We start from the raw sequence: 71,048 nt of genomic DNA, 5'->3' as shown, positions 1-71,048 counted from the left end.
GCACTGGGCCTGGAATAAGGAAGACCCCAGGTCAAATCCAGCTTCAGACATTTACCAGCTGTTTGATGCTGGGCATGTTGCTTAACCTCTGTTTGCCTCAGTTTTCTCATCCATGAAATGGGGATAATAAAAGCATCTATCTCCCAGGGTTGTTGTGAAGTTCAAGTGATACAATAATAGTAGTGTTTAGCTCAGTGCCTGGTACATAGTAAGTGCTATATAAATGTTATTATTTTTATTGTATGGGAAGAAATCCCAAAAGGAAGTCATATGTGTAGGGGGAGAAGGGGACAGCAGGTAAATCAGGGAAGAGCTCTTGCAGAAAGTGAGGTTTGAGCTGAGACTTGAAGGAAATCAGGATGCAGGAGGAGGAGGTGAGGAGGGAGAGCACTGCAGGTCTAGGGACAGCCAATGAAAAGGCATGGAGTTGGCAGATGGAGCTGCAAGAACGACAAGGTCACTGGATCTTCACAGGACCCTGCAAGATCGGAGCCCTGATCCACTTATCTCTTTCTTATTGCAGAACTGAGAAACACCTTGCCCCTGTTTGCTCCTTCATCTCTCTCCTTAAGTCACTCTTTAGAGGTAAAAAGCATTTCCTTCTGCTACCTCCCTTTGTCCTCTCATCCTTTCAATCTCAGCCTTACCCCTCCAAAATACAATCTGACTCAATCCAATGAGCATTAAGGACCTACAATGTGCAAAGTACTAAGGGTATTGAGAAAAAATGGGCTGGAGGACATTATACTGGGGGAGGGGGATGGGTATGGTCATGCAAACAGATAAGTATGTAGGTAACCCACTTTTTGCCATTCCCTCAGGAGTAAGGTCACCAGAATGGGGCCTGGTAAATTCTGGGGAGTCTCCCTGATTGGTCATGGCCTCTCTGGGTAGAGCAAAAGTTGGGTTACATATATGTAATATTTGAGGAAGAGGGAGAGAAAATTAATAAGCAGGGACATCAACAAAAGATTCCCATGGGAAGTGACAGATAATCTGAGCCTTAAAGGAAGGTAGGGGTTTTAAGAGGTAGAGAGGAGAAAGCAAAAGTGTAAAGGATGGTGGTGCCCTCTATAGAAATAGCGAAGTTTGAAGGAGGGCTGGATTTAAGAGGAGAGATAATGAGTTAGGTTTTTTCCGAGGGGGATGGGAGGGAGGAAGGGAGAATGTGGAATTTGAGATGCCAATGGGACGCACAGAATTGAGGTGATGATGGGATACTACAGCTTAGTAAAGAAATCAGGGATGGATTATGAATCTAGAATTCATCTGCATATAGATGATCACTGAAACCAGGGGAGAGATCCCAAAGAGAAAAGGTAAAAAAAAACAAACAAACAAAAGTTTGGGTCAGGACAAAGTCTTAGGGAACAATTATAGCAGGAAGAGCATGGATGCTGACCAAGAAAAGGGGACTAAGAAGGAATGGTCAGACAGGCAGAACACAGCTGGGTATCATGGTCCTGGAGTTGGAGTCAAGAAGACCTGAGTTTGAAACCTGCCTCAAATGTTTACTAGATGTATGACCCTGGGGAAGTCATTTAACCTCTGTCTCTCTCAGTTTCCTCATCTATAAAAATAAGGGCAGCAAGAGCAACCACCTTCTAGGATTTGAGGCTCAAATGAAACAGCATGCGTAAAGTGTTTTGCAAGACTTTGCAAGTGTTATATACATGCTGTTCTTATTTTAGGAGAAACAAGAGACAGAAGCATCACAGAAATCCAGGATAGAAAGGGTATGAAGGTGGAAGTAATAGTCAATAGTGTCAAATGCTGCAGAGAAGTCAAGAAGGATGAATGCTAAGAGAAACATTTTGCTTCACTTTAAAAGATGGAGCCATCTGTGTTTCAGCTATTACTACTCCAGGGGGTATGGTTGGAGGTGGCTACTCAGAGTGCTATATCTCTATTAGCCAGCAGGTGGTGCTGTAAAGCTAGAGCTGTCCCAGTACACGCCTTGACAGGCAAAAAGAAAATAAGCATATTGATAAGTTGCTATATTTGATTAAACCACCAGATAGCTCTCAGGTCTTAAACTATACGACCTCATTCTTGGTATACATAGGAAATGTCTGTTTCTACCATCCCCAGGTCTTCCTACTGCTTTCCCAAGTTCTCTATCTAGGTATAAAAATAATTCAAACAATAATTCATAAAGCTCTCATTGTTCAGGCCACATCGCATTTAGATTCTAATCTCTGAATTTTGAATGACCCTAAAAGAATGACTGACTCATCTGAAGATTAGAGTTCGCTTATTTGTTGTTATTCAGTTGTGTCCAACTCTTAGTTACAATCCACGGATTGTAGAACGCTCTTCTATCTTCTACTAATCTCCCAAATTCTTTTTAAGAGTTCACTTATTGAGGCATCAAATTGAACAGCTAGGTGGCACAGTGGATAGAACATCAGCTCTGGAGTTAGGAGGACCTGAGTTCAAATTTAACCTCAGATACTTACTAGCTGTGTGATGGGCTGCTATATTTGACTAAGCCACCAGACAGCTCTCAGACCTTAAACTATACAACCTCATTCTTGGTACATATAGGAAATGTCTGTTTGTATCAGTCCCAGGTCTTCCTAGTGCCCCTTGGAGTATATGCCTTCATACTTTTTCTATCTTGGATTTCTGTGATGCTTCTGTCTCTTGTTTCTCCTAAAATAATCTGGGCAAATCACTTAACCCTGATTGCCGAGAGAGAGAGAGAGAGAGAGAGAGAGAGAGAGAGAGAGAGAGAAAATAACCAAAATTAACAAATACAGGGTTAGATTTCTGGGGCAACAAGGCAGCTCCTGGACAGTCTGAAATCTCAGCTGTCCCCACCTACTCTTTTGTGCCAGATTTTCCCTAGGCACACTCAAAGGCCACATGTTAAGGATTGCTCTACCACCTCCCCAAAGTCTTTTGGTCTTAAAAGTAAAGAGTGAAGTTCAGTCTTTTATCTCAGCCCAACTTATTAACTTTCCCAATTCAGTTGTTCCTGTACCGGCTGCCACTGAATGCTTCATGGGTTATTCAGTGTCCTTCTGGTCTGGTCACTGGAAGGTCCATGTTCAGGTGCCATCTTTTTTTCATAAAGCAAAGTGACTATCTTTTTAAACAAACTCATGTGATATCATATGAGAATGATCCCAGGTGCTCCATTTATCTTATACATCCTCATGTCACCTCCACACAGCATTTCCTGTACTTTCTGAGCATCTCTGGAATTTGAGGGGGGGAGGGAAGGGAACAACAACTATTTTCTGAACCAGAAATTGTTTCACACAGGTTGCCTAAGAAAAGGCCACCATATTTAGCAATTAAGAAATTGTTGATTACCTTGGCAAGAACAGTTTCGGTTGGGGGGTGGTAGGACTAGATTGAGTTGAGAAGTGAGTGGGAGCAGAGGAAGTAGAAATTTTAAGTATAGATAGTGTTTTCTAGGATTTAGGCTGTGAAGGGGAAGAGAAATATAGGCTGATGCCTTGAGAGGACTGTATGGTCAAGTGAAGATCATTTTAAGGTTAGACCTGGGTATGTCTACAGACAGCAAGAAAGGAGTCATGCATGGAAAAAAACAAAGCTGACTGAGAGGGAAGAAGGTAATTAAAGAAATGAGCTCTTTAAGTATTTCAGAGGGGATAGTGCTGTAGGTTGGGCCTGATTCAGGTTGGACTGGTGCTCCTGTTTTGAAACTGGAAGGAAATGTCTAACGGTTAACAAAAGGAGGCTTACTTGCAATTATTATCTCATTTGATCCTCCCAACAACCCCAGGAGGTAGGTGTTGCTATTATCTCCACTTTACATTTCAGGAAACTGAGGCAAACAAAGGTTAGAATGACTTGCCCAGGATTACACAGCTACTAAGTGTCTGAGGCCAAATTTGAACTCAGATGTTCTGAATCCATGTTCAGCAGGCCATCATCTGTACTGCCTAGCTGCTATATATAGAAAGTAGAGTTTCCCTTAGTAAGCCTTAGCCCTGCTAATCCACTGTCAGAAGCCTGAAGGAGAAGCCACTCAGTCCTTATTCAGACTCCTCATCCATTCATCTGTCCCTTCTTGTTCTCACAGTCTGTCACCCCTATTCTCAGTCCTTGATCGGGCTTTTGTGCATAGGACACTAGGAATTTACTTCACTGACTCCAGCTTCAGTTCCACGGGGCAATTAATTCTTAAGGACAATTTCTTTTTTCTTTCCTTTTTTTTTTGGTAAATTTTTTTTTTTATTTTAAACTTAAACATAAAATAAGAAAAGAAAAAAGAAACTTAAATACTAAAACTTAAATACAAAATAAGAAAAAAAAACCATTGCCATGTGCACCACAGAATATAAGAGAGGATTCAAAATATAAAGCAATAAATTTCCATTTCACGAAAGCCTATATAATAAACACTACACATTGTATTCAGAGCTGTCCATCTTTTCTTTGCCTCCTTGTAGATTTTATAGGACGATTTTAATACCTTTTAAGGAAAAGAAAAACTAGTCTTTCCTTTGTGGGGTATGGTCTTAGAATATTGTTCCTACCACAGATGGGATAAAGAGCATAGGTAGAGAGGGGTTGGTTTTGGTGAGGAGGGCCACCTCTTCATTAGAGAGTAGAACAAAGGAATGAGACTGGAAGAGACTGCAACAGGGTGTGATGTGGAAGAGTCTTGAGTTGTATAAGAAGGGAGAAAGGAGAGGGCTCATGACTGATGGCATCTGTTTTCTCTGCAAAGCATAAGGTGAGGTTCTCTTTTGAAAGACAGTAGAGAATGGTGATGTAGCAGGATCGAAGAGTAAAAAGGTTTTTAATATTGCTGCGAGGCTTTCTTGAGCACCATTCAACAACACACATGTACGTTTGGAGAAAGTGAACTGTGAGGTTAATCAAGATTTAGAGTAAAGACAAAAAATAAGTTTAGGAGAAGTGAAATACAAGGAGAGAAGATGAAAGGATAGAAAGTTTTGGTCAAAATGAGTTCTCAACCTCTGTCTTCACATCACACACCAAAGGGTTAAGTGCAGCTTAGATCTCACCATAACCAAAACTGTGCTGCTTCCACATCTCAAATTCTGACATTTTTAATGATAAACTCCTTCCGATCCTTCTTTCCATCTGCCTCACTCCTCCTAAACCTGTTCTTGGGCCTCCTTATACCCATTCTGTCCCTCCTTGTTCTCAGTCTATTACTCCTGTCCCCATCCCTGCTCTGGCCTCACTTTCCTCACAGCTTTGACCCTATGGTTGACTGGTTCAACTATACACTGTTACATCCTGGAAACCCTTCCCCCCCTTGTCCTACTGCCCTTCCTTTCCTGGCAATTACCCTCAACACCATGACTCTTCATCCTCCCTGTTCCCACTACTCAATGCTGAAATCTGATTTTCACTGCAAAGCCACTCTAAAAAAGCATTTCCTACACTTGCTGTCTCTACCACCAGTTTACTTCTCAGTCTCTCACATTCGGGCTTCCAATGGCATTGCTCTGTGGAAACTACTCCCTCCACAATAGCCAGTGATCTTTTAACTACTCAGGTCAGTGACACTTGCTAAGACCTTCTTGACCTCTCTATAGCTTTTGATTCTGTTGAACACCCCACTCTTCCTGGCTGTTCTCTCCTCTCTTGGCTTCTATGACATTTCTTTATCCTTGCTCTTGTCTATCATTTTCAGTCTTCTTTGTTGGTTCATCAACTGTTTTCTGTCCCCTACCCTTGAATATTCCCCAAGTTTCCATTCTAGGGCCTTTTGTTTTCTCTACATTTTCATCTTGTTCTGATTGGTTCTCATGGATTCAATTACCTCTAAATAGGTCATTGAATTCACTCACTGGTTGCCTTTCTCTGGATACTCCTTAGCTTAGCAAAATCCCTCCTAAAATATGGCACCCAAAACTGAACACAGTATTTCAAATGTGGTTTGACCAGAGCAGTACCCTATGTCTTTTTTAATGCAACCTAAGATTACAAAAGCCTTCTCGGCTGCCATAACCTACTATTGATTTATATTGGGCTTGAAGTCCACTAAAACCTCCAGATCTTGTTCACATTAAATACTAACTAGACATGACTATTTTTTATTTGTAACATTTTTAACCGAAGTATAAGATATTGTATTTACCCTTGCTTAATTTCACTGTATTGAATTCAGTTCAATTAGCCCATTAAGATTTTTTTTTCCAAATTCTGACTTTGTTATCTGATGGGTTGGCTATTACTTATTAGATTTGTGTTGTCTTCAAATTTCATAACCTTGTTACTTGTGCTTTTATCCAAATCATCAATTAAAATATTAACTAATACAGAACAAGCACAGATCCCTGGGGAATCCTACTGAAGACCTCCTTCCGAGTTGTCATCACACTAATCACGACTACTCTTTGGGTTCAGCCATTTAACCATATCTGAATCTACCTAACTGTACTAGCATCTAGTCCATATTTCCCCATCTTCCTTTAAGAGTATGAGAGACTTTCTTCTATTTCTCCTTCCATTGATCTTTTCCTAAATGTTCTCCACTAGTCTCCTATCAGCTTTGATCTCTATATTTCTTCACATGAATATATCTTCTGAATATAGCACACTATCCTGCACCATACTTTTTTTTACCTTTGTTATTTTTTTTTAATAAGCTATACCCTTTCAGAGCCATATTCCAGACAAGTTTTTCATCCAATCAAATCTCAGTGATACCTATGACAGATCAAATTTGCCTCCTTGTTAGGCTTTCTAGTTCATCCTGATTGTTGGCTATATTTTGCGTGTGTGCGTGCGTGCGTGCGTGCGTGCGTGCGTGCGTGCGTGCGTGTGTGTGTATGGGCATTTCAGGCCATAATTCCTTTCTTAGATTTTTGTCCCCTGTAAACCTCTGAATGTCTCAGTGGCTGGTCTCCCTATGTTGTAGCAAGTTTTGTGAATGTTCATAGGCAGTTTTTTCCCTACCTTATCTTTTTCATTTTAAAGTCTCTTTAATTAGATATGCAAGGCTATAGGCAAATACATTCTCAATCACCCCTGTTTAATGAATCCCTATCTCTCATCAACAGTCAGTTATTCCTCTATTATACAGAAATCCCTTTCTTATATACCATCTTCTTATTCAAGGTTTATTTAATCTGTTTTTCTCTTCAGAATAACTTGATTTTCCTTGGCAAGAGTGATGAAAATGCCACCTGTACCTTGAGGGTATTGTTTCTTGCCCAGATTTTGTAATCTTTAGCAATTCTTTCTTACTTCCTTCTGCAGTATCATCTATGAATGTGTAGATCACCAAAAGTGAATAGTGGTCATGATGTTTGTTACACCTTGCACATTTCAGACATGGCCAATGTGGAAATTTGTTTGGCTTGGCTAAACATATTTATCACAAGGGTTTTGTTCTCCCCCTCCCCTAATTTGGAAAAGTAAAGGTAAGAAGGAGGGCTACCATCAGATAAGGTCCCAAGGAAGGGTTGGGTTTTTTTTTCTTTTCTTTTTTTTTTTTTGTGAGGCAATTAGGGTTAAATGACTTGCCCAGGGTGACACAGCTAGTGAGTGTTGTGTGTCTGAGGCCAGATTTGAACTCAGGTCCTCCTGACTCCAGGGCAGGTGCTCTATCCACTCCACCACCTAGCTGCTCTGGTTTGTTTGTTTTTTTCCCATAACTGTTTTTCTCTGTTATGTAAAAAGGTAGATTACAGTAATTAGAATGATGAACCAATTCTAGGGTTTGTTTTGGTGAGGTGGAAATATTTCTAGAAATAACTAATATAAAAATGAAAGACATCAATAAAACTTTTCTTTAAGTTTGAGAATTCTTGGGAGATGTGATCTCTGTTAAGTCTTGTATACTTGTCCTGGGAAGAGAGCAGATGTCTTTGTTGTTGCTATGAGGTCAACCAGTAACTGCCTCCATATTCTTCCTTCAGCAAGAAGTCACCAGCTACCACAACTTCTCCATTTTTCCCATAGCCCTTCCCTAGATGATTTCTGACCTGATAACACTTGTGGATCTACATCACTATCCCCTGAAGGACAGAATCAAAGAATCCAGCTTCTCTCCCTATTGGGAAGAGTTTCAAACTTGTTTCTTAGCTTTGAATGATCAGTGGTTCTTTTTCCTGTACTTCTTCATGTGACATCATTCACAAGGCCACCATCTAGTGACTGGCTGCTGTAATATCCTCCTAATTGGTCTCCCTAAATCCAGTCTCTCCACTCTCCAATCCATCCTCCACACAGCTGACAACATAATCCTCCTAAGGACACAGATCTGACCATGTCACTTAAAAAAAAAACCCAAAACTTTCAGGGTCACCTAATGACTCTAGGATAAAATACAAATGCTTTAGCCCGCGATTTAAGGGCCTTTACAACTTGCCTCCAGCTTGGCTTTCAAGCCTTATCTCACATTACTCCTTTTTACCCACTTTACATTTCAGCTTAAGTAGACTATTAGCTGCTCCTAAACTCAACATTCCATCTTTTGCCTCTGTAGTTTTGCATAAGCCAGCATCCCCCAAGCCTGGAATGCACTGCTTTTCATCTCTGCCTCTTAGAATCCTTGTAATAATAATTAATAGTTGACCTCCCTCTCTCTCCCTCTCTTTCTCTCTGTATAAAAGGGGCATAGAACATGCTCAGATTTGCCCTTCCTGGTGGGTTGTATAGAGCACATGCAGATATGATCTGGCTGCTTTAAGCTTCCAAAGAATGGGAGCTTTGGGGTTACTTCTGACCATGTGGTAACCTGTTGTTGAAAAGACTTGGCACTTTAATATACCATGATAGACCCTGAGTGGTCCATTGGTTCCCTGACCCTGCTCCCACTCCCACTCCCACTCCCAAAGTTGGATATACACTAGATGGCCCTATCTGTGCCCCTTTGTGTCTGTTCTTTCCTGACCTTAAGCAAATAAGTATTCCTAGAGCAGACTTTGTCTTGGACCCCTTTGGCAGTATGGTGATGTATAAGGACTCCCTTCACAGAATGTTTTTAAATGTGTAAGATCAAATGTGTAGGATTACAAAGAAAGCCAATTATACTGAAATAATTATCAAAATATTTTTTTAAAAAACAGATTCATGGGACCAGGTGTGGTGCCTCAGGCTTCTAATCCCTGCTTCTGGAGGAGACTGGGGCTAGTAGATTGATCAAGTTTGGGAGTTCTGAGCTGTAGGAGGGCTAAAGTCTATTGTGTGTCCAAACTAAGTCTGGCACCAATATAGGGAGCTGCTGGGGGTGAAGGTCCACCAGACTTCTGACAGAAGGGTGAACCAGCCCAGGTTGGGCAAATACAGCAGGTTAAAGCTTCCACGCTGGGATTGGGCCTGTGAATAGCCACTGGACATCCAGCCTGGGTAAGATAGGGGACTCAGTCACCAAAAACCAAAAACCAAAACCTAAGTTCATAGACCCCAGGGTAAGAACTCTTGCCCTAGAGGGATATGTCCCAAACACCTTGTGAGTTTGGTAGTTCTGAAGGTACCATCAGAGGTTGGAGATGACTGTCAGCAGGGGAAGTGTCCTCTGAGTAGCAGTAACTGATGGCAGGGGAAGCCTCTGCATTAGAGAGGATAAGACGATTGGCTCAGCCTGGCCCAACTCAAAAGCATATGGAAGTGATTATTGATAAATCAAAATAAATTAATATAAAAAGGAAAAAAAAAGAAAAAGAAATTTAAAAAAAGAAAAAAAAGAAAAATCACCTGAGCATCCAAATAGAAGGTAGATTTGAGTAAGGGAAAAACTGAAGACAGGGATACCAACGAAAAGGCTATTGCAATTGTCCAGGTGAGAAGTGATAATGGCCTGAAATAGGGTTAGGATTGTATGAATGGAGAGAAGAGGACATTGAAGAGACATGTACTGAAGGGAGAAGAAACAACAGGTGGCAATGGATTGGATAATCCAATTAATTAATTAATGTGGCAATGAGAATTTAGGGATGACCCTGAAGTTTCAGGCCGTGGGTGAATGGGAAGATGGTGGTGCTCTTAACAGTAATAGGGAATTTTAGAATAGATGAGGGCTTGGGGAAAAAGATGATGATGCATAAGTTGGGTTTCAAAAAGCTATGGCCAGGGCAGCTAGGTGGTACATTGGATAGTGCTCTGGCCTTGGAGTCAGGAGGACCTGAGTTCAAATCCGACCTCACTTGACACTTACTAGCTGTGTGACCCTGGGCAAGTCACTTAACCTGGAATGCCTCATCAAAAAGCAAAAAATAAAACAAAACAAAACAAAAAAAACTATGGTCAATGATCTTTCTTAAGATGGTGGAGAAAAGGCAGGGACTCACCTGAGCTCCCCCAAATTCCTCTCCAAACAAATTTAAAATAATGCCTCAAAACGAATTCTAGAGTGACAGAACCAAAAATAAGATGAGGTGAAACAACTTTCCAGTCCAAGACAACCTAGAAGGTCCGCAGGAAAGGTTTGTCAAACTGGGATGAAAGTGCAGTGAAGTCCAACAAAACAGCAGCAGGCCTTGGGGGCAACCAAATTGTCTCTCAGCCCAGAGACAGTAAGGGGGTTGGAGAACTAGTCAGAAGGAGATTACAGGGAACCCCTTTGCTGGCACTGGGGGCAGGACTCTGTTGTATCGCCCATGTGTGGAACCAGGTCACAGTCCTGGGTCGTGGTCCCAGGGTGAGGAGTAGCACTAGCATAGCAGAACTTGTGGCTGCAGGGGAGTGGGGACCCATGGTCACAGTTCCAGGGGGAAAAAAGTGCTTGTGGCCAGTCACAGACCAGAGCACAGGCTGGAGAGGTAAACACAGCTCTCCTTAGATCACACCACCTTGAAAGAACTGAAAACTTACAGACCCCCCAGAAAACAGCTGCACAAAAAAACCTGAAGCTTGAACAGCACCCTCTCCATCCCAGGAGCAGAGTTCAACTTTAACATCAAGTTAAAAGTCAAAAGCCTACAGGCCATCCAAAAGTCAACTAGCGATGGGGAACCAGAACTCAAGACAGAAACTAAGGCTGGATATATATCTCTGGGAGTTACATGCATAAACATGATAACTGAATCCATGGGAGCTGATGGGGTCACCAAGTGAAATACTATAGACTACACACTATAGACAGAGAAGAGAGCTCAGGAAAGAGTCTTGGGGTTTACCCACCATTAGTGGGCAGGACATGACTGAAGAACCAAAAAAGAATATTGAGAAGGAACAGTCTGACAGAAAGAAAACCAAGAGTGAGGAGAGAGGTTCGAGAAGGAGGTGATAACAATGTCAAATGCTACAGAGAGGTCAAGAAGGATTAGGATTGAGAAAAGGCCATCAGATTTGGAAACTAAGAAAAAGAAGGCAATTTCAGTTGAATAATGGAGTCAGAAGCCAGATTGCAGAGGGTTTAGAAGAGACCTAAAGGAAAGTAAGTGGAAGAGCCTAGCCTAGATGGCTTTCTCAAGAAGTTTAGCCACAAAGAAGAGGAGAGATACAAGACAATAGCTATCAAAGACGGTCTGATAGAGTGAGGGTTTTTTAAGAATGAGAATGATATGGGCTTGTTTACAAATAGCAGTGAAGGAACCACTAGATAAAAAATGAAGATAAGAGAGTGGTGATGAGAGCGAGGACAATAATCTGGGGAAGAAGCGGGGGATGGGATCAAGGGTAAGAACAGCCACCTATTTATCGGTGATCACAGTGAGGAAAGAGGTAGTAGGGAAAGATGTCTGAACAATGTGAGAAGAGGAGGAAAGGGGGAAACACTCAGTAAATGACTTTAATTTTTTCTGTTAAGAGGTGGAGCCTTCAGTGTTCGGGTGTAGAAGGACGGAGTGCCATGGGAGGCTTGAGGGAAAATAAGAAGATTTGGAACAGCCACTGTGGTGAGTAGGAGAGAGAATTAATTAGGGCAGAATGGGAATGTTTACCTTTTGGCAATGAGGTCCCAGTTGAGATGACATCACATACATTTGTAGTGGATCCAATCAGTGACGTTATTTTCTTCATCTTTGTTTAGTAATAGGTCAATGGGAACAAATGAGGCAGATGGTTTGCGTGACCCAGGCTTGGTACTTGGTTAGGCTTAAACAGTGATAGGACTAGGTGGCAAGGTATTACAAAGTAGAGGATGGTATAGAGTTGTATTGATTTACCAAGAGGTTGATAGAGGAGAGGGAGAAGAGTTTTCCCAGTTCAGGGATGATAGTTTAGAAAAGAAATGAGGGATGGAGGGAATAGAAGTTATAGGGGCCATAAGAAAAACGAGACTCAAAAACCGGCGTCCCAACTTATTCTAAGCATAATTACAAGTTAAATTGTTGAATCCTGTTAATGGACAGTGTGATTGATCCATGTTCAACATTTCCATGTTCAACAGGAATAAAGTTCCTGTCCCATACTTGATTAATATTATATATTGATTACCTCTTTTACTCTCCCTCCTTTTGGAAGGGATTTCCTAGACTTGAGTCATAAGTAAATTGTTGGGGGGGGGGACCTTAATGAGCTGAAGAGGGTGTTATTTGGGAGCCTTATTTCCCAAACTAGAGAGGCCAGGTTTGAGAGAGAGAGAGAGAAAACTCTATCATGAAGGAAATTCAAGCTGTCCAAGTTGAAGAGGGAATCCCATTGTATTTCCCCCAGATGTTTCTGTTTGACGATGACATAATGCTGGTGGTAGCAAACTCCATAAAACTCAAGAGCCTCCTGGAAGAAATCTACAATCCTCCAAAAGAGTAAGATTTAAAGATTCACACGAGAAAAATCAAGTGGGTAAGAATGACTCTCTAACATGCAATTATATGGACAACCCATAGATTACTATTTATTATCTTAGAAATACACAGAGACAATGTCTTGGGCCTAGAATTAAGCAGGAAGAGGAACGAGGTTGAGGTTGGCTGCAGGAAATTGCAAAGCTTCTTCAACAGTAAAAAAAGAAAGAAAGAAAGAAACTTAGAAAGGTTAAACAAACTTTCGAGTGCTCAGAGAGCACTAGTAAGTGTTCAGGCAGAATATAAACCCAGGTCACTCCTGACTCTCAAGTCCAGTCTCTTTCCACTACACCACACTGCCTCTCCCTTCAAGGCCCAACCAAGGTGTCCCTTCCTAAACAAAGCCTTTCCTGATCCTCCAGTTATTCCCTCTTGCTTCAAATTAGTCTGTATTTATTTACATGTGCACATGCTTTATCTTGTCCTCCCTGTGGAATCTAAGCTCCCAGAGGGCAGGGATTTGTCTTTGTCTTTTCAGGGCCTAGTACAGTGCCTTATATGTTTGTTGTTCAGTCATTTCAATTATGTCGGATTCTTCGTGACCCCATTTGGGATTATCTTGGCAAAGATACTGGAGTGGTTTGCCATTTCCTTCTCCAGCTCATTTTACAGATGAGGAAACTGAGGCAAACAGGATTAAGTGACTTGCCCAGGGTCACACAGTTAGCAAGTGTCTGAGGCCACATTTCAACTCAGGAAGATACGTCTTCCTAACTCCAGGCCCAGGACTCTATCCATTTTGACACCTAGCTACCTGCCTTATATGTGGTAAATGCTAAATAAATATTTAGTTGAATTAAGAGAAAGCTTTCACCTCAGGGGTTTGGGAAGGCTTCACTGAGGAAATAGTATAAGTTGGGTCTCAAAGCAAGAGAAAGATTTTTACAGGCAGAGATGAGGCCTGCACCCCAGGAACAGCAATACATGGAGATGAAAGGCAGCATATCAAATTTGAGGAGTAGCTAGTAGTCTAGTGTGGCTGGAAAGTATCATATATAAAAAAAAGAAAAGAAATAAAAAGAAAAAGAAAAGAAAAGAAAGTATGGTATACACAAATAATCAGAGAAACATAAATTAAAACAACTCTGGGCTCCCACCTCACACCCATCAGATCAGCAAAGCTGATAAAAAAGGAGAATGAAAAATGTTGAAAGGATTGAGGGAACATAGCCACACTAATGCACAGTTGATGGATCTGTAATGGATTGTTCTAGTCATTCTGAAAAGACACACAGAGACAATGTCTCTCTGTGCCCTCAAAGTTACTAAATTGTGGATCCTCTTTCACCCAGTGGTACCACTCTTAGGACTATACCCCAAAGACAGCAATAAAAGAGGATGTACAAAAATATATGCGTAAAAACATGGCAGCTCTTTTTGTGGTGGCAAAGAACTGGAAACTAACGAGTGACCCTCCTCTTAGTAAATAGCTGAATGAATTATAGTGTGTAGATACATACGTGTGTGTGTGTGTGTGTGTGTGTGTGTATGTATGTAATGGAATACGACTGTGCTAAAAGAAATGATGAAAGGGATGGTTTCAGAGAAATCTGAGAAGACTTCTATGAACTGATACAGACAGAAATGAACAATTTATGTAGAACAATTTATGCAATAGCATTGTAACAACAAACAACTTTGAAAAACTTAAGAACTCTGATCAATACAGTGACCATGATTCCAGAGAATTGATGTTGAAGCATGCTACCCCTCCTCCTGAAGAGGGTGAAGGACTCAGGGTGCAGAATGAGAAATATATTTTTTGGACATGACCAATTCAGGAATTTGTTTTGCTTGATTGTTTTACATTTTCTTTTCTTTTCTTTTTTTTTAGTATTTTATTTTTCCCCAGTTACATGTAAAAAGAATTTTAACATTTGTCTTTAAAAAAACTTGGAGTTCCAAATTTTCTCCCTCCCTCTCCAATCCCACCACCATTGAGAAGGCAAGCAATTCCATATAGGTTATATATGTGTATTGCTTGACTATTTTAAACAAGGTCTTTGTGTTGTGTTTTGCATTGTTTTCTGTTTTCTCCAGTGGGAGAAGGGAAGAAAGAAAGGAGAGAAAATAGCTTTTTGCTAATTGAAAAAAAAACTTTAAAAATAATAATAGTTAACATTTATATCATGCTTATTACATGCCAGGCACTATGCTAAGCACTTTACAAATATTATTTTCTAACTTAATAAACACTCTGGGAAGTAGGTGCTATTATTATCCCCATTCTACAGGAAACTGAGGCAAACTGAGGGTTAAGTGACTTGCCCAGGGCACCACAGATAGTAAATGTCTTCAGGTCCTCTTGGCTCCAGACCTGGTACTTACTGTATCTACTTCACTACCTAGCTTGCCCCCACAAAAAAAGTATGATATAATGAAAACTAGTGCAAAATAAGGCTGGAGTTCAATTGTGGAGTGTGTTTAATGCCAAGCTCAAGTCGCCATGAAAGTTGTTCAACAAGTATTTATTAAACACCTACTACATTCAAAGCACTGACCAAACTAAGTATTGGGAATACAAACATGAAATGAAAATGGCCCCTGCCTTTTAAGACCTTATATTTGTGCCAGAGCTTTTGAAGGGAGACTAAGATAGGCAGTGGAAAGGGAGGAGTCAGAGAAGGAGGAGTTAAGAAAGGAGGGACAAAAATTAAAAGTCGATGGAGCCAAAGGGAGAGCAGAAGGACCTTGGCATTCAGGGTGTCAGAGTAAGCACAGTATTTTGTTATTAAGTACTTAATGCTGTTGAAATGAAATAAAATGAAATCAGAGTCTCGGTCAAGGCAGGGAGTCAGGAGGACAGGGAGAGCCAAAAGAGAATAAAAGAAAGGGAGTATAACACAAAGAAGGGATTGGGGCTGAAAAGCAGTTAATGCCAGTCCATGAGGTCTCATGAGCCTGATAAATGTAGTGGAATCCAGGAGGAGAAACTTCATTGAGTCTTAGATTTAGATCTGGAAGGGATCTTGGAGGTCATAGGGTTCAACTCCCCTCATTTTATAGATGAGGAAAATGAGATACAGAAAGGTTAGGTGACTTGTCCAGGGTCACACAACTTGTAAACGTCTGAGGCAGGGTTTTGAACTGTCACTCTTGACTTTAAGTACAGCACCTACTGCACTGTCTTGCTGCCTCCCAGGCTTGGTTCTACCCACAATTAATTTTTAGACTCAGGGCTAATAATACTAATTCATTTGTATAATCTTGGGCAAATAATTTCATTTCTGTGAACCTGAGTTCCCTCCACTATATAATGAGGATAATTATCCTTATGCCACCTACACCTACAAGTCTTAACCTAAGTCTGAGCATCCTTAATATTGCAACATTTGAAGAGCATGAAGTTTTTTTTTCATTATGAAGACCTGCTCTGAATTAATAACTGAACCCATATCAATAAATCCTCCACAAACAAGTCTGACTCATCTCCACTTCCCACACAACACCAAATAGAGAGCCTTAGCCAGGGTAAGCTTTCAGGAACTTGTGGCAGATTTGAAGTGATATTCCTGCTTCTGCCTAGGAAGTTTTCCCACCTCCTCTCCAGATATTAAAATACTGCTCATTTTTCAAGGCCCTGTTGAAGTCCCTATCTCCTTCAGCACCCCAGAGAACACTGATTTTTTCTGAGCCCTTGCTCAGAAGTATATTTGGGAATTCTTAGGCCAGGGGCAAGTTCTGTCAGAGGATTGAGGTGGAGGTGACAGCAAGGGAGTAGTGCAACTGAAGAGGTTTGGGATGCTGGGACCCCAAGAATGCAAAGGCAGAATTGCCAGGAATGAATTCACATGCTCAAACCTTCTCTTAGTCAAGAGACAAAAGTTTTTTAGTAAGGTAAATAGCAGCGGGGAAAGTTCCTTTGGGGAACTTGCAACTTAATGGGGGTGAATCTAAAGCTCATATAGAAAAGGGGCAGGGAAAGGAATGTTAAGGATGCTCAATAGGTAATTCAAGGGGTCCAGGTGTTTTGGGGAGCCAGCATCAGGGATCTATGGATGGGAAAACTTAGGGAGTCAGCAGAGACAACTGTGTTGATACCAAACACTGAGGGAGAAAAGACAGTTTTTGTTTAGCTGCCAGAGGCATGGACGTTGGGAATCTGGCCCGAGGGACAGTCCTTGGCCCAGCCAAGGACAAAAATTCTTGGGCTGGTTACCCCCGTGTCTGGCCTTTATCTAAGGAATTACAGGGTCAATTCTGTGCGTGTATCAAGGTGAGAATTTCCTGGGGGAGGATCTGGGTTACTTAGACATGGTCTTGGGGCTTTTTGGAGTCCTGTTTCCACCACCCCATTACAACTGCAGTAACAGTAACCTATCCTTCAGTTAATTCACTCTACACCACAGTAGGAGGTTAGGGTTGAGAAGAAAGGGGGTCCAGGAGAGGGCTACTACAATGACACAACCTGGGAGTGTGGGGGTGGCCCAAAAATGGTCTACAGGGTGGTAGGGAATGTTGGGCATGAGCCTCGAGGAACCAGGACAGCAAAGTGGGTGGAAGCCCACGTCTGCCCTGGGAATCAGGATAGTTTCGCCTCTGCTAAGATATGGGTGTGGTCCTATCTCCCCTATCAGGATGAGCTTTGAGGCCAAGGACCAAATCTCTTCTTGCTTTTTTTTCTCCCTACCCCAAAAGTCTCATCTTCCACTTTTTTCCCCTTTCTAACCCTCACCCCTATCCCAGAGTATGGTGCAATTAATGAGTGAGAACTTGTGCGAACAACCGGAGAGGGTGCCCCAGTCTGCAGTGCAGTACTGGGAGTGATAGGGGTGTATCTTTGCAGAAGGCGGGAACCAACTGGGACCAAAGTCTTGAGCACCTGCACTGTGCCTAGTGACGACAGCCACACCCTGGGCCCCTCCGAGAGCAGGTAGGAAAGAGAAGCTCTGATGAACCAAAGCCCTGCCTGGGTCTTTGGAAGGTTGGTAGAGAGTAGGGTAAAGAGGTGGGGCAGAACCTGGGGCCCTGCCCCCTTTCCAGGGAGAGTGTGAATTAGGTTAATAAGTCAAGGGGGTTAGGCTAAACACGTGTTTCTGAAAGTATACCCACCCTCGGGGAGGGACGTGCTTAGATTATGTTAATAAGGACACCCAGCGCCGCCGCTGAGACTGTGCCGGAGGCAGCAGTCCCGGGGCAGACTTTAGGGAGTCAGATGGGGCCCCCTCCCGGCTTCGAGAAACCGACAGGGGCAGGGACCGATTGGCCTTGAGGGCAGTGACGTCAGGATCCCAGCGCGCGAAACCGCGGAAGGATTGAGGGGGTGAGAAAAAGGCGGGCGGGGCCTCGCTTCCTGCCCCATCCGCTGCAGCGGTAGCGGTACAGAAGGCAGCGGGGACCGGCAAGCTGGCGGAGGGGTCAAAGGAGACCCAGGACAGACCCTCCACAGTCTGGCACCCCCAGCCGCGCTCCAGTTCTTTGCACCGCAGCTAGCGGAACCCTCTTCCCCAGCTTCGGGCTCACAGCCACTGCGGCGGGGACGCCCCCTGCTCTTTTCGCGAGATCGAAGACGCGCGTGCGCAGCAAGAGAAGGGAGTGGGCTAGAGTGCGAGACCCCAGGCCTGGGGGCGGGACGCGTGCGCAGACCGAGGGGCTGGGGGAGGCGGGGCGAGCCACTGGGGGCCCCGGTGCTGCTGAGAGCGCGCTCCCCTGCCCCGCCTCCGTACAAACACGAGCCCCCGCGCTCCGGCCGGGTCAGGCCGGGCCATGGCGTTCCTCTCGGGCCCGCGGCTGCTGGACTGGGCCAGCTCGCCCCCACACCTGCAATTCAACAAGTTCGTCCTGACCGGCTACCGGCCGGCCAGCAGCGGCTCTGGCTGCCTGCGCAGCCTCTTCTACCTGCACAACGAGTTAGGCAACATCTACACCCACGGTGAGCGCGTCCCCCGGGTGGGGCACCCCAGCTCCCCTGCTGTCCCACCCTGCGGGGCGCCCAGTTCCCACTCTGCGCCCTTACCCGGCCCGCTCTTCGTTACCAGCTTTCCGTTCTCCTGACACCCCTTCCTTCCCAGCGTCCTGAGCCCAGCTCGCGGATTACCGCATACCCCATCCCCGCACGGCGGTTGCTTCCTGTTTCCCACGCTGAATAAGCCCCCTTTCTTGGCACGCATCGCTCGCCTTCGCCTATTGTCCCCGCAGCGCATCGCGCGGTCACAGCCCGCTGCCGGCTCCGTCCTGTGCGGGCCCCTTCACTCTTTGGACCTGCTGCCATCCCCTCGTTTGCCTGTAGCCGTAGGGACCGAGGGGACAAGCGGAGCACAGGGAGAGTTTGGGAAAGCCAGGGGCCTGCCAGGGCTCAGCCTTCCTGCTGTCTGGTCCCCAGCTGCTAAAAGTCGGGGAAAGGAAAGACAGGGAGATGAAGGGTTAATCCCGTTAACCTGACTGCAGTTGCCCCCTTCCATTCGGCTGCTCCTGGGTTATAAATCGGGATTATCCTTGGGTAGGGGAATTCAGAAAGCAGGGAGAGGATTAGGATTTGGGGAAAAGATTTAGAGACGAAGATCAGGAGGTGTAGTTTCCGGGAAGGAACTAGGGTCTTATTTAGGGAGATGGAGTTGGGAAGAGATGCCTGGGTCTGGGGATGGAGATTGGTATGGAGGAGAGACGGAAGAGGGATGAGACACCAGATTTCTGGGAGACATTCACTTTGGCACAGTGGACTGGTGTGACAAAGCTCCCATTGTTTGTGACCCCAGGCTCGGCCAGTTTTTGCCCCACCCCCATCACCCTAAAGGACCTCAAGTGTTGGGGGGGGCCCATGACCTCCCTGCGACCACGGGGGGTGGGGGGGAGGTGGAGCTGTATCTGAGTGGGGTTGTGACCCTAGGCTAATCCTTCTTGAGCCGGGGGGGAATTAGCCTAGTTCCTTATCAATCCCATAATCCCTTGTGTGGGGGTCCCACAAGCGGCCTTGGCCTAACAGCCAATTTTCCTCAGTTCCTGTTCATTCATTCCAGGGTCGGTTGTTTTCCTGAGGAGGCATGTGGGAGCAGGGGGTAGGGAAGGAGTCGGTGGTAAATCTAGATCTGCGAGCTCTGTAGCCTGCCCTCCCTTCTCCGTTAAAGACTACCCGGGTCCCTTCCCGTCCCAGAGCCGGCTGCCTGCTGAGAGGTTTCTCTGTCCCGTAGCGCCTCCTGGTGGTCCAAGCTGCCTGTTGCCGCCCCTTTGCCCTCTTCGGGCCCCTCCACCTTGGTCAGGGCTGAGCTCTGCTGACACAGCTGCTGAGCTCACTAGGCTTGTCCTTGAGCTGTTCAGGGAGAATAGAAAGAGTTCCCCTGAGCTAGCCTGGACTGAGAGCTACCTATGGACTCTGGGACCAAGAATGCTGCCCCAAGTGTCTTGCTTCCCAGATGCCTGGCAGCCAAGTGCCACAGTCAAGGATTAGGTGGAAAAATAATATTAATATTTCATGTTACATAGAACTTTACATTTCATATGCTACTTTCCTCATGTATATCATTGAAAATTTCTCATATTTTACAAACAGAGAAACAGGCTTAGGTAGTGTGCTGTACACTCCTCCCATTTCAGCCAGTTTCCTCATCTCTAAAATGAGGATAGTATACAAAGTTGTGAGGAAACCATTTTGTAAATCTAGAAATGCTGCAGAAATTTGAGTACTGTTGCCTAAGGTCACACAACAAGGAACTGGCTCAGTGAAAATTCAAATTCAGGTTCCTAATTTTAGGGCCAGTGTTTTTTCCACTCTATCTGCCACAGTGGATTCCATTTGTTCTCTCTCTCTGAATCAGGCCCTGAGTGGGAGGTGGGTCACAGAGAGGATTGGAGAGAAAGAGTAAGGAAGTTGGGAGGGACAGAGAAATCAAAGCTTAGTTGAATCATACCCAGGTTGTATGGCTATCAGAAGCTGGAAGTTTTTGAAGCCGAGAAGAGGCTAGGTGACTAGAAACAAGAGAATTAGGTATCTTTTTGTCTCTCCTTCCATCCTTAGCTTGGTTTCCCTAGTCTTTTGTAAAAATCATTGGAAAGGCCCAAATTTTTTATTTCCCCAGACTGTGCTTTGGAAGAAGTTATGGGAAGAGCTGGATAACACAACAATCTGGCTGATACTGTCCCTACGTCTCTCTACCTCCTCCTTCCCCCCATCCCAACAGGCTTGGCCCTCCTGGGTTTCCTGGTGCTGCTGCCCCTGACCATGCCCTGGGGACAGCTGGGAGGGGGCGGCTGGCTGGGGGGAACACACTGTGTGGCCTGCCTGGCGCCCCCTGCAGGCTCTGTGCTGTACCACCTCTTCATGTGCCACCGTGGGGGTAGCCCTGTCTACGCCCGGCTCCTTGCCCTCGACATGTGTGGGGTCTGCCTCGTCAACACCCTCGGTGAGCTGGGAAAGGGGAAGGGGAAATTGGGTGCTGGGGTGGGGTCGACGTTGTCCCACCTTTTGATGAATTAGGACAATAGATAATTGGGTAGAGAAAGGGGAATGGAAGGGGAGAGATGCCTTCTGGATTATTTTTGTGGGGCTTGGGAAGGGCTTGAGACTGCAAACTTTTCACTCATCACTTTTTGTATTATTTCTCCTTCTAGGGGCCCTACCCATCATCCATTGTACCTTGGCCTGTCGACCTTGGCTGCGTCCAGCAGCCCTGGTGGGCTATACTCTCTTATCTGGGTTGGCAGGCTGGCGAGCCCTCACTGCCCCCTCAACTAGCGCCCGGCTTCGGGCCTTTGGCTGGCAGGCAGGAGCACGACTGCTAGTGTTTGGGGCTCGAGGGATGGGGCTGGGAGCAGGAGCCCCAGGATCCCTGCCCTGCTATCTTCGAATGGACGCATTAGCATTGCTTGGGGGGCTAGTGAACGTGGCCCGGCTGCCTGAACGCTGGGGGCCTGGTCGTTTTGACTACTGGGGTAATTCCCATCAAATCATGCATCTGCTCAGTGTTGGCTCCATCCTACAACTGCATGCTGGTGTTGTACCTGATCTGCTCTGGGCTGCCCGCCATGCGTGTCCCACGGACTGAGCTGTTTTTTTTAATCTGCAAAAAAATGCTCCCATTCCTTGAAGCTGTAGAAGGTTCCTTTTTTCCTTCAAGGCCCCCCAAAATCTATGGCCTTGTTTTTCCCTAGGTCTCCCTTTTCAGGTCTATGGAGCTTTCACATGTTGCCTAATCATGAGCTCTTCTTTAGAGTACCAAAGGTTCTCATTTGAGTTCCCTAAATTTATACACTTTTTCTTCTTCAGGACTGTAGAGGGCTGTCCCACTCCATAGAATTCATTACTTTTTTTATCTACTCCAGAATATGTTCTCACAGCCTGTCATGTTTTCTAGAGCTATTTCTGTGATGACAGCTCACTCCAAGAGGTAGTATGATGTGACTAAATGACTGACAGCATCAGGAGACAATGGATTATAGTCCTCCACTATTCTACTATCCTGTACTGTGACCTGAGACAAGTCATAGGGCCTTGGGTCCCTTATCTGTAAAATGAGGGGCAAGCTATGTTTTATAATTCTGCAACTGAGCTTTCATCTAGGTTTCCAACTCTAGATGTCTGCATATATGCCACCCCTTCTCAGAGCCAGTAATCAATAACCTTACCTGTTATCTCAACCCCTTTTGTTCTCCACTAAATTGGATGGGGAGCAGTGAAGGACTCCCCAACTCCTCCAGTATCTGGTGGCCTTAAGCACCACCTCTCAGAAAGCATTTGCACAACTAAAGTCTCCTTCCCTGGCATGTTCGCCCCTTATATTTAACTTTGTACAAGCTCCACCTCTAAGATTTTTCCCTTCCCTCTCTCCCCCTAAAACCTCCCCTACACACAAACAACCATGGAATTAAGGATACCAAACACCAAGATGTCTGCTTCTTGCACAAGGCCTCTTTGCACAAGGATTGGGCCAGGGTGGTCCCTGCAGAAGAAAATTCAGCTTCTTACAAAGACTATCACAACCACTCCTAAACTAGGGCAAAAGACTAGTTCTCTGGTCCAAGAATTCAGGCTTTTTCTACTCGGCATAAGATGGATCCAGAGGGTTTTTAAATGCACAAGCAAACTTTAAGCCTCACCTGTGGACTGAAACTGCCCAGGTCTAAACTCCTGCACTTTTTGCCTGAGGATGGTGCTCTTTGACTGTTGGACTTGTAAGATTGGAAACCTCTCCATTCCTGACAAAGATGCAACTCCAATCTCCAGTCTTCTTGTATGAGGATGCTGGCCTTTTGGAACAGAAATGTCTCCCACCCTAGACCTTATCTTTGGGGTTGGTAGAACCAAGGATAAAATCAATAAATGGAGCAGGATGAGCTGATCAGGAAACTGTTTTGAGGGTCACTCCTTAAAGATTCTATAAAGGCGATTTCTAGTAGTTTCAGTTACACAAGAATATCCAAGAATCCCCAAGATTCAAATAGTTTTTATTAGACTATGCCATCTCCAAAATTTACAGAAGGGATCCTAGGAAAAAAAACTGTCCCTTGCCCACTGCCAACCACCTCCCCAACCTGTGGAAAGCATAGGCCTATATACAGAAGCGCTCCCAAAGTAAAGAGAGCCCTGGAGTGAGGAACAAGGATAAAAAGATTAAAAACAGACTAGAGTTTGGTTGGGCCTCAGTTGGGGTCAAGTGAATCCTCAAAGAGGCTGAGGAGGTTTCGGGGCTCAAAGGAGGGACCCTGGGGCAGCTCCGGGCTGATGCCACTTAGGTCCAGGGGGTCCCTGCAGGCAAGGAGGTGAAAGGAGGGAAGCAAAGAGTGAAGGCCAGAACTCATTCCACCAACCAGCCCCTTTGTCTCACCTTGCACACAAGGCTGCCCCACCCAGAATCTAAGAATTCAGTTCTCACTTGTCTTTTGACTACTCCTGTCTCCCAGTTTTCAGCTATCTCCCAGATTGGGTTTTCCTCTCCCCCTTTTCAGACTAAGGTGCTCCTCACCTTATCCTCCGTCCACCTCTGACATCAGGGGAACCATCTCGAGGGGTGGAAGTACCCCCAGGGGAGCGGGCTAGGATCATCGCTGGCGACAGTGGGGGGCTGTAGGGGACAGAAGAACTTGAACAAAATAGGGTAGGGGATCTGGGGAGCACAACAGAGAATATCCCCCTGAAAGTCCTAAGATTCTAGAAGAGAAGCACAAGGCTAGCTTTGGAGCAAGGGTTCTTTGTACCCCCTTTAGCAGTCTGCAGTCTATGGACCCTTTATCAAAATAATGTTTTCAAATCTATAAGATACACAGGATAACAATGGATTTCAATTATATTGAAGTACATTCATCAAAGTAGTTTTGAAAACAAGCACAGAGACCCCAGGTTAAGTAAATTTAATCTTTTTAACCATTGACTAATAAAAATCAGGAATATACTCCTAAAGCAAAAAAATGCCATTATTAACTGAAAAAAGGGGTTACTATAGTAACTATCCCAGGTAAACACTGTTATATACTTGCAGATTATGCATGCTGGGAATTATCTCCCTCTAGCAGTTTACTTTGCTTATGTGGCACTTTCCCAACTAAAAGACCTCATGTACAGTCTGCTCCTAGTCAAATGATTTCTCTTATACTTTGGGGTCTTCCAACTCTAGAAAGAGCTTGAACAAATATTTGCTCCACTTTTCCTTTTGTCTAGGTATTTGGAATGTCTTAACTTAGCTCCACTGTATTAGACACTATTAGATATATAGATAACACCCTAATAGTATTCGTCAGATAAATATGATACAACCTAAGTGTGAAAACATCTTAAACTTGAGCCTACAAGGTTAGGTGAAACAAATCAGTTTCCTACTTGATCACATCTGTTTATATACTGAACAAGAGATGTGTGTTTGAAACAAACTAGAATATCACATAATGAGATTTAGCATAACATTGTGAAACCCAGCTCCTGGAATAATGCCATCACCACTTATGCCCAGCAAGGCATGTGATAGAAGCTTCACAGTAAGGATAGAATGTCAGAAATATTAATTCTAATTTGACCTAGTCTAGTCAACTAGCATTTAATTAAGTGCCTACTACTTGTCAGGCACTATGGATATAAAGAAAAGCAGAAAGATCAGATTATCAGATTGAGGCAGTTTTTCTATGAAGTTATAAGCCCACCCTTTTCCCCCTGAGTCTAAGTTGACTTACCCCAAGCTGTCATCCTCCCAGTCACTGGAGATGCTACTGTCTAGAAGGAGGCTAGAAAGTGGGGAGCTGGGAGGTGTGGCTGGAGGGCCCAGGGGGCGGAGCCAGCTGGCTGGGTGAGCCAGGCTGTGCCATAACCAGCATAGCAGAGAAAGGAAACCCTACGGAAAAAAGGTGAAATGGAGGTGACAACTCTAAAACAGAACTTTCAAAGGAATGGAAGTACTCAGAAATGTTAGTAGAAAGAGCAGTCTATGGAACTTACTTGCCATAAGGCTCGACCTCGACTCAGGACCTCATGGGCTATGCCTCCCAGGGCCCCCCAGTGCCTTAGCTTCCTTATGACCTCCAGGGCCAATAGGGCTTCAGCTGTGGCACGCTTCTTGGGGTCTGGTTCTAGCATCATGGTGAGGACAGACCGCAGCTCAGAGGATAAGCCTATGAATAAAAATAGGGATAAATTAGCCTACTTCTCAAGAACCTGTTCTCCCAGAACTCAAATGTGGTTCTTCCAAGTACCCAAGAAAGACTTTTTTTCAATACCTACCACAACTAATTCCCAGAACTAGAACTCAATTACTCCATGGTCCAATTTTGCAGCCGTGATAAGTTAGTGGTATTTTCTTTGGCTTTCCCCCAGCCCTCCTGATACATAAGAACCAAGGTGTACCCTTTCTGTCTACCCTGGAATCCAGGTCAAACCCCTTTTTCAGAACTATGAAAGGATATCTTGCCATACGGTGCTTCTTGCCACTCTTCCTTCTGCCTCTACTCACCAGCAGTGAACTCAGGGGGCAGATAGCCCCTCCGGAGTTGCTGCCAGCCCTCCCCACCACGGGGCAGCTCCATGTTGCAGGCGACTTCCAGAATGGTAAGGCCCAAGCTGGAAAAAAGAGCAGTATTAACCCACAGAAACTAACTTACTTGTGTCTATACCCCAGGATAAAGTATCCTTATTCATCCCAAAAGCACAAGAGGGAAATGGCAGCTACATACACTACATATAGCAACAGAAGGCCTCAACATTTTTTATAGAGAAACTTTTTGTAGAAGTCTTAAAGAGCACTTAGTAGGGCAGGGAATGGAGTAGGATTGCTGAAGTTCCTGGGAATGGTCACTACCCCTGGAGCCTTTCTCCAAACAACTTGACACACAGAAACCTAGGCATGCCGCTTCTTGACATAGCCTGGAATCAAAGGCAACTGACTCCCCCAGAATTCTAATTCCCTCAGTCTTTCAGGGCCCCTTACTGCTTTTTAACAATAAAGTCCCTGAGTAGAATGGAGAAGGGAATTCTACCTTCAGCTGTACACCCTTCCTAATGATCATCTGGAGAGGGACAAGCTATTCACTGGTCAGGAGTCTATTTTTGGAGACTCTCATAAAGTGACCTAATGCCTTCAGGCCATTCTTGAGACACAGTGTAACACTTCCTTATCCATGAGAATTTTTCATTTTCATTAAGTTTCATTAAGTAAAATTTATTTCAGTCTCTAGAAACATGGGCCTCAGCATCATTTGGGTAACCCCATCCAAGTTTCTCAGGGATAACATTCACCTGGAGCTCAATCATCTTCAGGGTCAGAAATTCCTTCCACAAATTCTCCTAGTAATAGAATAACATCCCTTCTCTTAGAAAACCCTAGCCTGTTCCCTAAGAATGTGATAACTGGCCTGATGGGATAAAATGTCTTTGACCTACTCAGCCTCTCTCTACACAATCCCCTCACCACCTCCCTATCCTAACTCCCAAAGACTGGTTCTTCATCTTCCTCCTCCTACCCACCTGAACACATCTGCAGCTGTCCCATAGCAACCCTGAAGCAGCTCTGGAGCCATATAACGGGGGTCACCCTCTTGGGCCTCACCAGGCCCAGCTGTCCCCAGCTCCACCAGCAGTCCAAAGTCTCCCAACTTGCAGCGGCCTCGGGGCCCCAGGAAAATGTTAGCTGGCTTGACATCCAAGTGGGCCAGTCCATGGCTGTGCAGGTGTGCCAAGGCCAGTAATGTGTCACGAAGATAACCCCAAACCTGGGCCTCAGGTAGGCCAGATCCCCGAGCCTCACAGTGCTGTTGTAGATTGGGCCCACATAGCTCTGTCTGCAAATACAGGAGCCCACCCTCTTCCCAAGCTCTCTCCAGACGAACACAACGGGGATGCCGTCCCACTTTTTCATGGCCCCCGACTTCTGCCAACTTGAGGGCCCGGTCCTGAGGACCCCTGAATGGGGAGACTGAACGTTTCACAGCATAAAGACGGCCATCTTCCTTGGAGCGAACCTAGAAATGGGGTGGCAGGTAGGACACTTAATATATTGCCAACTCTGAAGAGGGAAGAGTTTACAACTGAGTATAACACCCATATGAGGGGACGTGACTATAGGGAGGACGGAAATAACATCAGTACAATACTAATATATCACAGACTCAGGGATAAAGAGATTAGAATTGAGGTAGCTAGGTCAGAATCTAAGGAAAACATTGAGGGTAGGAAAGAAACCAGCCAGATCCTAGGATATTAATGTTTTCTGGTGGGGAAAGATTTGAGGACAATAGTAAAATAAGGACAGTATATAAGGAAAGGGATTTTCTGATATTAGATGAAATAATACTGATTTTTTTATGTTATGGGAATATTGTAATTTTTTTTTCTCATTTGTATTTGTCCCTTAGACTAGGAAAGTAGAAGTTAACTAAAATGATCATCTAGTAATATGAACAGAACAAAACAAGCCACCCTTGCCATTGGAAGACTTACTAATTGGCTAAGAATAAACCTGGCATTGAGGAATGGTCCAATAAGTTCAATTCTTTAAGCCTAGATGAGTGACTCTGAAAGTCAATTTTGTGGATTTTCTGAGATTGAAGATGTTATCCCCATCTGGGGACTATAAAGAAGCAAACACTCCAGGAGAGAGTATTATGACCAAATTAGGAATATATAAATGGAACAATTTAGAAAGGAAGCTAGATGTCACAAATCTAGGACAAGATAGCTTTCTTTCAGCTCAGGGCTACCTCCTCCAAGAAGCCTTTCTTAATCCTCCCAGTTATTAGTCCTCTCCTAGAGTATTTCCTAGAGTATTTGTCTCATTTCTTCTTTGTCCCCTTCACTCCCTAGCTTATATTTTACTTATCTGTGTACATGTCATATCACCCTAGTAAAATGTCAGATCTTTGATGGCAGGAACTGTTTGTTTTTTAATCTTTAAATACTCAATGTCTAGCACATTACTTTGCATATAGTATGTGTTTAACAAATGAAGTTATTTCCATACACATCTAGGTATATTACTTTTGAATTTGTATGTTTACTTTTCCTTCTGAAATAAACCTTAAAAAAAATGTGATTCTGTGTTTTGGTATATGTGGAGACAGGGAAAAAAGGAAGTGTGTGCCATAAATGGGCACCAAAATGTGGTAATGGCATCAGTAGAAGGGGAATAGTCATTTGGGGACTATATGTATAAAGTAGGATCTCTAAATTCTGGGAGCCAAACAGGAGAAGGGATTAGGAAGCTCCAGAAATTCAGGACTAAGTTTCAGTTGGGGTTGGGTCATTAGAAAATTTTTGAACATAGTAAAAGGAAAAAGCTCTGGATATAAAGTCAAGAACAGCAAAAAGACCCCCTGTATCAATTTCATTTGAAAAAGCTAGTCCCAAGCAGATGACTTTGAGACCTGCAACTTAGGGCTAGAACCTTTACTAGGAGATGGGGCTCAAAGTAGGGACATAATTGTCTCCCTTGAAAGGTCTTGAAAGAATTTAGTGAAAAAAAAAAGAGGTGGAGTTTAATCATGGGACCAAGGGATTCCTACCCCTCCACTCACCTTGAAGACCTCCCCAAAGGAACCCCGTCCCAATCGCCCAAGCCTCTGGAAACTCTGCTGGAAGAAAGACTCTGGCCGGTCTGGGTCATAGCCACGGCTCTGCAATGCTCCTGGGGGCCCACCCCGGAATGACACTCCTCTGGGTCTGGGTTGGCTCCAGCCAGGTGTTCGAGGGGGAAAGAATCGACTGACAGAACCACTCCCCTTGGCAGGCGGCCGAGGTGGGAGGCTTCTATTCAGGCCTCCAGGCCTCTTAAGAGAGAAGCCAGGCTCAGCATGACGAAAGTAGGCAGGAACAGGCACAGGAGTGCCATTCAGGGGTGGGGGTGCCCCTTCTGTTGGGACTGGCATGACCGGCACAGGAGACCCTACAAAACAAAGGAAGTCAGTAACTACTAAAAGCAGGTTAAATCATCATAAGAAATAGCTTACAAATGACAAAACTTCAGTCTTCCCATTGTTTACAGAATTAAGATTAAATTATTTTAGCACTCAAGACTTTCTATAATCTGGCAACAACTTACATTTCCAGTCATTTCTCATTATATAACCCTTCTGGCATTCCATATTCCTGGACTATTTATCATTCTTCAATATTATTATATTCTTCAATATATTCTCTCCAACTCTTGAGCATTTGCTGACATTACTCCCAATGCATCAGAATGCAACCTCTCCACATCTCTGCATGTTGAAATTCTTCTATTCTTTCAAGACCCAACTCAAGGGGCCTTTTCTTCATATTTTCCCCTATCTCCCAGCTAGAAGTGATTGCAATCTACCCTAAATCTCTCCTGTCATTCTATCTGACCCCTCCTATCCACTCCTATCACATTCCAACATAGAGATATCTGTGTATGTGTCTTATCCCCTGCCTAGATTGTAAGCTCCTGGAGGGGCTAAAAATATATCAGTGATGCTTTTTTGTATCCCCAATAACAAGCACAGGTTCTTGAATATAGTTAACTACTTAGAGTAAATGTTTTGCTCAACTGAAAGGAGAAGGCCTGGATCACAGTACACAGCTTGCATTGAAGAAAGGGATCCTACCAAAACATACACAGACACAGACACACAGACACAGCAAAAGAAGTCCAAACAGCACAGGATAACCTGCAACCAGGCCTGCTCAGACCAAGCAAAGCCTGATAAACGGCTTCAGAACCAGTCCTTCCCTCCTCTCCTCTAGTAATTACAAGTCAAACCTCCCTAGCTACCATATGTAATCATTCCATGTCAGAGGAGCCGGACTCCACCATACTCCTACCTGTGTGTCCTCTAGACCTTTAAAATCCTGGCAAACAAATGCTATAAACGTACAGTCAAAAGTAGATGGTTAAAAGGTGATACATTCCTTAGAAAGGAAAGTTCCACAGTTAAAATAACAGTTCACAAAATGAAGTGGGTTTTTGCGCAAGCGGCTACCATTCCGGGAGGAGGGATGAAACCAGAGACCCAGGGGTTATTACTGGGAAGAAGTGCGGGTGCCCAGGAAGCTGTGACTGGAAATGAGGCGATTTAGTTTAGGGGGTCCATGTAGGGGGAAGGCCCACCACCTAGGGGACAGGAAAGAGTAGAGAAGAGACAGGCTGCCTGTTATCCAAGGATGGGAAAAAGGAGCTGTCTCGGAGGTCAGGGAAATATCCGGGAAGGGGAAGGGGAAGGGCTGCCAGAGGAGGAGGAAGCAGGAAGAGAGAGGGAGTGAGGAATATTGGGGAGGGGGAAGTAGAGGGACGGGGGGGGGACGGGGGGGACGGGGGGTCGGGAGCAGGGCTATCTAGGAAGTCTGAGAAGGGCTGAGGGAGGGGAGGGCTAAGCACCAAGGGATGGTCCGTCAGGGAGTTAAGGGCACGGCCCAGGGAAGAAGGGCTGAGTAGGTGGGGAAGGGTTGGGGGTCCTGGCTGTCGGGCCAGGGAAGGGTCGGGGGTCCCGAAGGAAGGCTGGTAAAGAGAGGGAAGGGAAGAGGAGGGGCCGAGGGAGGAAGACCTGCCAGGGAGGGGCGGGGCCGGGCCGGGAGACTGGGGGATAAAGAGCTGTCAAGGAGGGGAAGGGGCTTGGGGGGGCGGGGCAGAGGGAAGATTGGACGGCAAAGGCTGTCAGGGAGGGGAAGGGGCCCTGGAGGAGTGGCTGAGGGCGGGCCCTGACGAGGGCGGGCCCTGACAGGAGCGAGCCCGCAGTACCTGGAGCTCGGAAGGCCAGGGCTGGGGCTGTTACCGAAGGTCAGGGGTCTCCTCAGGGTCAAGGGTCAGACGCTCACCGTCAGGTGGGGCTCGGGCTCCTGCTCCGGGTGCCCCGGATGAGCCGGTTCGGCACGGGGCCAGCCTTGAGGGTCGCGCTCAGTGGGGGAGGGAGGAGGGACAGGGAAGGGGAGGGGAGGGGAGGGTCCGGACGTCGGCAAGTCCAAAGGACTCCAGCGCGCGGAGGGATCGGTGGAACTTGGAGGGGCCCATGCGCGCGCGCGGCGCCTTCTCGCGCCAAAAATTCCAAATGAGTCTCCCAGACTCCGCCCGGGAATGCCTTCAGCCCCGCCTCCGCATGATGGATTCACCAATGAGCGGCTCCGCTTCTAGCCCATCCCCATTACGTATATGTTTCGTAGTCTGGCGAGGCTCTAGGCCCCTTCTGCCCACTCCCTGGGCGACGTCAGTGAAACCGCGGGGCGGGCCTTCCAGCTGCGAAGTCCCGCCCCTCCCCACCCACCGTGGAATGAGCCCTGCAGGTCCCAAGTTGGCCACAGCACGTGGCGGTAGCTGAGCCGAGCTGTGCTTGCCTGGGGAGAACGCTGGAAAGTCTGAGCTGGAAGGAATCACGGGATGTAAAAGCTTGCTGTCTAGGCCTGCCCACACCAGAAAAAGAATCTCCACACAGCCTGACTAGTGGTCATCTGGAGTCTATTTGAAGACCTAAGATGAAGAGGAACCAGCTATGTCCCGAGGCATCTAGTTCCACTTTGGGACATCTCTAATCATTAAGAAGTTTGTCCTGACATTAAGCTTAAATCTGCCTCTTTGCACCTTCCACCCCATTGTTCCTAGTCCTGCCATACACACACAGAGAGACACGTGATTTGTATACTTTAAAGATGCTATAATTGTTCAGTTGTTTTTCAGTCATGTTCGACTCTTCATGACCCCATTTGGGGCTTTCTTGGCAAAGATAGTGGAGTTCCTTCTCCAGCTCATTTTTTTTTTTTTTTGGTAAGGCAATTGGGGTTAAGTGACTTGCCCAGAGTCACACATCCAGTGAGTATTATGTGTCTGAGGCTGGATTTGAACTTGGGTCCTCCAGACTCCAGGGCTGGTATTCTATCCACTATGCCACCTAGCTACCCCCCTCCACCTCATTTTACAGATGAGGAAACTGAGGCAAACAGGGTTAAGTGACTTGTCCAGGGTCATATAGCTAGTAAGTGTCTGAGGCCAGATTTCAACTCAGGAAGTTTTCCCGACTCCAGGCCTTGGTACTCTTACTTACTTCACCACCTAGCTGCCCCAAAGATATTATAAAGGGTGTCCCTAGAAGTCTTAATGCAGTTTTAAGTAATTAAAGCTTTAATAGCTTATTATTTTTTATTGTTATTCAGACTCTCTTTGAAGACTTCCAGAGAGGGGGACCACTTAGTTGCCCACCTGTTAGAAGGCAGCCCACTCCACATTTTGGATAGCTCTAATTGGTTTTGTTTGTTTGTTTGTTTTTAAGGAAGAATTAGAACCAATAAGAGGAACCACAAGAAAGAGGAAACAAAATAAAACGGGAGGAAAAAAAGAGTAAATAGTATGCTTCAATCTGCATTGAAACTCCATACTTCTTTTTCTGGATGTGGATAGCATTTTCTATCACAAGACTTTTGGAGATGTTTTAGATTCTTGCATTGCTATCAAAGTTAATCATTACAAAATGTGGTTGTTACTTTGTACAACATTCTCCTGGTTCTGCTCACTTCACTCAGCATCAGTCCATACAGGTCTTTCCAGGTTTTTCTGAAGTCCTCTTGCTCATCATTTCTTCATCTTTTTTTTCTTTTCTTTTTTTTGGGGGGGAGGGGGCTAGGCAATGGGGTTAAGTGACTTGCCCAGGGTCACACAGCTAGTAAGTGTCAAGTGTCTGAGGCCAGATTTGAACTCAGGTCCTCCTGACTCCAGGGCCATTGCTCTATCTACTGCACCACCTGATTGCCCCTTGCTCATCATTTCTTATAGCACAATAGTATTCCATCACATTCATTTACTACAACTTGTTCAGCCATTCCCCAATTGATGGGCATCCACTCAATTTCCAATTGTTTGCCACCACAGAAAGAGCTGCTATAAATATTTTTGTACATGTGGGTCCTTTTCCAGTTTGTATGATCTCTTTAGAATACAGCCCTAGAAGTGCTATTGCTGGGTCAAAGGCTATGCACATTTTTATGCTCTTTGGGCATGGTTCCAAATTGCTCTCCAGAATGGTTGGATCATTACACAACTCTGCCAACAATGCGTTAGTGTTCCAATTTTCCCACATCTCTCCAACATTTATCATTTTCCTGTTTTGTCATGTTGGCCAATCTGATACATGTGATGTGGTACCTCAGAGTTGTTTTGATTCGCATTTCTCTAATCAATAGTGATTTAGAGCATTTTTTCATATGACTATAGATAGTAACTTTAATTATTAAGAAGTTTTTCTAATATCAAACTTAAATCTTCCTCTCTTCAACTTCTACCCCATTGCTCCTATTTCTGCGCTCTCTGTTCATATAGCTCCTGGGTTTGTCTTGGCATATAGACTCCGAAATATTTTATTTTGTCTACAGTTATTTTAAAGGGAATTTCCCTTTCTATCTCATGCTGCTGGGCTTTGTTAGTAATATATAGAAATGCCAATGATTTATGTGGGTTTATTTTATATCTTGCAACTTTGATGAAGTAATTAATTATTTCAAATAGTTTTTTAGTTTTAGTTGTTTTAGTTGATTAGTAGTTTTAGTTGATTTTCTAACCATCATATCATGGTGATCATGATGATCATACCATCATATCATCTGTAAAGAGTGATAGTTTTATTTCCTCATTGCCGATTTTAATTCTGTCAATTTCTTTTTCTTCTCTTATTGCTAAAGGTAACACTTCTAGTACAATATTGGTAACAGTGGTGATAATGGACATCCTCTTTTCACCCATGATGTAATTGGGAATGCTTCTAGCTTATCCCCATTATGTATAATGCTTGCTGATGGTTTTAGATAGATGGTACTTATCATTTTAAGGAAAATTCCATTTATTCCCATGCTCTCTAGTATTTGTAGTAGGAATGGGTGCTATATTTTGTCAAAAGGTTTATCTGCATCTATTGAGATAATCATATGATTTCTGTTAATTTTTTATTGTTATGATATGATAGGCTCCCTTTGTACTTTTTCCTACGTGACCCATCTTTAAATCTCAACATATTGATATTGATATTTTGTTATTGATATGGTCAATTATGCTAATAGTTTTCCTAGTACTGAACCAGCCCTGCATTCCTGGTATGAATCCCATCTGGTCATAGTGTATTTATTTCTGCCCTCTGGAGCCAAGCAGAAGTCTAATCTTTGATCCCCATGATTTCCTTTTAAGTACTGGTATCTTTCATTCACACCAAAGTGAAAGAGACCTGGGGCGGGGGGGTTATCTACTCCAACTCGTATCCCAACATATTTCCTCTACAAAATAAGCCAACTAATCCTATTTTCTTCAGCTCATCTTCATGTGCCGTGGTTTCTATTCTTCTCATCATTCCGGTCACCTTTTTCCAGCTTGTCGATTGCACTTTGGGATGCTTTCAATGTGTACAAGGTTGGATCTTTCCTTATACTCCCTCAGTTCCTCTCCTCCTTAACCCCACCACTCTTACCTTCAGAACTGTGTACTGCAGGGAAGCTGAATGAGAATATAGTGGCTTGTCATCTGAAATGGGCTACTTTAGAATGACAAATTGCTTGGTAAGAGAGCCATGAAGGGCTACAAGGACAGTCACAGCAGAGTGCCAGTGAAACAGCTTAAGAGGGGCTTATCTTGCAAGGTAGCAGACTCTTTCCAGAGTCCAAGAACTTTGGAGAGACCTGCTAGAGCCCAGTCAAATAAATAGAGCGGCCTCCTAGGCCCAAGTAATGAGAATGGCATGGGAAAGCTCTGCTGATGGCATGGCCGGTGCAACTCGCCTGCATCTTGAGTTCGTGCATCACGGGGCATAGGAGTTGAAACAGATTTTGCTGAGGTGATTCTGTTCGGCTTCTCCTTGAGATTCTGACTGTGAACGAGGTAAATTCAAACCATTGATGGGTTGCAGCACAGGAATTACTGAAGAAGTGATGTACTCTTTGTTGGGGAAGTAAAGCAGCTGGCTCACTACTGTATTTTATCATATTTTTATTTTAGTAAATACACCTAAACCATAATTTAAGTACTTTTTATCTTTAGGTCACACAAAGTGGAATGGAGATAAATTTAGTAATGGGAAACAAGACATGAGCTATCTTTGGAGATTTTCCCAAAGTTTAAACATCAGAGTAGGGATGAAATATAAGCTGAAGTTCTAAAATAGATTTTTTGAAACATTATATGTACATAGTTTTTGCGTTTTTAAACCCTCAACCAAACTGAAAGGAACCTAGGCCAAGGGAGAAGGGCATGTGCCTCTGTATCATATAAGCAGGAGGAAGCCTGCTATACCTGGCAGCTCTTATCGCATGTGGGGATTAGACGTGTCACAGCACCCACTTTATACTTTATAGGTAGGGTACTCTCTACCCTCCCTACCTTTACACATCAGAATCAAATTTCACTAAAGAAAATTTGACTAAATTTCACTAACATGGGATGCCTGGAACCCAACACAATACTTTACCTTTCGATCAAAATACAGAGAGACTATCGTCTCCCTAGTTCTGAACACAACAACTCTAAATAAGTCTAGGACTGCATTAGACCTTTGACACGATGCATAGAGTGCTGGATTTGGACTCAGAAAGACTTGAGTTTGAGTCTTGCCTCAGAAACTTACTAGCTGTGTGACATGTCACTCAACCTATCTGTCTCAGTTTTCTCTTCTGTAAAATGGGTATCATAAAAGCACCTACCTTTAAGGGTTGTTAGGATCAAATAAGACAACATATGTAAAGGACTTTGAGAACTTTTAAAGCAATATGTAAATGCTAGTTGTTATTGTTGGGGTAGCTAGGTAGCTAAGTGAATAGGGTGCCTATCCTAGGCCTGGAGTCAGGAAGACTCATCTTCCTGAATTCAAATCTGACCCCAGACACTTACTAGCTGTGTGACCCTGGGCAAGTCACTTGATGCTGTTTGACTTAGTTTGTTCATCTGTAAAATGAGCTGGATAAGGAAATGGAAAATGGAAAGCAATGGAAAACCGTTCCAGTATCTTTGCCAAGAAAACCTCAAATAGGGTCACAAAGAGTCATATGTAACTGAACAACAACAAAAAGATATTATCATCATTATATTGAGCTTTCAGTCCACAAAAACTTTCAGATCACAAACTTGTTTCTGTCCATATCTCCTCCATCCAGTCCTTGTGAACCTGACTTTTTGAGCTAAAGTGTAAAATTTACATTATCCAAACTAAATGTCAGCAGTCCAGCATTTTAGCCTGTTGAAATCTTTTTGAATCCTGACACTGTTATCTAGTCTGTTAGCAGTTTTTGTCAGCTCCATGTCATTTGCAAATTTATTCCTTCATCTGAGTCATTTGATGAAACTGTTAAGACTGCACGGGACCAAGGGCTGATTTTAGGGACACTCCACTAGAGGGCTCCCCTCCAAATTTTCATAGACTCACCAAGAACTATTTTTGAGATCTAACTAGTTCTGTATACACCTTACTGTCTTATCCTCTAAGACCACACCTCATAATATTTAGTTTTCCACAAAGATAGCATAAGATGGAGGCTTTGCCAAATGTTTTGCTGAAATCTAAATATATTCCATCTGATCAGTCAATAAACATTTATTAAGCGCCTACTATATGCCAGGCATGGTGCTAAGAACTGGGGATATAAAAAGAGGCAAAAGACAATCCCTGTCCTCTAGCAGCTCACAATCTAATGGGAGAGACAACAAACAAACAAATAAATTACAAATATGTTACATACAGGATTATCTGTAATTATTAACAGAGGGAAGGCACTAGAATTAAGAGGGATTGGAGAAAGTTTCCTGTAGAAGATGGAATTTCAGTTGGGACATAAAGGAAATCAGAGAAGCCAGGAGAAATAGCATTCTAGACAGCCAGAGAAAATGCCCAGAGCCAAGAGATGGAGTGTCTCATTCGTGGAACAGCAAGGAGGTCAGTGTCACTGGATTGAAGAGTACCTAGCAGGGAATAAGGTTTCATGAGTTCACATGGCCAAAGAATTCATTACCTACTGGCCACCCTATTGATGATGAACCTCTCTATAATTATCTAGGTTGGTCTTTTGGATGACAATCTGTTTCTAAGCCCATTCCTGAAGCTTTTTCAGCAGGGAAGATCTTTCTCTAGCTTAATCTTCACTGGCATTGCCTTTGAAAATTCAGCATCATCTCCATCCTACCATGAGGAATTAGAGCAGGTAGCTCTAGGGATTTTGGGGGAAGACAAGGGTGAGAGTCCTCAAATATAAGAAACCATGAATGGAACTTGATCTGGCCAGAATACCCACATCTGAGATCCCAGATCTCTTGATGTATTGGAACTCTCTTAGGAATTCCATTTAAAAAAAGGAAATACAAACAAGTTTGGCATGGCCTAATCTTGATGAAGACACTTTGGTTCTTAGTGATTACTACCTGCCTGTCTAAATGTTCACAAATCATGTTCTAGAATTCTTCTAGGAATCAGTCAAGCTCACTGGCCTATAGTGTGAAGGTTCTCCTTGCTTGGTGTATGCCCCACTCCTGAACATCTTGGTCCAGTAAATGAGGTCCAACAGCACATCCAGGGCACACTTGACGAGTGAAGTCATTGCAAAGGTAACCTGGATGGAGAGGATAGGGAAAACGTGAAAGGAAAGGGGGACTGCCTTTGTGGTCACCTTTTTGTGGGGGGATGCTGATTACATGTATGTGAGTGACAGCTTTGTGGTTTGTTGGTTTTATCAGCTGGCTAGTCACTCTATTCCTTGCACAAAACTTATAGCATGGTCTGGACTAGAGCCTGCTCCCCTTTCACAGTATGTCCAAGTCCCAGGGATAACTCTGCCTGCCTCTCACTAGCACCTCTCCCTTGTGGGGGAAACTGGCCAAAAAGGAATGTATCCTGGTCAGGATCAGCAACAACAATAACAGGAATCATGAATTTAGAGAGTGTGCTGGGGAAGTGGAGGGAGATGCCAGGGTTTGAAAAGTTGGGGAATAAGCATTTATTAAGTGCCTGCTACAGGCTAGGCACTGTGCAAAATACTTTATAAATATCTCAATTGATCCTCACAACAACCCTACGAGGTAGGTACTATTTTCATTCCCATTTTACAGTTGAGGAAACTGAGGCAGACAGAAGTTAAATGGTTTGCCCTAGGTTACACAGCTAGTAAGTGTCTGAGAGATTTGAACTCAGGTCTTCCGACTCCAGGCCCAGTGCTCTGGCCACTGTATCGCCTAGTTGTCAGCAAAGAGCCCTAGAGAAGAGACTTGGATCCTGATTCCTGTTCTGCCACTAATTAGCCGTATAACCTTAAGTAAGGCCTGTTTCCTCATCTGCAATATAGGAGGGATGGACTGATTATGTAATCCATTGTAGCTCTAATATCCTATGTTCTATGTACTAAGATATCTTTTGTCTTTGGCATTCTTTGTTCTATGTTCTAGATCAGAGGCTCTTATTCTCCTTTTTCATGTGTGTGTGTGTTATAGGCCCCTTTGCCATTCTGGTGAAACCTATGGCACCTTTCTTAGAGTGTTTGTTGCCTACATTCATAACTGAAAGAACTGTTAGATTTCAGTTAGAGATAAGTGAAGATAAGGATACAGTTTTTTCCCATCTAATTTCACAGGCCTCTTGGGGGTCCATGGACTCCACGTTAGGAATTCCTATTCTGAATGATGAAGGAAATGGGAAAATAACAGAAAAAAATGGGAGAGGGTGTGCTTAGACATATCAGGGTAGAGAGAAACGGAGATTTAGAAGTCGTCCCTGTTTTGCAGGGGTTAATAGAAAGCCCATCTTGTTCCCTCCATGAAGCCCTCCTTAACAGAGTGGAGAAATTCTCTTGGTATCCACCCTGCCAAACAGCACACTCCCTTCCCTTCATCCCTCTGGCTGGACAGGGGCCCTTTATTTCATTTATACAGTGAGGGATTGTTGAGTTTTCTTTTGGTTCAGCTCCAGTGTGTGTGGGAGCCTTCAGTCTCTTTGTATCAATGTTCTTCTTTTAATTGCAAAGTCCACAGTACAGAAACCATGCTTATTTAATTACTGTTTTCTGCGGGGCATAGATAGGTAGCTGCTTAAGTTTGCAATAAAAATACCCAGATGATGATGATTGAGAAGAAACCATTCAGTCCTACAAACCTTTTCTGTTCCTATTTTTATGTATCTATTATGTTCACTGTTCTGCAGTAGACTCTTTCGAGATACAGAGATAAGACAGGTAGCTCACAGAGCTCACAATCTATCAGAGAACAGAAGATTAGACAAGTCAGGGCCACGGGAGAGGTTTAAGCAGAAGTTCTGGCAGGATGGGGGAAGGAAAATTTGGAGGAGAAAATCGGATCACGGAAGGCTCCAAGGAGGAGGTAACCTTTGAAAATGAGTATGACCAATAGGTAAAGGTGAGATTAGGGAGGGTACTTCAAGCCTAGTGGGAGCAAACTGGAGTCTGGGATAAGACTCCTGAGAGAGCAAGTATAGAGAGGGTGGATGTCAAAGAGCCCTCAGACAAGCCAGGGAACATTGGAGAGGCCAGAGGAGAGCCTCTGTTCATCTCACAGCTTTAATCAGAGAGGGCTAACAGAGCTTTGTCAAACATCCAGGAAGTGTGGAAGAACGTGAACATGGACTGAGGGCCTTAGATGGCTTTCCACAAGCCTCCTCCAACCTTTGTAGCCCTATATCTCATACCACTGAGCCTCATGTATGTTGTGTTCTAGCCAGACTAGATGATTTGCCCTTTCTTTAACACATACCATGCTTTCCCATCTCTAAGAAATATGTAAATACATGATATAAATTTTAATCTTAAAATCTAAATAAGCCAGAACAAGTTGTTGGTTTTCACACACACACACACACACACACACACACACACACACACACACACACAATTGCTTTTAAGGGTCATACTGAAATTCTAGGGCTAGTTGTATGCAAGTCTAAGACTAAGTTTGTCATCCTTAGTTTAAAAGATCTCAGAAAAGGATGGAGTAGGAAGTTGGATAGGTAGGGGTCAAGGAGAGAGGCTGGATCCCCAAAGGGATGAATAGAATGTTTGATGGGCTTTGATAAGTTCAGGAGAGAGATGGGCTGGGTACCTGGGGTCCAACTTACTTGGATGCAGTGAGAGATGTCACCGGAGGAAGAACCAGAATCAAAAAGAATCCCATTAGCTCGCATTTTTTAGAATTCTTTGTGATTCACAAAACAGTTTTCTCACAATTGTCCTGAGAGGTAAGTAGTTTGCAAACAGTGCTATCCCCGTTTTACAGCTGAGGAACTGATGATAAGGTCTGGAGCTGAAAGGGACCATGAGAATTGTCTAGTCCTACAATTCTCGAATTTTTTGGTCTTACGACTCCTTTGTGCTCTTAAAATAATTAAAGACCTTCCAAAGAGCTTTTGTGTATGTGGGCTATACCCATAGATATTTATTGTATTCTAAATTAAAACATCTTAATATTCTTATGAAAACAGTTTTGACCTTTACAGAGACCCCCTGAGTGTCAGGACTCACCTGGGATCCTTAGAGCACATTTTGAGAACCAATGACCTAGTCCAACCCCCTTAATGTATAGCTGAGGACTCTGTGGCCCAAAGATGGTGTGAGTGACTCATTGAAGGTCATACAGAGAATATGAAACAGAGCCGGAATTCGAATCCAGGTCCTCTGACTCTCTCCCTCTCTCACTCTAGTGTCCTTGTCTCTCTCTATTGCCATCCCACCAGAGGAGCAGAGAGCTGAGGTGACACCTATAAAATCAAGCAGTAGGACTAGCAGGGGTGAGGAGCCTGGGTCTATTAGGTCCCTTTTCAGCCCTGAGAGCCTATGATTCAATGTTTTGAGGACCCTTCTAACTCTGACATCATAAATTCGATAATCTGAGGTTTCCTCCAGCTCGACAGTTGTATGATTCTATACCTTCTGAACTGGATTGGAAGTCAGCAAGAATCAGCAGGCCTGATTCATACTCTACCTTTGTGACCCTGAGCTAAGTCTCTTAGCCTCTTTAGGCTTCAGTTCCTTCATATAATGAAAAGCTTGAACGACACAGCTTCTAGCTCTCAATCTATGATCGCATTCGTGATCTAGTATATTTATCTTTCTTAAAATGGTGATAGAATTTCCACAGCATTAGAGTACAACAGTCTCGCTTAGACATTCCTCCACCCCAGGACCCTTGGGTTGTTTCTATTTTTAGGTATTATATATAGCAACGCTATTTGTACTGACATCCTTCCCCGATGCCTCATCATGGTATAGAAATGACACTGGATTTTCAAAGACTTTACAAGTGGAGAGCAAGTTGGGGCAGGTACTCCCAAGCTGGAGAGGATTCTGGTCTGGGCTCAGCAACTATCATCCAAAGAAGAACAGTCTAGCTAAGTAGGGAGGGGCTCATCACCAAAGGCCTGTGATTGATTTCTTTTGACATAAGGACAACTCCTAAAGATCAGCTACTCAAAGTTGAAGGCTGTTTTGATCTCATTCAGTGGAAAGAAGGCACATACTCATTTAATAAATACCCGTACAAGTAGTGTTTTTTTAAAAATTATTTTCTTTAGATAGAATCAGAGAAGGTACTTTAAAGGACATCTTGTTAAACCCTCCCATCTTACACATGGGGAAATTAAGGTTTGACAAGATGAAACGACTTGCCAAAATTTACTCTCAGTGACAGATCTAGTTTATGAATAGTTTTCCTAATCTGTAGGTCAATTTTCTTTTTACTACACCCTACTCAAGTCAAGGACATGGAGCTCTCATCTGCAATTTTTTTTTTTTCTGGCAATTGGGGTTAAGTGACTTGCCCAGGGTCACACAGCTAGTAAGTGTTAAGTGTTTGGTCTGAGGCTGAATTTGAACTCAGGTCCTTCTGACTTCAGGGCCCGTGCTCTCATCTGCAATTTTACCAACAGCAATGAATACACTTGTTTCTCCACAGTGCCAACCATAATCTGATTTTGCTTTTTTCTTTAAATCCATTATTGCCTAATGGAAGTAAGAGTGAGGACTGCAGTTGTTTTAATTAACATTTCTTTACTTATTAGTCAAGAAGAATATTTTTCAGGTGTTTCTTCTTTTGAGAATTGTTGGTCAAGATCCTTTGGTCCTTCCAATGAGGACTGGGTATTGCCATTATATATTTGGCAGGGATGCTTGCACAAATATCACCCATAAGCAATAATAACTCACAACATGTACATATCATCATCCTCATTTATAGATAGAAAGGTTAAATAACATGTTCTCAGGCACATAGCTATTGAACATGGCTAGGATTGGACACAACTTTCCTGATCCCATGTCTCTCTAGTTTACTTTCCACTATGCTTCACTACCTCTCATAAACATGTCAATGGAGCTAATCCTCTGTGGGTGTGCATTAGCATGTGCATGCTGCGTGTGTGCATACACACACACACACATACACACACACACACACAGTTTGTCAGCTCCCTTTCACAGGCTACCACAAAGGGGTTGCTTCTCCAAAAAGATTCCATTCTCTAAGAATAGAAGCCAATCAAGTCATCTTGGGGCAGACTCAGTAACTGAAACTTAAACATAGGTTTTTTTCCTCACACAGTGTGTATGTCCATACAGTCCAAAAAAGAAGTGACTTCCAGAATCCCAAAGACCTGGTGCTCTATATCAATCATCAGATTGAACTCATCAAGGAAAGTCCCTTGAACTCCCTTTACTTGTAATGTGTTGCTTTGCTTACGTGGTGTATCCACATATGTAGGAATGTGATTAACAAATTTTTCTGTTGAATCATGTCCTTGACTTTTCTAGGTATGGCATCACATAGCCTGCAGATAGTAATATTTTAATATTTTCTAATGCAATTACTAGTAAGAAACAACAAATATTTCAGAGAAATATGGGAATATTTGTATGAACTAACGCAGAGAGAGGTAAACCAAAAGAAAGATATATATATATACACAAACACATACATACCCACATATATACATACCACACATATGTGTATATATGTATTTTGACTTCGGTAATGTGTAATTGTAGTTACAAATGAAATGAAAAGAACACTAAAATAAAGCTAAACTCTTGTTAGGGTGAATGTCTCACGGTCTCATGAGACCTCTGTTGAGGGAACTTTCCCATGGGAGTTCTAGCTTCTATCAGTAGAAGCTGAGGGTCACAACATAGTAGCGTGGCAAAAATAAGGAAGTCTCCTCCTTTGCTGACATGCAGCTCCCACGGTTGGTTTGGCTCTCCTCTCACTGGGAGATGAGTCCTGACACGAGCTCCAGCAGACCTGATGATTGGCTATCACAGGGGGATCACGCTTTGAACATGCATCACTAGGGCCATAAAAGACAGCTAACTGCACTCAATAAACGGAGCTTCTGCCACCTTGCTGTCTCCCGCCTCCTCCATGCGTCTCGGGGTTACAGAGCACTGAGCTGGTCTCATGCTCATCACTGCAGCGGCCGCGTCAAACTCTGATTAGTAACCAATCAATCCCATAAAACAGATAATAAAGCATACTGATCTTCTCTCCACAGAGGCAAGGGATAATAGCAATAATAGAATATTGCGTACATTATTAGATAAAATCACAATTTCTGTTTTGCTTTAATTCTTTTCTTTGTTACAAAGGAGGGTTCAATTGCTGGGTAGTGAGAAGGAAGGGGATTTTAACAAGAAATGAGTCGTAGAAGAACAAAATACAGTTATCCTTTCCACATCCTGGGGGTTAGGGGCACTGCACTCACCCCCCCCATATGGAAAATCCATGTAAAATTTTTTGGCCCTCCCTTTGTAACAGAGAAAAAAAATCTGGATTATTATGGTATTAAAAGATAAAATATGTCAATATTATATAATACTATACATATATTTTATGCATTTCTGAGTTTCTAAACTTTTTCTGTGTCATCTGCTGGCCATTGCATGCTGTCTACAGCTTCTGCAAAACTCCCCCAAAATTCCCATTTAGTTTCTTATGCCTACCAGTGATCTATTGAAACCATGATGGGGAAAGTCATGATGTGGAAGGGATAGCTGTAATTCTTACTTTTAAAATAATTGCAATTAATGGCATTTCTAATACTTGGGGGAATAGAAAGGAATGAATCAATCAATTGATCAATCCATCATTAGTCAACAAATGAATGAAAAAGCATACATTAAGCTTGCTGTGTGCCAAGCACTGTACTAAGGCAGAAGACAAAAGCAAAGAAAATATGCTTTCAAGGAGTTTACATTCTAATCCAACACAACTAGGGGAGTGTGGCAAGCAAGGTGTGTACACTGGTTTAGAAGGTTACTCAAGCTGAACTGCCATTGTGGAATACAGTAACACACCTCATCCAGGAACAATGGACTACTTAGGAATACCTCTACTGTTATTCCTGTGGAGATGATGTTGACTCTTCATTTTGAGTGAACGAATGCATCTCACCATGTTAAGGAAGAATTCCTCAATTTCCTGTTAAATAAGAGAGTTGAACTAGATGATCTCTAAGACCCTTTCCAATTCTAAATCCTATAATCTTGTTCTTTTCAGGGTTTTAAAAAAATTATAAATAAATGTTTAATTTTACTAAATGATACCTACTTACCTATCGATATGGATATAATTGACTCCAGAGATCAGGGCTAGGAATAATGAAAAGAAGTTGAAGAAGAGTTACATTTGGGCTCGGTATTTGGAAAATCTTAATGATGAGAGCAATCCCAAAGGGGACTGGGTTACCTTGTGAGATAGTGACCTCCTTGTTACTGGAAGTCTTCAAGCCGAGTTTGGATGACCACTTGTCTCTGATGTTGTAGAGGGAAGTAATATTCAGGTAGGGGTTAGGCTCTGGGGTCCTGCCAACTCTGATAGTCTTGATTGACGATTCATAGGATCAAATATTAAAAAAAATTTTTCTTATTGAAAATGCTATCATTCTTATCTAATGATGTTAACTTTTCCTTATGTTGAACCATTCTTGTATCCCTGGGACAAAACTTTACTTGATCATGATGAATAAGTCTTTTGAGGCATCCCTGTACTCTATTTGCTATAATTTTATTTACCATTTTTGCATCTATATTCATAAGAGAGACTGGCCTCTAATTTTCTTTTTCAGTGGTGTCTTTGTCAGGTTTTGGAATCAAGACCACATTTTCCTCTTAAAAGAAATCAGGCAGCATTCCATCTTTTCCTATGTTTAGAAACAATTTGTGTAACATAGGGGTTGTTTGTTTTTCAGGAAAAAAAAATTATCCCATGCAAGCAGAACTAGGTGGGTAGAAGCTATAGAGAGGCAGATTTTGGCTCTAGTTTGAGGAAAAATAATGTTCAGTTATGGAGTGCGCTGCCTTGTTGAGATAATAAGTTCTCTATCACTAAAGGATATCAAACAGAGGCTGAATGATCATTTGTTGGATATATTGTGAAAGAGCATAAAATTATAATATTTCAGGTGATGATTAGTCTAGTTACCTCTGAGGGTCCTTCCAATTCAAGAGTTTTTGGAAATGTCTTCCCAGGGACCTTATTTGCACGGGTGGAAATGGAGAAATGAAAAAGGGGAAAGGGAAACAAGGAAGGAGTTTTAGTGAATTTTTCTATTTCTTCTTCCAAAATTGATCTTTTCAAATCCTCTATTTCCTCTTAGGTTAGCCTTTTACATATGCAGTTGTACAAATAACCATCCGTTTCATTTAGGCTGTCTAATTTATTAGTATCTATTACCCAATGATTAAAATACTTTCTTTTTAATCCTTTTAATCTCTTCTTTATCTTTCCTAATTTTTTGGTAATTTGAGTTTTCTATCTTTTAAAAAAAAAACTAGTTGTGGTGTCATTTTTATTAATCTGTTTTTTAAAAAAAAAAACACTCGGCCTCATTTATCATGGACGTAATTGTGATGTCCTAGCTTCAAGGACAGGGTTCAAATTCTGACTTTTCTTGTTGCTAGCTATGTGACCTTAAATGAGTCATTTATCCTCTTTTGGTCTCAGTTTCCTTATCTGTAAAATAAGGAGGTTGAATTAAATGGCCTCTGAAGTCCTTCCAGCTCTAAGATGTATGAACGCCTCTAAACTTCACATCTTCAATGCCTCAGTTTCCTTCTCTGTCAAGTAGGGAAAATAACACAGCCAGGTCCTGATCAGTGGGAATGAATAACAAATAACCTGAAGTGGTTGCATGTATTTGAATTCTCACTATTTGAAGTTATAATTTTATAAAATATGGTAACTGATTCTAGCCCAAAGGAAATATGCAGTTTGAATCATGTCACTGCTTCAAATCTATGGGTTCATTATTCACACTAATGGGACTAACCTCTCCTAGGTGTCATAAGAACTTATGTATGTGAAAACACATTGCAAACTATAAGTGCTTTGGAAACCTATAAACCAGTACACAAATGTAAAATAATAATAGTATCAAGAGCTTTCTTTGTTATACATACACCCACACATGAAATTAATTATCTCTAATAGTCATTAATTAATGGCTAATGGTCTATGGAAAATAAATTAAGGGGGGAAAAAGTGACTCTCCACCCATGCTTTAGGAAGTATCTGTGAGATAATCAGATTTGAAAGATTTGGCTTCATTGAGACCTGGCATTTTGTGATGATGGTGGTTCAGAAAATTCAGTAGCTCTAGAAATAACACATTGGTCTAACTATAGATCATCCACCTGAAAGACATCTCTTTGAAAGGAAAAAAATCCTGTGTAAACACTAAAAAAAAAAATAGATTTAATTTGGTTTTATTGTCTTTACAATGTTGTTATTTCATTAATGATTCTCCTGGTTCTTCTTGCTTCACACTGTATCAATTTATAGAAATCTTTCCAGATCTCCTTGAAACCATCCCTATCATTTCTTACAGCACAATGGTATTCCATTACATTTATAAATCATAATTCTGTCAGCCATTCACCAGTAGGAGGACCCTGTCTTAGTTACTGCTTCTTTTCCACCACAAAAAGTGCTGTGTATGGGTCAATTGGGTATGCACAGTTCAGTAACTTTTGGATGAAATCCCAAATTGCTTTCCAGAATGGTTGGATCAATTCGAAGCTCCATTAACAGTGCATCAATGTACCTGTTTTCCTCCTGCCCTCTAACACTTGTAATGTAATTTTCTGTCAGCTTTGCCAATTTGAAATGTATGAGGTGGAGATCAACGTGCATTTATAAAGTGTTTATTATGTGCCAGGCACCAGGCTAAGTGCCGAGGACCAAAAAGAAAAGCTCTAACACCAGTGTCCTTTGCTCAAGAAGCTCACACTCTAATGTCAAGAGAAAAAGCTTACTGTAGGAGTGAGATAAGGGAAGTGGAGATAAATTCAGAAATAAATGTGATAGAATTCAAAAGGGCTTAATAAAACTTTAAGATAAAAATAAATAAATGTAAAAAGTTTGATTAGATAACTCTTTTATCAGAATTACTTTAAACTACTGGAAAAGAACTAGGAAACAGAAGCCCAGAATCTCAGGTGAAATCTTTTATGGGCCAACACGGAGAGCATGGAAAAGAGTCTGAGGGTCCATACCTCCAAGAGACTTAACCAACCAATTCATGTTGGGGGCAGCCTTGAGTCACTGAAAGCACCATCCGCTAGGAGGCACCAAGAGGCATTTCTAAACCAATCAATTGATCTTGGGGCAGTCCCAGTGACTGAAACTGAATCCAGAGCTGTCTTTTGTCTTTTATAAGGTGCCATTGGGCACGTCTCCTATTGGGAGAGGTAAGTTTCAAATAAACTTCATTTCTTAGTGAGCTCTTCAAATTAATTATCAAGGGGGCAGCTAGGTGGCGCAGTGGATAGAGCTTGGGCCTTGGAGTCAGGAGGACCTGAGTTCAAATCCAGCCTCAGACCCTTAATACTTACTGTGTGACCTTGGGCAAGTCACTTAACCCCGATCGCCTCAGCAAAAAAAAAAGAACAAATTAATTATCAACCAACAAGCATTTATTGAAAGCTTACTGTGTGCCAGGCATTATGCTTAGCATTGGTTGATACAAAGGAAAGCAAAAGTAGTTCCTCACTTTAAGGACCTTACATGCTGAGGGGTAGACAGAGGTATATAAACAGATAGATATAAGATAGAAACAGAATAAATGTAAGCAACCTTATAGGAAAAGGCACTAGCAACTGGGATGGGGGGAGGGGTGGAGGGTGAAGGGTGATTATGTAAAGCCTCCTGCATTTGAACTGCCTTGAAGGCATTCTGAGAAGCAAATGTGAGAAGGGGGAGCATTCTAGACAGGCAAGATAGCCTGTAGCTAACCAGTGTGAGGAACTTCTAATAGGCTCGTATGCTGACGGTAGTAATGTGTAGCAAACATTTGTGAACTCTTCTAATCAGACCCTCATATATTCAAGTCAGAGTTAGGGGAAGGGTATGTCTTATATTATTTAGACCAATCCAGTAGCTAGAAACTTCTCTGGGGATTGGGAAACTGAGCTACGAATATAGTTCTGCAAGCCAGTTATACAGCAAAACCAGGGATAGATTCAGTGGCTGTGGGTATAAGGCTGGTCCAGACCCCCTAGACAGCCCCCACATGAGGAAAGGATGTGGCCAGAATTAGGTAATGACTGGGTAGCCCCTTGTCGAGCTGAAAGGGTTAGCAGCCATGAGCATCAATTTAATTAGAATAATTCAAATTTTTATCATGTTTGATGAGTTGCAGAATATTCCTAACAGCCATAAGTGTGTATTCAGGTGTGTCCATGTACACCCTAATGCCTCAAAGACAATTTTGTATTTTTGTCTTATTTTTTGTTTCAAGTCTAATTGTTAATTTGGGGGGGGAGGGGCTAGGAAGTGGGGTTAAGTGACTTGCCCAGGGTCACACAGCTAGGTAAGTGTTATGTGTCTGAGGCTGGATTTGAACTCAGGTCCTCCTGAATCCAGGGCGGATACTCTATCCACTGCGCCACCTAGCTGCCGCTGTTAATTTTTTTTAAAGTTAAGCTTAGCTGTATTTTACTTTAGTTTGCATTCAATGTGCTTGGTAAGAGAAACAACCTGATTTATCATGTCACATTCCATCTTTTCTTATTCTGCTTTGTTCATCTTATTTAGGGTTTGTTAAGTCCAGAGGCTTTTAAAAAAAGTTTTAGTTAAAAAAGGGCTAAGGACCTATTTGTACAAAAATATTTATAGCAGCTCTTTTTGTGGTGGCTAAGAATTAAAAATTCAGGAGAAGATGCTCATCAACCAGGGAATAGCTAAACAAGCTGTAGTATATGATTGTGATGGAATATTATTTTGCTATAAGAAATGACAAGCAGGAAGATTTCAGAAAAACCTGGGAAGACTTACATGAACTGATGCAAAATAAAGTGAGCAGAACCAGGAGAACATTGTACATGGTAACAGCAATATTGTAAGATGAAAAACTGTGGATGACTTAGCTATTTTCAGCAATACAATGATCCAAGACAATCCCAAGCATGTTATCCACTTCCAGAGAAACAAATGATACTGTCTGAATGCAGACTGAAGCATGCTATTTTTCACTCTTTCTTTCTTTCTTTCTTCTTTTTCCTTATTTGAGTCTTCTTGTATAAAATGACTAATATGGAAATATTTTACATGATTGCACATGTATAAACTATATCTGATTGCTTACCATCTCAGGGAGGAGGAAGTGGAGGGAGGGAGGGAGGAATAGAATTTGGAACTCAAAAATTTTTTTTAAATATTAAAAAATTGTTTTAACATATAATTGGGGGGGGCAGCTAGATGGCGCAGTAGATAGAGCACCAGCCCTGGAGTCAGGAGGACCTGAGTTCAAATCCAGCCTCAGACACTTGATACTTAAGAGCTGTGTGACCCTGGGCAAGTCACTTAATCCCATTGCCTAGCCAAAAAAAAAGAGTATTAACATATAATTGGGGGAAAATAAAATATTATACTAAAAAAATTTTAGTTTATTTGAATAAAAACATCCTTTATAACTGATACTCATCTTTAAAAGTGAATAAATAAAATTCCCTGGAGGCACACCCTAATGAAATGTTCTGTGCAACAACAACCTTCAAGGTAGGTAGTGCAGATGTCATTGGGTCCCTTTTACAGACAAGGAAACCAAGGATCCTAAAATGGTAGTGGCTTGCCCAAGATGACACAGCTAGTATGTGGCAGGGTCCAGATTTCAGTCTGGGTGTTCTAACTCCAAATCCAATTCTCCTTCTGCCTCTGTTCTGCCCATCTGCTGTCTCTCAGAGTCTGCTCTGTCATATTCGCCTAAAAGCTGAGACCAGTAGCAGGGGTAGGGAGATAGCTGGTGAGAGGAGCAGTCAGCAATACTGAATGTAGAGTGTCAGACTGAAGGAACTCTAAGCTCCAGGCCCGGTTTGGGATTCGGTGTTATTTCATTTAACTGCCCAGTCCTGGCAACCTCTATGAGGAGGTTTGAAAACAGTAGTCTCCTAGCCCTCAAACACCTACAGACAGCATTACTGAGGAAGAGACAGAGGCAGTAATAGTCCCAGCAGGGGGTCAAGTCTTTGAATGTGTTGATGGAGAAAAGAGTGAGTTCATGGACTGCCCCTGCTCTATTTTACTTTGTGTCATACTGTGGACTGATTATCACCACCCACCTTGTCCCTGGACCTCATGTTTCTCTCCTGTTCTAACAGGAACCCAATAACGCTGGTGTCTGACAATCAGGAAATAGCAGAAATAATTAAATTCCCCACCCTCAATTCAGTGAGTCTATTTCTGATGAGTCAACTTGGAGTAGAGATGGGCCTCAGCAACAACCCAGTTTCAGATGTCTCCTCTGAAGCTGGGTGGGTCTGGGCAAGTCATTTAAACTGGGCTGCTAGGTGGCTCAGTAGATAGTGCTGGACTTGGAGATTGGAAGACCTCAGTGTGTTACTCTGGGCAAATCACTTAACTTATCTGGGCCTCAGTTTCCTCATCTGTAAAATGGGAATAAAAATAGCACCTTCCTCCTAGGATTGCTATGAAATGAGATAATATTTGTAAAGTTCTTTTCAAATATTATTATTATTAATGGCAAAGAATTGGAAATTGAGAGAATGCCTATCAACTGGGAATAGCTGAACAAGTTGTGGTATATGATTGTGATGGAATCAGTTCAGTCGTTTTTCAGTCATGTCCAACTCTCCATGACCGCATTTGGAGTGGTTTGCCATTATCCTTCTCCAGCTCATTTTATAGATGAGAAAGTGAGGCAAACAGGACTAAGTGATTTGCCCAGGGTCACACAGCTAGTAAGTATCTGAGGTCACATTTGAACTCATGAAGCTATCTTTCTAATTCCAAGAGCAGTGTTCAATCCACTGTGCCAGCTAGCTGCTCTTGTGATGGAAAACTATTACAATTTAAGAAATGAGAAGAGGGATGGTTTCAGAAAAACCTGGGAAGACCTATATGAACTGATACAAAGTGAAGTGAGAAGAACAGGGAGATCATTGCGCACAGTAACAGCAATATTATAAGGATGAACAACTGTGAAAGACTTAGTTCCTCTGATCAATACAATGATCCAAGACAATTCTAAAGGACACATGATGAAAAATGCTATCCACCTCCAGAGAGAGAACTGATGAACTCTGAATGCAGATTGAAGCATATTTTTTTTTTCCTCTCTCAATTTATTTATTTATTTTTTTGGCAACATGGCTAATATAGAAATATGTTTTGCATGACTTTACATGCATAATGACTATTATATTGCTTGCCTTCATTCAATGGGTGGGGAAGGAACTAGAGGGAAGAAAAGAATTTGGAACTCTACATTTTAAAAAAGAATGTAAAAAAAAGCTTATTTACATGTTTAAAAAACCTCAAATATCATTATTAATAACCTCTCAGTGCCCCCCAGGCAAATTCTCTAACAATATCAAGCTGCAGAAAGAACAGTTGCATACCTGCACTGGGAGAGGGAGTGTTCTTAAAGGGAAACTCCCACACACTGATTAAACCACAGCACAAGACCAAAAAAAAATTATTAAATAAGATTTTGTTGGTACTATTCATTGCTTGACTAATCCCACACCCACTTCCTACTCCATATATTCCCTCCTCCAGGAACAGACCTAGATCTAACCCCAGCCTCTGGGCTTTGACCTCTCTATTTGAGCCTAATTTGATTTCTCTCTCTTGCATCTCAGCTACTTCTTCCTGATAACCCGCTTTCACCCAGGAAAAGAGAATAGTGGGATTTCCATTCCTGCCTGATGCTTCCACCCTGACCAATATTACTACCCAGAGCTCCACTCTCCCAGAGAGCCCTACAGTGAGGTCCCAGTTGTTCTGCCCCTGTTTTCTTCGGCTTCTCCTAATCTCTCTTCCCTCTCCCACCTGGGCAACAAAATAATCTCTTTTTCCCCCCTCTCTTATTGTCATAGAACCAATATTGAATGTAATAATCATGTTACCAGGGGTGTTGGTAAATGTTTAAGAACCAGGTCTCCAGGTTAAAAAAACGTATGCATGATACACTTTTAAATTTAATCTAAATTAGTAGCATTTTCTCCCTCACTTTCTTAACTTTAGAAAATCAACAAAATAATAAATCAAGGCCTGATTTGTAGCATTTGCCAATTTCTGAGGTGTAAATGCTCACACTGAACATTTAACAACCAGCTTTCAAAGTCTGCTCATTGTGTCCTTCCTCCACAAAGGTTGTCAATAAGATTTAGAAGGACCAGAGGCCAGAGGTTCTTAGGTTTCACCAGAAAAGCTATAGGTCCTTCTGATTAGCATTGGCCTTGACAGATATATAGGAAAAGAAGCCAGGAAGCTCTGGGGGCAAATGGGAGTATTGTTGTGGAATTCAATATTGCCCAAGAGAGCAGGGAGCAGAGTAATGAGCTGTGGCCATCCATTCTCAGACAGCCATAAACAAAGGGCAGTGGAGACAGGAGACTGGGACCAGAACAAAGATACTGACCTTTCAGAAGAGAAATGCAGAGGGCCTGGGGCTGGCCAAAGGAACAGAAAGTAGAACAGGCTGGAACACGAGACTTTGTGATGCCCCAGATCCAGGGTACAGACCTCCTTGCTTTCTCACTCTTTGCAGCGTTGCCCAGGGAAGCCAATACCCCTGATCCCATTCTCCTCTCCAATCCCTTCATTTCCCCTTTCCCTTCTGTTCCCCTCCCCCACCACTTTCCACCATATTGCAGGAGCAGAAGGTGACCGCATAGAATTGATGATTATTTTTACATTTTTCAGGGGCTGTCAGGATCAAAGGATTCATACATCTGTGGCCAACTGATGATTACTAATTTTCTGCACTAAGCTAGGTTAGTTATTAGACAGCAGACTCAGTGTTGCACCAAGGCAATTCTTGAAGCCAAAGAAAACCCATTGCACAGCTGAGAAGGTATTTGCCTTGCAGCAGTCATAGGATCAGTATAGGGACTCAAATGCAAATCTCCTGACTTCCAGTCCATTCTGCTTGGGCACTATGATGCTTTCCCAAAGAAGTGTGTTTTCCCAAATCTAGGCCGAGAGTCAGAGATTTAGAGCTGGAAGGGACTTCAGGGTCCATCTGTCCAACCTTTTCAATTTATAAATGAGAAAATTGAGGCCCAGGGAGGCTAAGGGACTCGTCCAAGGTGACACCGGTAGTATCAGAGGCAAAATCCAATGTAGGCATAGGGATAGGCAACTCACAAGATTCAACAGGCAATGTGTCCTCCAGTGAGATCAAGAGATAGGTTATTTATGAGAATGAGGTAGTTTCCTATATCTCAGCAGGAAGATGCCTTCAGAGATTAATCCATGTGAGATGAATTCTTGGGGGCATATGAGTGGGTGGGAGCATCAGGAGGCTTGCTGGGGAATCTGGAATAAAGGACAACTTGAGAAGGAGACTTTAGAAATGTCTCCCCAATCACGTCCTAGGCAAATTAGGCTAATATTCAAAATGAAGTGTCGTGGGTTTTTTTTTTTTTAATGTCCTTGAAGTAGAGTTCATCATCAGGCTGTGGTAGCTTAATCATATCCAACTCACTTCACTTTGATCCATCATTTCTGGGGTCCTGGGTGAATTTACCTTTCTGCAAATGGGTATCATGCATGGAATACCAGTCTCATTTCTTGGGATGGTCCCATAGAGAAAGATGGGCCAAATGGGAGTGCTAGGCCAGAGGAGGACAATATCAGGCCTGGCACCAAACTCCCCTGAAGTTAGGCTGGCGTAGCGCAACTAGGGCGTACCAGCCTCAACTGGCTCCCTCAAAACCCCCCACCTTGGAAAGTGACAACATTCAGTCCTGACATTGGAGCAGACTGGCTGGCCCAGCCTAGAGGAAAGACAGGAGGTCCCATGGTCAGCCAACTCATTGGAATTTTCCATCAATCTATTCTAGCTCTGTCTACTCAATCCTGGGAAGCCTGACAAGGATGCTGGCATTTCCCTCCTTCTCTGGCCAATCTGGCCCACTCCTCACTCTGGCATCACCCAGGGTAAAGCCCTGAGGAGAGACCCACCCTGACCTCTGTACACTCTATTCCCCTCACCCGTTCCAAGCTCCCCTCCTGTCTGGCTGCCTGAGACAGAGGGGGCAGACACTGATTTGTGTCTAGAAGTTTCTGAAGATTTCTGTGTTCCTGACTGCATCTCTTTGTGTGTGTGTGTGTGTGTGTGTGTGTGTATGTATGTGTGCTTATGTGAATTTGTGTGTATGTATGTGTGTTTATATGTATATACATATATATGACTGTGTAAATATATTAATTTAAATATGTGTACGTATATAATATATGTGGAAGGGAAATGTGTGTGTGTATGTGTGTGTGTGTGTGTGTGTGTGTGTGTGTGTCTGCGAGTGCGTACACAAGAGCTTGCTTGGGGTGGAAGATAATGAAAAGTAGAGACCACAGCACTGCTAGGAAATTATATAGAATGGGTAAGAACAGGCTACATCTGATGATAATTCATAGAATTATCAGAATTAGAAGAATTCTAGTCCAGAGATTCTTAGCCAGGAGTCCACAAGCTTGATTTAAAAGGCTATATATTTTGATAAGTATATTTCAATATAACTAGTTTCCTTTGTAATCCTGTGTATTTTATGCATTTAAAAACATTATTTTGAGAAAGGCTTTACCAGACTGGGAGTCCATGACACAAAAAAGGCTACAAACTCCTGATCTAATCCAACCCATTCATTTTACAGATGGAGAAAGTGAGGCCCAGAGAGGAAAGTAACTTACTCAAAATTACACAGCTAATAAGTGGCAAAGGAGAGATAACACCCAGGGTCCTCTGTTTCCTAAATGATCCTTTCATTATACTAGATGCCCTGGATATCTATTGGGGAGAGTGGGGTTGGGGTGTTCTAGGGCTCATGTGGGCCTGGGGTATAGAGATGTTGGAGAGGCTAAGAATTGGAGGACTGCCAATATCAATTGTCTCCATACTTTTTTGATCACACATCCCTATCGGTAAAAATCAAATCCTAGTGGTGGTTATGGTGAGGGGAGGGGAGGGGAGGTTGATTTTCCAAATGGCACTGATGCAGCCTCCATGGAAGCCATTAAATTTTAATTTTTTTGAATGATTGATGCCCAGCTCAGAGGGAGAAGATTAAGAGCTTGTGAATCTGAAGGAGAGGATAGAGGAGGGTGGCATTGGATTGTAATGGGTGTGATTGTGTTGGATTAAAGCTCCATGATTGCTATCTCCAGGAGGGTAAGATGTAACCCATCTCCCCGATCTCTAATTGGTTGGTCATACACTTCTTAGAATCAAGACAACCTTGGGCCTTGCCTACAGCCCACTTTGGAGACCACTGTTCCATTTGTCATGTGGTCAGTAACCTTCCCACAGACCATGAGGCCTAGGTCCTTGGAGGTTTCCCCGTTGTTCTGGCTTCTGTTCTAAGGACTCCACTCACTTCCCAGGAAACCTGATTCTAAGAGAGCCTTGGATCTGGAACCAGAGTACTTGTGGGTAAATCTGTAGTTCTGCTACTTTTGATCCATCAACCAGCATTTGTTCGGCATTTATTATATGTCAGGTCCAGATGATCTTTCCTCATCTGGAAAATGGAGAGATTGTAACAGAGGACCCCTCAGGTTCTTCCAGGTTCTGAATCATATGAGCCAACGATCCTTCCTTTAGCTGATTATATCAGGAATAAGGGTCACATCGGTGCCACCTGGTGGCTAAAGATTTTGCGGCAACCTCAGCATCCATATTTCTTCTTGAGCACCAGTACACAGAATAGAGGAGAGAAACCTGGAAACACTTTGGCCTGCTGGCAAATGCCTCCTTGAACCTTTCCGTGTCATCACTATCCTTAAAAGGAATATCTAATCATTAAGTAAATTGAACCTTGGATTCCTCATCTATAGAATGGAGGTAATATTTGCAAGAGAGAGTCAATAGCTTGGAAAAGGAAGGGCAAAAATTAACTGTAGAAAACAAGTCCTTAAAAAAATACAGTTGGCCAAATGGGAAAAAAAAGTACATTGATGAAAACAAGTCCTTAAAAATACAATTGGCCAACTGGAAAAAAAATACACTGAAAAAAACAAGTCCCTAAAAGATACAATTGGACAGGCAGCTAGGTGGCACAGTGGATAGAGCACCGGCCCTGGAGTCAGAAGGACCTGAGTTCAAATCTGGCCTCAGACATATAACACTCACTGGCTGTGTGACTCTGGACAAGTCACTTAACCCCAATTGCCTCACCAAAAAAAATGGCACATAAATGAATGTTATTTGATGTCATTCATCATTTTTGAACACCTATTATGTGTGTGTGCAGCTCTGAGTTTGGTCTGAAAAGATAGATGGAAAGATATCCCCAACTCCTTGGGAGCTCAGTCTAGGTAGATTAAACCTAGATAGTACTCCAGAGTTTACAAAGCACTTCTCCAGCTGTGAGATTACAATTATCCTCTTAGGTAACCGTTTAGTACATATTAATCTTCCCATTTTACAGAGGAGAGAACTGAGGCTCATGGGGGTAAGTAGCTTACCCAAAGTCACAGGGCTAATAAGAAGAAGAGCCAGGGTCTGAACTCAAGTCTTCTGACTCCCTTTTGCCTTGTACTGCATTGAGAGACAAGACAGATGCACATAGAAATAACTGTAGCCATGCATGAAAGAGGTAGAAACAAGTAAGAATTTGGAGAAAGGTGAGATTGCTTCAAGCAGGATGTGGGGAGAGTTAGAGAAGACTTCAAGGTGGCGTATGAAATGAGCTTGAAAAATAGATAATATTTCAATGGGTAAAAATAGAAAAGAATCGTAGAATGTCAAGGTTAGACAAGGAACCTTAGAGCACAGAACGTATGTGTGTCAGAGCTTGAAGGGAAACTTAAGGATCGTCTGGTTCAACCAGAATTTACAAAGGAGGAAGTTGAGGCTCGGAGAAGTCCAAATGAGGGAAGTTCAGAGGTTAATCACCAGAAGGTTGGTAACCAGGAGATGAATTTTGTTTTGTTTTGTTTTTGTTTGTTCCTTTTTGGTGAGGCAATTGAGGTTAAGTGACTTGCCCAGGGTCACACAGCTAGTTAAGTGTCAAATTACTGAGGCCGGATTTGAACTCAGGTCCTCCTGACTCCAAGGCCAGAGCTCTATCTACTGTGCCATCTAGCTGCCCCTAGAAGATGAATTTCTTTTCAACCATAATCAACTACTGAAAAGTGGAGGGGCATTTGAATTTGAACTAATGAAAATGAAGGTCCATGATTTATGTATAATATTAATAACAAAGAATATCTAGTTTCTGAGGGGGAGGCCCTAATGTACCCTCCTTACTTTAAGGACAGAAGGCTTGTTCCATGATTTGTCACATTCATCTAGTCCTTTAAGGGTATCAAAGTGTTTTCTTTAAAACCTCCTGAAAGAACTATTAACTTCATTTTAAAGATGGGGAAACTGAGGCTCAGAATAGTGTAACGACTTGCCCATGGTTACATAGCTAGCAAGTATTTGAACATAGAATTCCTAATACGAATTTCAACAGCCTTTCCACCACATCAGCAGACCCTGAGTACAGAGTGAACTGAAGTGTGATGATTGTCTATGCAGTGTGCAGAATTTCTTCTGGTTGTGCCAAAGTCCAAATGGCCCATCTGTTTGCCTGTTCACCTGAAGGGACAAGGACAGGCTGGAGAGCCCTAAAGCCTGGATGTTTCATTGCTTAGATTCCAGAAGGGGAGAGAGGATTTGGGAAAAGTAATCTTGGCTGGGTTCTGAGAAGGGGTTGTGCAGGACAGCTGGATCCCTGGAGACCCAGCTCCACATCAGTCACTGCCTTTCAAAGACCCTTTACCAACGTTGGTCACATTCCTTTTCTAGCTTAAGCTAGTCTTTCTTGCCAGCGGCCTCTCTTCTCCTTGGAAGGCTGACCTCAGGATCTGGGCCCTCCTGCTCTAGATAATTCCCATGGAGTATGCTAGAGTAAGAGTATCTTCATTTAGAATCTTGCATCCTTGCACACACCATCGGGTGTGTTTTCTCCCCATACCTCCCTCCCTTTTCAAATGTCAGGAATCCTCTGGGGGTTTTTATCCTAGGGTCTGAAAACTTTTTCTAAAAAATATTTTGATAAATGGAGATGACATCAGAGACATTCAGCAAATGCACCAAACACTGTTAATATGTATTTCAAAATAATTGGTTTCCTTTGTAATTCTATTTTATGTTATGTATTTAAAAACATTATTCTGAGACGGGGTCTGTAGGATTCACCACAAAAAAGGTTAGGAATCCCTGCTTTATTCCAACCCCTCCCCTCTTTCATTCTCTTTGTCAGAACCAAAAGGTGTCCTTTTCCTTCACATAAACTCTCAATTTTCTAATTCTTTCCCCCTCTGAGGTGTTTTATCCCTTCTCAGAATCCACGTTCTTTCCTCCTATTCCCACTCCCTTTTTAGAACCAAGGTGTCTTTTCCTCTAGCTCCTCTTGCCTATGAGAATCCAGGTGTCTTCCCTCCCAGGGCTGGCCTGGGGCCGGCCTGTCTGGATTCTCCAGCCAATGGTAACAAGAGGATCCTGAGAGAGAGTAGTAGGGGGTAGAGGGTGGAAACCATAAACGGGGTGTGGGGCATCCCAGGCTGGGGGCCAAGAGCCGGGGGAGCTGAGTCAGTACCTCCCCAGTGGGGTTGCAGGGAGCCAGCTCAGTGGGGTGATCATGTCTGATGGACCAGGGAAGGGGGAAAGATGCCAATGTCCAGCCCCACTTCCCTTCCCCAGCTCCTTTCCTTCTAGACCTTCAATTTATTCATCACTAAGTCCCTCCTAAGACCCAGGCACCCTGCTTCTAGCCCCAATACCCATGCCTCCTGTTCCGAACTCAATGGATCCCCTAATATGGTTTGTTGTCCTTGTGTGCCCAGCTCCATGATAGGCATTGAAGAGAGAGAGGAGGGGACATCTGGTTTCTGGCTTTCCTCAAATAGTGGTACAGTCTGGTTCAGGAGACAAGATATATACAAAACTAAAAAAAAAAAAAAAGGACAACCCAAGGCATGGTGTAGTAAGTACCTGCTAGACTGTAAGTTTCGTGAAAGTGAGGAACCAAGTCTTATCTGAAATTTTATCTCCTCCATATCTAGTAGTTATATAGCACTTTAAGGTTTGCAAAGTGCTTTACAAACATCCCATTTGATCCCTAACAATAACCCTGGGAGGTAGATGCTATTATCCCCATTTTACAGATGAGAAAATGGAGGCTCAGGTTAAGTAACATATCCCAGGTCCTGCAGCTAGTGTCTAAGGTTAGATGTGAACTCAGATCTTTCTGAGTCCAGACCCAGAATTCTATCCACTGTGCTGCCTAGCACCAAGCAACAGCATTATGTATATAGCAGGCATTTCATAGATGTTTCTTGAATAAAATGAATGAATGATGAGTTCAGACAATACATATTGCAAGAATTTCCTTTTATAAATACCAATTGATTCAATCTGATTCAACCAAGGATCACCTATATGCAATGTTCTATACTAGGTACTGGAGATACAAAGATAAAATGAGGCACAGCGCCTGTCCTCAAGGGGCTTACAATTTGGTAGAGAAGTTAAAGCAAACCCCCAGTACATAAAATATGATACACAGAAAGGAAAAGTTAAAGTAGCTGGAGAAACACAGGAAGGGCAAAGTCACTACTAGCTGAGAGAGAAGAGGCCAAGCTAAGGGGTCCCTAAACTGGACCTTGAAGGAAGAAAAGCTTTTCAATAAGTAGGGAAGGGAGTTTGGATTTGGGGAAGAAGGTGCTGACAGAAGACTAATGCAGGTAAGTAGCCTGGTTTGGCTAGGGTATATATATATATATATATATATATATATATATATATATAGTGCATGGAGGGGAATGCAGTGAATTAAGTTTGGGAAGCTAATTTGGAGCCAGACTGTAGCAAGTCTTGTATTCCAAGTTAAGGAGATTAATTCTGAAAAGAGTAGGGAGCCAGAGGAGGTTTTTGAGCACAGTAGGGATCAGACCAGAGAGACTATTCTGACAGATTACTCTTCAAAGGAGAGCTTAGGGGCAGCTAGGTGGCGCAGTAGATAGAGTGCTGGCCCTCGATTCAGGAGGACCTGAGTTCAAATCCGACCTCAAGACACATATCACTTACTACCTGTGTGACCCTGGGCAAATCACTCAACCCCAATGTCTAGCCAAAAAAAAGGGGGGGGGAGTACTTAGAACATGAGAGACAAGAGAAAGGAACAAGAGAAAGGAAGACCAACCAAGAGAATGTTATAATAGTCCAGAAGATAAGCAAGGAGGCTCCCAAACCACAGAGGTAGCTGTGGGAAGGGAAAAGAAGGGATGGATGGATGTTAGAAATATGCTGGAGATAGAAGCTATAAGACAAGGGTTCTTCACCTTTTTTGGATCAGGGACCCCTTTGGCAGTCTGATGAAACCTATGACCCTTTTTGAGAATGATGTTTTTAAATATATAAAGTAAAATTCAGGTTACAAAAGGCAATCAATTATTCTGAAATACAATTATTAACATTTTTCTAAATCCATGGACCTCAAGTTAAGACCTTCTTTCAATAGGATTAGACAACTAACTGGTGAAGAAGAAAGATTTGATAATTATTCAGATTTCAAGCCTGGGTGAGTGGATGGAGGTGCCACCAACAGAAACAGAGAATTTAGGAGAGAGGCAGGGCTAGGGGGAGAAATGATGAGTTTAGTTTTAGACACATTGATTTGGAGGTTCTAGCAAGACATCCAGGGAGAAAAGTTCAAGAAGCAGTTGGAAATGGGGGTCTGGACCTCAGGGGAGAGATAGGACTAGAAATAAAAATTTGGGAGTCATCTGCATAAAAGTGTTAATTGGATGGAAATGGACAATAGCATTCATCAACCAATCAATAAATATTTATTAAGCTCCTACTGAGTCATTTTAAGAAAAATGCTTCAGTGATTTCTCTTTCTTTTTCTAGGTTACTCTATCCCTTGTCCCACTCCTAAATGAAAACAACAATAATAATAGTTGGAATTTATGTTACCTAACTATGTGCCAGGCACTGTGCTAAGCACTTTACAAATAACTCATTTGATCCTCACAATAAACTGGGGCGGGGGGGGGGGATTGATGCTATTATTATCCCCATTTTACAGTTGAGGAAACCAAGGCAAATAGAGGTTAAGTGACTTGTCCAAGGTCACACAGCTACTGTCTGAGACTGCATTTAAATTCAGATATTCCTGACTCAAAGCCAAGTACTTTATCCATTTTGCTAGAAACTGCTTAAAAAAAGAGAAAAACAAAGCCTTGTATAGTTTTCAACATTCACTTCCATATGCTTTTGAGTTTTAAATTTTTCTCCCCTTTGCTTCCCACCTCCCTCCCCTAGACTGCTTGCAATCTGATATAGGCTCTACATATACATTCCTATTAAACATATTTTCACATTAGTCATGTTGTAAGGAAGAATTAGAAACAATAGGAGGAACCACAAGAAAGAGGAAACAGAAGAAAAAAAAAGAGCAAATAATATGCTTCAAACTGCATTCAAATGGGGCAGCTAGGTGGTGCAGTGGATAGAGCATCGGTCCTGGATTCAGGAGGACCTGAGTTCAAATCAGGCCTCAGACACATTAACACTTACTAGCTGTGTGACCCTGAGCAAGTCACTTAACCCCATTACCTAGCCAAAAAAAAAAAAAAACAAAACCCCGGGAAAACAAACTGCATTCAAACTCCATAGTTCTTTCTCTGGATGTGGATAGCATTTTCCATCATGAGACCTTTGGAGATGTCTTAGATCCTTGCATTGCTGAGAAGGACTAAGTCTATCAAAGTTAGTCATCACACAACATGGCTGTTACTGTGCACAATGGTCTCCTGGTTCTGCTCATTTCACTCTGCATCAGTCCATACAAATCTTTCTAGGTTTTTCTGAAGTCTGTCTGCTCATCATTTCTTATAGCACAATAGTATTCCATTACATTCATATACCACAACTTTTTCAGCCATTCCCCGATTGATGGGCATCCTCTCAATTTGCAATTCTTCGCTATAGCAAAAAGAGCTGCTATAAATATTTTTGTATATGAGGGTCCTTTTCCCATTTGTATGATCTCTTTGAGATACAGCCCTAGAAGTGCTATTGTTGGGTCAAAGGGTATGCACATTTTTATAGCCCTTTGGGCGTAGTTCCAAATTGTCCTCCAAAATGGTTGGATAAATTCACAACTCCACCAACAATGCATTAGTGTTCCAATTTTCCCACATCTTCTCCAACATTTATCATTTTCCTGTTTTGTCATGTTGGCCAATCTGTGTGGTACCTCAGAGTTGTTTTGATTTGCATTTCTCTAATCAATAGTGATTTAGAGCATTTTTTCATATGACTATAGATGCCTTTAATTTCTTCATCTGAAAACTGCCTGTTCATATCCTTTGACCATTTATCAGTTGGGGAATGACTTGTATTCTTATAAATTTGACTTAATTCTCCATATATTTTAGAAATGAAGGTCTTATCAGAGATACTGGTTGTAAAAGTTCTTTCCCATTTTTCTGCTTCCCTTCTAATCTTAGTTGCATTGGCTTTGTGCAAAAACTTTTCAATTTAATGTAATCAAAATTATCCATTTTGCATTCTGTAATGTTCTCTATCTCCTGTTTGGTCATATATTCTTCTGTTCTCCATAAATCTGACAGGTAAACTATTCCTTCCTCTCCCAGTTTGCTTATAGTATCAGCCTTTATATCTAAATCACCTCATCTTCTCTTGTCTAGACAATTACAATGTCCTAACTGACCCTTACACCTCCAGCCTCTCCTCTCCCCAATTCATCCTTCACATAGCTGCCAAAGTGATTTTCCTTATGCACAGGTCTGGTCATGTCACTTCCTTATTCAATAAATTCCAGTGCTCCTTATTGACCCTGGGATTGAAAAAAAATCAGCTCCTCTACTTAACTTTTAAAGCCTTTCACGACAGGCCTCCCTTTCCAGCCTTACTATATATTAATCCCATTGGGGCCCTGACCTTCCAGACGAGCCTTCTTGCCCTTCTTCACAAATAACACGCCATTTCCCATCTCTGTGCTTTTGCTTGGACTGTCCCCCATGCCTTGAATGTCCTCTCTCCTCACCTTTGATTCACCTTTGACACCTTGTTTTCATCAGAACTCGTGTTGTCTTCTATGAGAAGACCCTGTCCCTGATTTCTAAGGTCCTTCCTCCCTGAACTACCTGGTATTTATTTTGTATATATTCCACAAATACCCATATCTGTACATATTCTCTCTCAATAGAATATAAATTCAGGGTAACTGAGTGGTGCAGAATATAAATTCAAGTTAGCTAGGTGGTGCAGTGGATAGAGTACTGGCCCTGGAGTCAGGAGGACCTGAGTTCAAATCCAGCCTCAGACACTTGACACTCACTATGTGACCCTGGGCAAGTCACCAGACCCATTGCCTAGACCAAAAAAAAAAAGAATAGAAATTCCTTGAGGGCAAAGACTATTTCGTTTTTTTTTTTTTGTATCCCCAGTTTCTAGTATTGTGTCTGGCACATAGACAGTACTTAAATATGTCTTGATTGAATGGGAGAAGCAGCATAGTACAGTATAAAGAGGACTGCCTAGGTTCAAATCCTGCTATTGTTGCTTCCTATTCACGTGTCTGTGGGCTATGTCCTTGGGCTTCAGTTTTCTCATCTGCAGAATGTGTGGTATTGGACTTTCCAGCTCTAGCTCTTTGATCCTTTGACTGATTAGGCCCCCAAGGGAGGATTTACAGGAGCATATAAACAAGACTCACAGTATGCAGTATGAATTAATTGCAATCTGTATCATGGGAGGGAATATTCTCATGCATGAGATCACATAGTCGGTCAATTGAGCAGCATTTATTAAACACCCACTGTGTGCTAGGTATTGTGCTAAGTGCTGAGATTTGAATAATTGAAGTATAGTTCATTGTCTTTTGGTCTTGTCTCTCTTAATAGAATGAAAGATTAAAGTAAGCAGGATCCATGTCTTTTTCATATCTCTGTTCACAAGTCCCAGCACAGTACAGTACCTTTCATATAATGGCGCTTAACAAGATGTTCATTGCACAGCATTGCGTTTCATTGAATCAAACTAAATTGAGTTCAGTGGATAGAGCTCCTCAAGGCTGAGGTATTTAGATAAAACTTCTTAGACTATGTAGGGCTCAAGCTGCTGTTGCTTTTGTTGTTTGTCCTTTGTTCTGGAAGAGGACCATGATATCAGGGAGGTGATGTAATGATATGCAAATGAATTAGATTTAAGTGAGAGAGGGCTATGCAAAGTCACCAGCCTCACTTTCTCCTTCAGTGCCATCTGGGTCCAGTCTATACCTAAGATATAGATCAGGATGACTGGAGATGGTCCTCAGGACTCAAGCTAGGCCTTAAAGAAGAGAGAGACTTTTAGGGAAGCTAGGTGGCTGAGGACCTGAGTTCAAATCCGGCCTCAGACCAAACACTTGACACGTACTAGCTGTGTGACCTTGGGCAAGTCACTTAACCCCAATTGCTCACCAAAAAAAAAAAAAAACAAAACAAAAAAAAAAAAGAAGAGATAGAGTTTTGAAAGGCAGAGATGAGGGAAGAGGGCATTCCAAACAGGAGAATAGTGTAGGCAAAGGCAGGGAGATAGGAATGAATCTGTCAAGGAACAGTAAAACCAATTTCTACAGCCTCATTCTTGCTTCAGACACACATTCCCAAGAATGTCTCACTAACACCTCAACTTCAGGATGTCTCAAATTTAACTGATCATTTTCTTCTCTAAACCTTCTCACCTTAACTCCTGACCCTCTGTTGATGGTAGGTACTACTCTATTCCCGATTTTGTACCCAAAATAAATTTTTTGGACTTTCCCTCTTCAACATTGTCCACATATTTTGCCAAAAATTTCAAGTCTCTCTTGCAAAACTCATAAATGTCTAGAATTGTAGAAATTAAAGACCTGAGGATATAGACATTTTTCTATTAATCTATCAATTAATAGAATATAGAGAAGAAATGTAGGATATCAGAACTAGAAGGGAGCTTAAAATTTAGAATATTAGTGCCGATAGAGCAAGTGGGTGGTGTAGTAGATAGAGAGCTGCACCTGGAGTCAAGAAGACTCATCTTCATGAGTTCAAATCTAGCCTCAGACACTTGCCAGCCGTGTGACCCTGACCAAGTCACTTAACCCTGTTTGCCTTAGTTTCCTCATCTGCAAAATGAGCTGGAGAAGGAAATAGCAAACCACTCCAGTATCTCTGTGAAGATAACCCCAAATGGGGTCATGAAGAGTTAGACACAATTGAAAAGCCTGAACAATTAGAGCTGAAAGGTACCTCAGAGAGCATCTAATCCAATCCCTTTGTTTCCTAGATCCAAAAGGGGAAAATGACTTTCCCAAAGTCATACAACTAACTTATAAATGGCGAAGTCAGGATAAGGATCTAGGTTTCCTGACTTGACTGAGTCAAGGACTTTTTCTTTTTCAATTAATTATTTTTAGTTTTCAACAATCACTTCCATAAGCTTTTTTTTTTTTTAAAGGCAATTGGGGTTAAGTGCCCAGGGTCACGTAGTTAGTAAGTGTCAAGTGTCTGGTCTGAGACCGGATTTGAACTCAGGTCCTTTTGACTTCCGGGTGGGTGCTCTATCCACTGCACCACCTAGCTGCCCCTCCATAAGCTTTTGAGTTTTAAATACAGCATGCAGTCTGAATCCAGGCTCTACATATACATTCCTATTGAATATGTTTTCACATTAGTCATGTGGTAAGGAAGAATTAGAACCAATAGGAGGACCCACAAGAAAGAAGAAATAAAACAAAACAAGAAAAAAAAGAGCAAATAGTATGCTTTGATCTGCATTCAGACTCCATAGTTCTTTCTCTGGATGTGGATAGCATTTTCCATCATGAGACTTTTGGAGATGTCTTAGATCCTTGCATTGCTGAGAAGGGCTAAGTCTATCAAAGTTAGTCATCACACAACATGGCTGTTACTGTGCACAGTGGTCTCCTGGTTCTGCTCATTTCACTCTGCGTGAGTCCATACAAGTCTTTCCAGGTTTTTCTGAAGTCAGCCTGTTCATCATTTCTTAGAGCACAACAGTATTCCATTACATTCATATACCACAACTTATTCAGTCATTCCCTAATTGATGGGCACCCCCTCCCTTTCCAATTCTTTGCCACCACAGAAAGAGCTGCTATAAATATTTTTGTACGTGTGGGTGCTTTTCCCATTTGTATGATCTCTTTGGGATACAGCCCTAGAAGTGCTATTGCTGGGTCCATCAAGCACTTTTTCTATTGAACCCCGTAGGAGAGTCTCCAAGTAGGTATTAAATGTAAGCTCTCCTCCCCAGCTGTCGTCTCCAATTATTGGGCCTCTGTCCTTGTCTATCTATCCGTGTGTATGGGGATGGAGTGAGGATGAGGATCAGTCTTCACACGGCCCTCATTGTCTCTTTGCTTCTGTCTCTATCTTTTAGTTCTGTGGTGTCTATTTCTATTCCATCTCGGCTTTTTTTGTCTCGGTGACTTTCTCTGGTATGTCTGTTTTGGATGCTCACATCCACTTCCTCTTTCTCCACCTCTGTCTCTTTTTTCTCTCGGTCTTGATGTCTTCCTCTTTCTTTCTCTTTTTTTTCTTTCTTTTTTTTTTTTTTTAGGCAATTGGGGTTAAGTGACTTGCCCGGGGTCACACAGCTAGTAAGTGTCAAGTGTTTGGTCTGAGCCGGATTTGAACTCATGTCCTCCTGACTTCAGGGATGGTGCTCTGTCCACTGCACCGTCTAGCTGGCCCCCTCTTTTTGTCTCTTTTAACACTTTTTGTCTTTGTATCGATGTTTCCTCTTCTGTGACACTTTGTCTCTAGCCTGTTGTTAGTAAGTGTGTCTGTATCTTGTCGTTTCTGTCTTTCTGAGTGTAACTCCCTTCCTGTCTCTGCCGCCCATCTTACTGTCTACCTTAGTCTTCCTTTTTCGTCTCCTTGTAACACTTTTTGTCTCATTCCGTCATTGTTTCAGTCTGAAACTCTTTTGTTTGTCTGTCTTTCTGTGGGGCTCTCTAGCACCCCCTACATTAGGGTTAGGGTTAGGGTTAGGGTTACCTACACTACCCCCGACTCTGTCCTCTAGTGTCTGTCTCCAGGCCAGAGCCAAGTCTCAGCTGAGCCTGTACTCAACTCTGGGGCTCCCCTCCAGCTCCTTTCCTGATCCTGGGGGGGGGGGGGGGGGGGGGGGGGAGGATGGACATTTGAGCCCTGCTGGGTCCTAGCCAGTTAGAACCGGAGTCCAAGGCCAGGACTGACAGGGGGTAGTGAAGCCCTGTAGGAGGGAGGGGCTGTCCCACCTGTCAACATCCTTGATGAATTAGGGGCAGGCCAGGGCCTGCAGCCAGTATGCCTTAGTTCAGGAGTGGAACTGTGCCGGAGGATTGTGTGTAGAGAATGGGGAGGTTGTGGTAGCTTCCATGGGGAGAAACACTGTTCAGTGAAACTCACAGCCAAAGGGAAAGGGGAGGGGGAGGTGATCTGAGCTAGAAGGACCTGAGGATGTGACTTTGTGTGGACACAGCCCACAAAGGGTATTTAAAGGGCCAAGATCCTCCATGCCCCTTTCAACCTCCTGTCAGCATCATGGGCTCCTGGGTCTTCCCCACCTCGATGCTCCTGCTCTGTCTGATCCAGGGAAGCCAGCAAGGCGGTGAGGGAATGGGCTACCTGGGTCTTGGGAGGGAAATGGGAATCCCAGAGGGGAAGGATTCAGCTGAGAGGTCAGCTGCCTGGATCCTGGCCTGAGAATCTTTCTTCTGGGCAGCGCCTGCTCACCTTCTTCCCTGAATCATCAGATCCCTCTCTCCTCCAGGCTTGGCCCCTCAGGGGAACGGCATCCTGGGGTGGTTCTTTTCCTCAGCCCATATGAAAGGTGAGTGACCCACCCAGCACCCAGTTGCAGGGGACTGAATGCTGGTGATTTGGGGAGATTGGGCAGATCAGGCCCTTTGCTTCTTAGGGTAGACCATTCCTTCCCCTCAATAGAGAAATACCAAAAAATCCACTTCCTATCTATGTGGGAGTAAAAGCAGAATTGCCCTTAATTAATGAGAAAGCAAACATTTATACAGCGTGTCCCAAAAGTCTTAGTGCAGATGTTTGGGACACCCTGTAGAGTACTTATAAGGTTTCCCTGCTGCTAGCTCATTTGATCTTTCCAACAACCCAATAGGGTAAGTACTACAGGAGTTATTATCCTCACTTTATGGTAAGGAAACAGAGCCTCCGAGAGATTAGGTCACACAGGTAGTAAATGTCAGAGGTGGGATTTGAACTCAGGTCTCTTCTGATTCCAAGACCCTTTTCACTCCACCATACTGCCTTTCACTACCCATGCAGATATCTCTCAATGCCTCTAGACGTGGGGCTTAGGGCAAGCAACAACGAAGAAGAGTTAGTGGCAGGGAGGGGCTCCCCAAAAGATGAGTAGGGGACAGAGGACTTGTGTCTTTCACTTTTTCTTTCCCTGGGGCCCTCCTAGCCACTAGACATTGATGCCCTATGGAATCAGAACACAGAACAGAAGGGAATCTTACAACATAGAACATTAGCACCATCTTACACGCATTCGGCCCTTAACAAATGCTTATTTAATTGGTTATAATTAGAGCTGAAAGGGAACATCGGCCCTAGGCTTCATCTAATCTGGGCGTTCTCAACATTTATTTTTTTTTTTGTCCTGGACCTCTTTGGCAGTCTGTTGAAATCTATGGACACCTCAGGATATTTTTAAAAAATTTTTTTCAGGATATTTTTAAATGAAGAAAATAAAATACCAAGGATTGCAAAAGAAAGATATTATATTGAAACAAAGTTATCAAAATATTTCAAAAACAAGGTCACAGACCTCCAGAATTCATCCCTACTGGTTGGAGTCTGTGGACCCTCAGTATCTGGTTTTGTGTGGCCACATGGGGAGAGGAGATAAATTAAAAGAGAGGAACTCTGCTTTTTCCCCAAGAAGTTTACAGTCTCCTTGGGGAGACAAGATTCACATGCTAAATAATTAGAAAATAATAATGGCCAGATCATAATTACAGCATGCTACAGACTGTAACTACTTAGGGGGTTTGATGGGGAGCTTAGTGTGGACGAAGACAGAAAACAAACTGCTAGAGGGCAGAGATTATTTTTCATTTTGTCTTCTAATCCCCAGACCCAGTATCATTTGCTTCTTGCATGTGATAAGACTTAGTAAATGCTTCTTGGATTGGCTTGGTCAGAAAAAGCTTCCTGGAGGAGGTGGGAACCTGGGCTGGGGTCTCCAACAATGGGTAGGGGAGGACCAGACAGAGAGACTAAAGGAGGATCTTTCAGGCAAGGCAAACAGTCATGAGCAAAGGTGAGGCGGCAGAGAGCCAGGGAGCCAGTGAAGAGACCAGGCTAATCGGAGTGGAGGGCCAGGTTGAGGAGAAGTCTGGAAAAATCTGAGAAATTATGGAAGGAGTGAAGGAAAATTTTGGACATTCTTTACTTTTCCGTCCATTATCTTACCTGGTCCGCATAATATTCCTGTGAGAGAAGAAAGGCAGGGCAAGGATTCATAGGGTCATAGAGCTGGAAGAGATCTTAGAAGCTACCTCGTCCAAGCCTCCTCCCCACCCCTGGATGGTGAAAGTGACTTGTGCAAGGTCATACAAGAAGAAACTGTCAGAGACAAGATGTGAACCCAGGCCCAGAGCCAGTGATCTTTCTACTGTATTATGCTAATTAGCATCCCCACTTGATAGATGAAACCCCACAGAGGACTAAGGATCACACTGTTAGGGATAGACTCAGCCAGTTACTGGACCTAGCTCTCAGCCCAGTTACCACAACATTTCTCCTCTCCTTGTAAAGCTACAAAAAGGACTTGAGAGGCCATTGAGTAGAAGAGTAGAGCAAGCCCCCAAGGAGAGAAAGACTCTGGAAGTCAATAACATATGGGTCCCCAAGATGCTAAGAAGGGGAACAGGGAGTCTCTGTGTCTCTTTCTCACTCCAACATTGACAAAGCTTTTGTCTCCAGAGGTTCCCCCAGGAGCAGGAGCAGAAGCTGGAGCTGCGGCTGGGAGCCCACCAGGAAAGGCAGGTAAGAAGAAGAAGAATAAAGGGGAAGGGACTTGGGAAGGTACTTAGACCTGTGAGACCTTTGGGCCCAAGGCCATTTTCCCTTCCATCCATGTGGATGGATGGCCCCTAGGTTCTTACGGGGAAGGCTTTCCACAAGGCTCAAGGCCTAGGTTGACCCCCCCCCCATCCTCTCCTACAAAATGCACAAGAACTTCATATTCACCCATGTCAAATAGCCATCTAGAAGAAGCAGAGCCTGAATGCCAACCCTGTTCCTACTGGTACATAGCTCAAGCGCCAGCAACCCCAGCTGTGCCTCTAACCAGCCTCCTTCCCTGCCAATCTTCAGCCCTTGGGAATCCTAATTCCTGTTTGCCCCACTCCCAGAATTTTTTTCTGGCCAGACTAATCTTATTTTGGTCCTGTCTTTCCACAGGCTATGGTACACTGCCAAATGGCTATGGAGCAGGTAAGGCAAT

The 71,048-nt window shown here is 43.0% G+C and overlaps 3 protein-coding genes across 5 annotated transcripts in view; 2 read left to right on the top strand and 1 right to left on the bottom strand.

Moving 5' to 3' along the window:
- The first annotated feature begins 18,364 nt into the window (after window positions 1-18,364).
- PAQR4 (progestin and adipoQ receptor family member 4) lies at window positions 18,365-22,971 on the top strand. 2 transcript variants are annotated; one of them, XM_027859717.1, is made up of 3 exons: window positions 18,365-18,564; window positions 20,807-21,028; window positions 21,237-22,971. In XM_027859717.1, the coding sequence occupies exons 1-3, from the start codon at window positions 18,399-18,401 to the stop codon at window positions 21,668-21,670; spliced, it is 822 nt and encodes a 273-aa protein (XP_027715518.1). In that variant the 5' UTR covers window positions 18,365-18,398; the 3' UTR covers window positions 21,671-22,971. The 2 variants fall into 2 exon arrangements, with proteins under 2 accessions (XP_027715518.1, XP_027715519.1); XM_027859718.1 differs by having other exon boundaries at window positions 18,475-18,564; window positions 20,705-21,028.
- An 81-nt stretch (window positions 22,972-23,052) lies between these two features.
- PKMYT1 (protein kinase, membrane associated tyrosine/threonine 1) lies at window positions 23,053-31,055 on the bottom strand. 2 transcript variants are annotated; one of them, XM_027859715.1, is made up of 8 exons: window positions 30,871-31,055; window positions 28,614-28,981; window positions 26,569-27,062; window positions 25,559-25,665; window positions 25,048-25,220; window positions 24,786-24,943; window positions 23,588-23,686; window positions 23,053-23,370 (listed from the first exon to the last, which is right to left on the bottom strand). In XM_027859715.1, the coding sequence occupies exons 2-8, from the start codon at window positions 28,962-28,964 to the stop codon at window positions 23,265-23,267; spliced, it is 1,488 nt and encodes a 495-aa protein (XP_027715516.1). In that variant the 5' UTR covers window positions 28,965-28,981; window positions 30,871-31,055; the 3' UTR covers window positions 23,053-23,264. The 2 variants fall into 2 exon arrangements, with proteins under 2 accessions (XP_027715516.1, XP_027715517.1); XM_027859716.1 differs by having other exon boundaries at window positions 30,794-30,871.
- Window positions 31,056-67,952: 36,897 nt separating this feature from the next.
- The window catches only part of LOC114041292 (fibroin heavy chain-like), a 17,145-nt gene continuing 14,049 nt past the window's right edge, over window positions 67,953-71,048 (top strand). The window contains exons 1-4 of the mRNA XM_027859671.1: window positions 67,953-68,168; window positions 68,331-68,390; window positions 70,526-70,588; window positions 71,006-71,038. Of these exons, the coding sequence (XP_027715472.1) occupies window positions 68,074-68,168; window positions 68,331-68,390; window positions 70,526-70,588; window positions 71,006-71,038 (251 nt within the window). The 5' untranslated portion in view covers window positions 67,953-68,073. The remainder of the gene's footprint in view (window positions 68,169-68,330; window positions 68,391-70,525; window positions 70,589-71,005; window positions 71,039-71,048) is intronic.

The sequence above is a fragment of the Vombatus ursinus genome, unplaced genomic scaffold (assembly GCF_900497805.2).
Source record: "Vombatus ursinus unplaced genomic scaffold, bare-nosed wombat genome assembly UNPS02014171.1, whole genome shotgun sequence".
Taxonomy (NCBI): domain Eukaryota; kingdom Metazoa; phylum Chordata; class Mammalia; order Diprotodontia; family Vombatidae; genus Vombatus; species Vombatus ursinus.
Note: the sequence above shows the minus strand (reverse complement) of the source record. Positions and strands in the feature narration are given on the sequence as shown.

Bases quoted from the DNA above. Each gene is read 5' to 3' on its own strand.
- PAQR4 (XM_027859717.1), top strand. From the start codon at position 18,399: ATGGCGTTCCTCTCGGGCCCGCGGCTGCTGGACTGGGCCAGCTCGCCC. The intron at 18,565-20,806 runs GTGAGCGCGTCC...CCATCCCAACAG, and splicing joins AGGCAACATCTACACCCACG to GCTTGGCCCTCCTGGGTTTC. The intron at 21,029-21,236 runs GTGAGCTGGGAA...TTCTCCTTCTAG, and splicing joins CTGCCTCGTCAACACCCTCG to GGGCCCTACCCATCATCCAT.
- PKMYT1 (XM_027859715.1), bottom strand. From the start codon at position 28,964: ATGCCAGTCCCAACAGAAGGGGCACCCCCACCCCTGAATGGCACTCCT. The intron at 27,063-28,613 runs GTGAGTGGAGGG...CCCCATTTCTAG, and splicing joins CCTTTGGGGAGGTCTTCAAG to GTTCGCTCCAAGGAAGATGG. The intron at 23,687-24,785 runs GTAAGTCAACTT...TGTCCCCTACAG, and splicing joins TGGGAGGATGACAGCTTGGG to CCCCCCACTGTCGCCAGCGA.